The sequence below is a fragment of the Thamnophis sirtalis genome, unplaced genomic scaffold, assembly GCF_051295495.1.
Source record: "Thamnophis sirtalis isolate CommonGarterSnake01/CBP01778 unplaced genomic scaffold, rThaSir2_p1.2 scaffold_7, whole genome shotgun sequence".
Taxonomy (NCBI): Eukaryota; Metazoa; Chordata; class Lepidosauria; order Squamata; family Natricidae; genus Thamnophis; species Thamnophis sirtalis.
Genome location: NW_028261387.1, coordinates 43,239,681 through 43,311,769, shown reverse-complemented (window position 1 = coordinate 43,311,769; position 72,089 = coordinate 43,239,681). Strand labels below are relative to the sequence as shown.

Genomic DNA, 72,089 nt, shown 5'->3' with positions numbered 1-72,089 from the left:
TTTCCTTTCCTCCCTCTAACACTCCCCTCCTACTTCCCTTTCCCCTCAAACCTTCCTTTCTCCCCTTCCTCCTAACATTCCCCTTACACCCTCCTTACATTCCCCTTACTCCTTCCTTACTCCTCCCTCTTCTTTCCCTCTACCTCTCCCCTTGGTGTATTCCTTTATTCAACTATTATTTATTAATATAATATGATAAAAAAATAAAAAAATAAACCAAGGAAGAAAATTATAAAGAAAGAAAAGAAAAAAACAAGAAAAAAACAACCGTATACAAGTGCATTCTTCTTCTTATTGAAACTATATTAACACCCACCCACTCACCCCCCATAAATCCCCATCCCTAATCCCCCCGACTGAAGTTAGGTAGTTTCAAGCCTCCTCTCTCACATACATCTTGCATTATTTTCATCTTTACCCTCGGCTTCTTTCCTGCCCATACAAATTTGTTGATACCCTTCTGCCATTCTAAAAGATTCACATCTTTTTTAAGCATAGGTAACATTTGGAAAAGAAATAAAAATTTTGGTAAGATGTTCATTTTCACTGCCGCTATCCTACCCAACAAAGATAAGTGCAATTTCTCCCATTTTTTCATCTCTGTCTGTATACTATGCCAAAGTGCTTCATAATTATGCTTATATAATTTCCCATTTGACGTTAAGATGTTAACTCCAAGATATTTGACTTTTTTAACTACCTCACATCCTAGCATCACTCCTAATTCTTCCTTTTGTTTAGTATTCATATTTATAGCTAATATTTTGGTTTTTCCTAAATTTATTTTAAAACCAGACACTTGACCATATTGATTTTTTTTTTAAAAAACCTGTTTATTTCATTTTCATTTTCATTTTATACAATCACTTATATACTGTGCATTAAAAAAAAGGGAAAATCAATGAACATAACTCATCTTCTACCATAGAAAACCAACATAGCACTTCAATCCCCCATACACCCTTTCTTCTCCCCCTCCAACTTTCATTTCTTCCCTCCAACATTCCCCTCTTCTACTTCCCTTCCCCCTCAAACATTCCTTCCTCCCCTTCCCTCCATCTCACCCTCCTTACATTCCCCTCTCACTCCCTCTTTACTTCTCCCTCTTCTTTCCCTCTACTCCTTACTTTGGTGTATCTCTACAATTCATTAATCTATTCAGTTTATATTTTACTCTAAAATTAAGAAAAATGAAAAAAAAGAGGGAAAAAAAGAAAAAAAAAAGAAAGAAAAGAGAGCAACAGTATACAAGTGCATTCTTATTGTTCTGAAAATTGAGACTGTATTTCCACCCTCCACCCCTTAAACCCCCCTCCCTAACCCCCTTTCGACTTCCCAGGTCCCATACCCGGCATAACTCTTTATCAAGCACAGTCTGGAGTATATTAAAATCAAATAACTTTAGAATTAAAAGATAAAAGATAAAGGAAAAACAAAAAAAAAGGAAATAGTAAAAAAAGAAAAAAAACCACACACACACACACACACAAAAGGAAAAACGGGAAAAATCAACAAATTCTCTACATTAAACTCAGCTTCCCATCATTTTTAAATCTTAAACAATGTACCTCATTCCTAATTTCAGTTATTTTATTACTTGCAGGATGTCAAACTATATTGAAACCAAGTAAGTTAATTAAATGGAATTCCAGCTAAGAGCCTTATCTCTTTATCTAAATATCCAAACCTTTGATTTATCTCTTTTACCTCCTCCTCTATTAAACCATTTAAACATTCAAATACTTCTCTCGGTTTCTTTTTCCAACTCCTCCCATCCTGCCTTTACCCGTGTCCATATATATATTTTATTTTCATCCGTACTCCTCTTATATTTACTTCACCTTCCTGCAGACTCTATGGGTATATCTTTCCAAACATTATATTCAAATAACAATTTATACAAAGATCAGCTTACTTTCTGGCTCAAAATAAACTCTACTTAAACCTTCACTACCCTCCCATCTACCCCACACTTCCCAGCTCCATTCAACCCGAACCACAATCCAAGAAGATCACGATCTCCGCTCTCCTCATCCTAAAGAATAAATCATGAACAATTAAACTAGAAATTCAAAGTTATCCATCGAATCCTGTTTAACTCCCATACAATATATATTCCAAAATCATCGCCACTTCTTTCAGTCTCTTTCAGTCTCAATGTCTCTTCGTCAGTATGCAGCTATACCGTTTTACCCAAGACAGAAATCACAAAGTATTATTCAAATTAAAAATTAAGCAAATGTTTTAGAAGCATAACTAAGTCTTTATTCTCTACTCTTCTGCCCTTCCGGAGGGGGAAAGCAATGCCTCTCGCCTTGTAGCCACGTGTTCCGCTGTTTCTCTTCTCCTTCTCCTTGTCTTTCTCCATGTCCGGGTGATTCAGGAAGTCCCGCCTTCAGAATCTTGTAATAGAAATCTCGGGCTTCCCAAATAGAGTTAAGACAATATTTTTGGTTATCAAATGTAACTGTAATACCAAACGGCACTTCCCATCTGTATTGTATCTGAGAGTTTCTGAGTTCCTTAGTTAAGAAGGCATAGTCTCTTCTGGCTCTTAATATTTGAGGTGGTATTTCTTTGAAAACAATCAAATCCTGTCCATCAATTTGCAGCTTATTATTGTAGAACTCCTGTATTATCGCGTTTCTGGATTCTCTTGTAGCGAAATATATAATTATGTCCCTCGGAAGTTGTCGCTGTTTTGCTACGTACGAATTATGGCGATAAATTTTTTGGATCTGCCAATCAAAGTTAAGTCCCGGACTTCCCACCGAGCGACTAAGAGCCTCAAAAAAGGTCTGTTTCAAATTCTCCTGCTCATTTTCACACAATCCCCTAACTCTTATTGCAGACTCAGTCTTCTTATAATTTATCATGACAAGTTGTTTTTGCGCAATTTGGATTTCCTGTTGTAATATTTCAATTTTAGATGTCAGGTTGGAATTAGCTTCTTCCAAAAGTTCCAATTTATCCTCCATTCCAGCAATATAATCTGTCATAACATTCATAACCTCGATCATATCCTCCTTTGTTTGAGCAATCTTGGCATCAAGTCTGTCATAAAAGTCTGAAATAAATTTTTGCATTTCCTCTCTGAACTCTTTAAGGATTTCAAAAAGAAATTCTTTCGTTAGCAAATCTCTAGTAGAGGGCGTAGAAGGCAAGGACAGCGGTTTCGTAACAAATGCTGATGTAGAAGAGCATCTGGGTTTCGATTTCGGTGCCATGATAACAAGGGAAGCAAACAGAGTCTCTACTCACGTTAATTTGAGATAAGGTAGTTTCAACAAACCCCTGGCAATTAATAAAAGGAAGTCTTCGAGGGAACAGGGCTAATTAGTTTGTAATCCCTTAAATCTGTCCAGGAAGTTGAAGATATATCGTTATAGCAAATGCGGAAGTTATAAAATAGCCATTTTTTTTTAAGAAAAAAAAAGGTTAAACAAAAGGAGTCTTTTATAAAATTGAAGCTGGTATTTTAAATAGAGAGAAAGGAAAAATTCACAGGTATGGTCACTGCCCGGATTAATCTTAAATGGGTTAATTACAAAGGCTTGTTCTGGGGGGGGAAGTAACTTGCCTAGAGCTGGAAAAAAAACAGCTGAGAAGATCTGGCCGGAGTAAATGACTCAGCTTTCGTTGATTCACTCTCTTTCATTCGCAGCCAAAAAGAAAAAAAGGCTGCGAACTTCAAAGAGGATTCTAACTGGCTGAGGGACCCTCCCTACTTTTTCCTTACTGGAAAAAGAGATATCTAAGATCTTAAATAGATATACGAACCAGAACTCTGAGGGCAGCTTCATTAAGCTGCCGACGGTGGCAAAACCTCCCCCGGAAGCCCACTTGACCATATTCATTAATCGTATTCATTAAGACCATACTGGATTCCTGCGGTTGTTCCAATATTATGACCAAATCATCCGCAAAAGCGCGCATTCTGTATTCTTGCTGCCTAATCTTGATCCCTTTTAGATCATCCAAGCCCCGTATTTTATTTAACAATACTTCCAAAGTTATAATAAACAATAATGGGGACAAAGGACAGCCCTGTCTTGTATCTTTTCCAATTTGAAAAGAGTCTGTTAAACTTCCATTGACTATGATTTGTGCTGTTTGCTGTTGGTATATTGCTTTAATTGACTGTAAAAAATTATCTCCTATCTGCATTTTTTGCAGTATCTTCAACAGAAATTGCCAATTAACTCGATGAAAGGCCTTCTCAGCATCCAAGAATATAAACACAGCAGGGATCTGATCGTTCTTTCCCAAATATTCTAATGCATTAATAATTAATCTGACATTACTTTTCATCTGTCTCCCCTGTATAAAGCCTGTTTGGTCAGTGTGTATCAATTGTTGAATAACCAGCATTAACCTATTTGCTAGTATTTTAGTAAAGATTTTATAATCTACATTAAGTAATGAGATAGGTCTATAATTTTTGGGTTGGGTAGTATCTTGATCTTCTTTGGGTATCAAAGATATAAACGCTGTCTTCCAAGATGGAGGCCCTTTACCTTCCGTTTGAATCATATTAAATAATTCTCTAAGAGGTTCTACCATTTCTAACTGTAAATTTTTATAGTAAACCGCTGTCAAACCGTCTGTACCTGGTGCTTTCCCTAACTTTAATTGCTTAATTACCTGCAAGATTTCCCCCAAGGTTATTGGTTGATTCCATTTTTGCCTGTGCTCTTCTCTAACTGAAGGTATTTTCTCTTTATCTAAATATTTGTCTATATCTATACCATTAATTTTATCACCTTTATACAGTTCTGTAAAAAATTCCTGAAATGCCTTTTGAATCTCTTCCTGTTGAAACACCTCCTTCCCTCTGTAAATCAGTTTAGATATATTTCGAGTTTTCCTTTTTTTCCTAATCTGATAAGCTAACCATCTGCCAGGTTTGTTTGCATTACAAAAAGTATTGTGTTTTGCATATAATAAATTAGTGGATACCTGGTCAGAGATCAACATGTCAAATTGAGATTTTAATATGGTAATAGCTTCCTTAACCTTTGTATCGCCTGGGTTCATTGTTAACTCCAACTCTTTTCTCTTAATTTCCTCTTCCAGTTCTGTTCGTTTTAACCCTTGTTTATATCTATGTGTTTTATTTATATTCATCAGCACTCCTCTCATATACGCTTTGCTTGCATCCCATACGAATTCCATAGATGTACCCTTATTCATATTCAAAACAAAATATTCAGATAACAATTTTTTACAATCATTAATATACTTTTCATATCTAAATAAGTTTTCATTCAATCTCCAAGACCTTCTTGCCTGCACTACCCTTCCCAACTCCATCCAAACTGGGTTATGGTCCGAAAGGACCCTAGCCGCAATCTTTGTCTTCTTGACCCTAGAAAGCAAATCATTAGTGGTTAGTATAAAATCAATCCTTGAAAGGGGTTGATGTCTATCAGAGAAGAAAGTGAAATCATGTTCCTCTGCATTTCTTTCTCGCCAAATATCTCTCAATTCAAAGTCATCCATGATGTCAAAGAAAGGTTTGGGTAACTTTGCTCGCATCTTAGTATTTGGGCAAGAAGTCTTCTTATCGATGTTTAAGACTTCTGTTGAGCACCACATTTGAAAAGACAGTTTTACATAAGAAGTGACTGATCGCAATGTGAAAGATATGGTTCCTATTAGACTCACAATAGAATCAAGTCCTCTATTTATAATAATTGATACCCATCTATTGTACTGTATAGCAGATTCCTATTATAACTTTGCTGCAGAATTTCAGAATGCTTCACTGGACAAGAGAGTCTGAAAGAAAAGTGGAGTTGTGTAAGTGAAAGTTGGCTCACAGATGTTTTAAGTGTGGATCTTTATTTTAACTGAGATACCTTTTCAACAAATATGAGCACTTTTGACTGAAGTGGGGATGTCTTCTTGGTGTGATTGATAGCAAGGAAGGAAGAGCTTGGGGAAGGAAATGCTCTAAAAGTAGGTCACCTATCACAAGTGTGGGCAATTAGCTGGTCTCAGCTATGAAGCTCATTGGTTATGAGCAACAACTGCACAGTGTAAGGTAGAAAGACATTTTGCATAAACTGAGGCAGATTTTGTATTTTTGCTTGTTGCAATAATTAGTCTGCAAATTTTGTTGCTTATTTTATATTGTGTAAATATGCTAATTAGCTTTCAAATAACATGGAGTGTGTTTGTGTGTGTGTGTGTGTGTGTATGCTGGTCTTGTTGTATTCGGGTCTTTTCCCGTGTAAGATTGAGATTGCCTTGGCGACATTTCAACGAGGTCCCACTCACCATCTTCAGGCTGGTGCCTTCGTGGGGATGTTTCTCTATTTCAATGGCTTTATAATTATTATTCTCTTGTTGAAGTGTTCAGTTTTGGAGATTAATTTGGTTCCTTCAAAATCAATTTCATGTCCTCTTGCTTTAAGGTGCTGGAAAAGGGAGGAAGTTTTTTCTTCTTTTCTGACTGCGTTCTTGTGTTCTGCAATGCATGCATTTATTCTCCTATTAGTTTGTCCAATGTATGTTGCAGGGCAGATTTTGCATGGCATTTCATAGACTCCTTGGTTTTCTAGCTGGATCTTGTCTTTGGGGTTTCTTAAGATGTTGGGTATTTTTTGGTCAGTGCCGAAGGTTGTCTTGATATTGTGTTTGTAGATAATTTTGCTGATTTTATCTGTGGTGTCTTTGGTACAAGGGAGGAGGGCGATGCCGTTGTCCTGTTCTGTGTCTCAGTTCTTGGGGAGTGTCTCCTTTTGGATTAGGTTGGTAATTGTGTTTCTTTGGAATCAGGATGTTACAAAATTATGTATGTATGTATGTATGTATGTATGTATGTATGTATGTATGTGTGTGTGTGTGTGTATATATATATATAATGTTATTTATCAGCACAAATACAACAAATATATATATATATATATATATATATATATATATATATATATATACACACACACACACAAACATACACACATACACACACACACACACACATACACATACACATACATACATACATACATGATTTTGCATAGATCTATTTCAAGCTATTTAGCTCTCATCAGCTAGCCATACCCTTGCTGGGATTCGAACTTGGGCTGTTTTTACATATTAGGCAGTTATATTAACCTTTAAGCCACAAGCTCTCCTCCTTTATCAGCTGAGCCAGGGGAATGATTAAGTGTTTTTTTTCTTTTATCAAAGCACCTGGTATGCCCAAATATGGGAGGGAGCATACTGCTTCCCTTTTGCCTTTCAGCCCCAGTCCAGGAGTCGTCCAGGCATAAAAACCATTCTGTGTTGCATTTTTGCTGAAAAGTAAAGTAGTAGTAGTAGGAAAGCAGTATGCTCCCTCCCATATTTGGGCATACCAGATGCTTTGGCAAAAGAAAAAAACACTATATATCAGTGGTGGGTGCTCTTACCTTCACTACTGGTATGCTGCTCATGGTCCGTTCGTGTGCGCGTCAGACATATGCTGTGCACGCATGCGCACTTCAACGTGGCGATAACAGCCAGTGTGGAGAAAGAAGGGCGCTTTAAATAGCGCGTTGAAAGAAAGCTGATTCAACTTAAGGTAAGGTTTAGCTTTAGGGTTAGCTTTAGGGTTAGGTTAAGGGTTAGGGTTAGGGTTAGGGTTAGGTTAAGGGTTAGGGTTAGGTTTAGGATTAGGTTTAGGGTTAGGTTTAGGGTTAGGTTTAGGGTTAGGGTTAGGGTTAGGGTTAGGTTAAGGGTTAGGTTTAGGATTAGGTTTAGGGGGTTAGGTTTAGGTTTAGGGGTTAAGTTTAGGTTTAGGGTTTACAGCGTGCTTCTTTCTCCGCACTGTTGTTGCCCTGTTGATGACGTCAGCGATGCGGTTTAGTCGGGCGCGGTTTTGTCCTTCGCCCTTTTGTCAGTGAACCCTGTCTGGATGGTCTCTTGTGATGAGCCAATGGACAGAGAATGGAAGTAGTGATCTTTCTCCCATATTTGGGCATACCGGGGGTTGTAACTCTCTCTTTCTCTCTCTCTCTATGCATATATATATATATATGTGTGTGTGTGTGTGTGTGTGTGTGTGTGTGTGTGTGTGTGTATATATATATATATATATATATATATATATAGAGAGAGAGAGAGAGAGAGAGAGGGAGGGAGGGAGGGAGGGAGAGAGAGAGGGAGAGAGAGAGCTAAATAGCTTGAAATAGATCTATACTAGTCTCCCTTTATTTATTTATCAGCACAAATATAACATACATACATACATACATACATATATACATCCAGTGTTATTGCAAGTGTCCTTTGTGATATCCTTGCTTAAATATACACTTCTGCATCCATAATCCTTTATTTCAAAAACATGTGGAAATCCACAGAAATATTCATTACAAACTTATAACATCTAAATAGATTTAATAAATATTAAATTGATTAAGTTTAAATTAAATTAAGCATGAAAATTACACAATGATGATTATTTTAGTAAAGTTTTGAAATACAGATTGTTCCTGATTCATAATGCAGATTAATAATAAATATTTAATTGATATATTTAGCCTAGTGCATTTCTGAAGCTTCATTCTTGTTATTTCAGAGGATTTGTAGCCAACTACTGACTAGTAATTGAGCTGCTGTCACATAGAACGGGGAGGGGGGAATCAACTTATTTTCCAAAGCACTTGAAGACAGCACAAAAAGCAATGGGTGAAGCTCATTAAAGAGTGATTCAATCTGGAACTAAGGAGAAATCTCCTAACAGTAAGAACAATCAATAGAACAGCCAGAGTTGTGATTGCTCCATTGTTGGAGGTCTTCAAGAAAAGATTGGGTGACCATTTGTCCAGGATACAACAAGGTCTTCTGGCTTGGGCAGGAGGTTGGACTAAAAGACCTCCAATGTCCCTTCCAGCCCTATGACTCTATGAATGTCTGTGAACCATTTTGGAGAAGTGCTAAGAGAAAAACCTATTTATGGATCTTGCTTTGTCCTTTGCAGAAATGAATTATCATCTCAATGAACCTCAATTCTGAGATTACCCAGAGTTTAACGAGCTCTGACTCTGCTCCAGATTGATAATGAAGCTGAATACCTCAGGACAACAGATCTCTCCAAGGGCATATAGCAACACCTGCTTTTGTGAAAGATGAAACTGCAGAAAAAATCAGCCTCATATTTGCATGTTACCAGATATAGCTTCTTTACTATTTATACAGCATCATTCCCCATCTTTGAATATTACACAGGTGAGTGAGTGGCTCTGAAGCGGACAATAAATAACTATATGGGTTAGCAGGCTCATTACTGACAAAAGAAAAACTATTCCCAGTGCAGCCATTAGTAATACCTGGAGCTGTGATTTCTTTATTCTTCTCTCTTTGGATAAGGTGACCAGATTTTCAGATTGGTAAAGAGGGACACCTTTGACCGGGGGGAGGGGGGGATATTAAAAATTTTATACGGAGCAACAAAAATTTTCATACAACGCAAAAATAGTATTGTAATATTTTTTTATTTCAACATAACTACAATTTACAAATATAAATTGGAACTGTTGCCAAACATCAAAATTTTGATCACGTGACCATGAGGATGCTGCAATGGTCGCTAAGTGTGAAAATGGTCGCTAAGTGTGAAAATGGTCATCAGTCACTTTTTTCAATGCCATTGTAACTTTGGTCACTATACCACCTTTCTGGCCACAGTTCTTAAGTGAATAACTGCAGCTGATAAGTTAGTAACATAAGTGAATCTGGTTTCCACATATGACTTTGTCAAAAGGTGATTATATGACCCCAGGACACTGAAACCATCATAAATACGAATCTGTTGAAATTTTGATCGCGTGACCATGCGGATGCTGCAATGGTCGCTAAGTGTGAAAATGGTCGCTAAGTGTGAAAAATGATCATCAGTCACTTTTTTCAATGCCATTGTAACTTTGGTCACTAAGCCCATTATACCACCTTTCTTACCACAGTTCTTAAATGAATAACTCAGCTGGTATTTTGTATTTTGGATAGAATCTTTTTTTAAATAGCCTAAGACAATTTTAAAAAAGAATCCACACAGAATAAATTGAAGTAAAACATTTCAAACTATTCTTTCTATGCACAATATATTTCAAAGTATTGTGCATAGAATTTTTAAACATGGTTTCACTTCAACTTATTTTGGATAGATTTTTTTTTAAATAGTCTAAGACAATTTAAAAATCCACACAGAATTTTAAAAAATTCTATGCACAATAAATAAAATATTATTTTAAAATACATTAAAAAAATAAAAGAAAAAACCCAGCTCACTTACCAGCAGGCTTGCACTCCAAGTAAACTCAGAATGATGTAGATGTTAATACAAAGAACTGAGCAAATTGAAATGGTGAAATTAGTCAGGAAAATATTTTTCGCACCATTTTGGAGTAGCCCTCCAACCTCCGTGCCCCTCCCCTCCGGAAAATCCAGGAAGTAACAGCCGCTTCCCTCTCTACCCACGTTTTTCCTGGAGCTCTATGGTACTTGGTCATTTTTTCTTATAAAAGTGAGTAAAAGGGCCGCGGGGGGGGGGGGGTCCGTTTTGTTGCTTTAACGTTTTAATATCTTCAATGAAAGTACTGAGACAGACAGAGAGGGATTAGACAGGGTGTCTTTTGTCTTGCCCCGGTTAAGATTTCTTAAGCAAATCCACTGGGCTTTCAACATGAAGCCAGAAAATCGGGACTTTTTTAAAACGGCCTGGGACACGGGAAAAATTGTTATAAAGCATGATTATCCCGCTGAAATCGGGACGTCTGGTCACCTTATCTTTGGAACATCTCTTAAACTATATTCAGAAGCAAAACTTGTTTTTGACAAGTTAACTTATAACATAGCTAGTTCTAAACACAGGAAATATGACTTAAAATATATAACTGTCACCCAAAAACTGTTGTCTAACGTATGGAATGTTAACCAGGTTCCATTCTTTTAAACTATCTTATCTTGACAAAAGCTAGAAGTGCTAATTTTTCCCAAGCTTCACTATGGCACAACCCCAAGATTTGCACAATTTGGCATGAATCTTCTGACAGACTCGATCTAGGAATAAAATCAGAGTTAATGAACCTGTTTTCTTGCTGGCTAATATTAGCTGATTTTGCCTCTGCCTTATGCACACTCTTACAGTCTGCAACCTAACAGGGGAGAGTTTATTCCCATATTTCAGATCACATGTGATTCTTCCTCTGAAGACTCTTCTTGTTTGCTTGAACAAAGAAATGCCACCACAACATTTATTTCTTGGCTCAGGAATAAAAATCTAAGAGGCATGAGTATTATAATCCCAAAATCACATGTCAGCAGCCTTCGGGAAAGATATATTTCCCAGACTTACTGATGTAATACATAGCATATTTATTGTCAATGTATATTTCCCTTTGATGTGTTGTTGAAGTTGCTTTAGCTGGGCATGTTATTGTTTTAATATAACTCCACAGAATTGTTGCAGAAATGACATTAGCTCAGTATTTTTATTATTTGAGTTTAACCATTTTCTTATTGGATAATGCATATTTTGCTCAGTTATTGACTAAACTGCTCAGTTTTTCTATTGACTAAATGAGAGGAAAGAGGAGTTTCTGATAAATGTGAGAAAGGAGGGAAGCGATTTGAGGGTCTTCCACACAGCAGCCCACAAGAACTATAAGATTGGGGCTCATTCTGATTGGCCGTCCAGAAAATGCAGAAAACCTGGCTAGGTTAGAAAGTTAATACAGTTTGGATGATTTCATGTGATTTTGTGGTTTTTATTCTCGGCTACCATGTTTATTCTGTATTATTGAGTTGTATGTTTTAATAGCCATGATATAGTTTCTGTTTTAGACATTTGTTCACTGCTCAGAGCAACTGTGACAAAAGGGACAATCATATACATTTAATAAATGCATAAACAAACAAATAAACAAGCACTCCCATCAGAAATGACTACCTTGTTTGCCCTTCCAAGGAGAAGCTACTAACAGTTCCCCAATTAGGTGAGGTGATGTGAGGTATGGTGAAGGTGAGATAATGTCTTTTATGAACAGCTTCTATTCTCTGGAGAGGGAAGGAGTAGAAACTTCTCTCTTTGACTGTTGTTCTAGGAAACGTCATGAGAATAAGATTAGGTGCTCTTTGGTCAGTTGATCTGGATATTGTTATTGCTTTGGAATTCTTTCTTTCGAATTCTTTCTTTTCCTTTTTCTTAACATAGACAATTTAGTTGTTTATCTTGGATGTTTTAATTTTGCTAATAATCTATATTAGCACACATTTCTGCAAGTCCTAGGAGACTATGAAGTTATATAAAATAGATAGCTATATAATAACCTCTCCCTCTCCCTCTCCCCCCTCTCTGTTTGTGTGTGTGTGTATGTTTGTGTGTGTATGTGTGTATACATGTATATAACCCATATCCTTTATTGGAGTTGGGGTTTTCAGGAACGCTGACACCAAAGAAAATCCAATCAGCATGCAAACCATTTCTGAAAATGTACATAGATGTAAAACCCTTTACACTTTAATCTGTTAGTGTCTCCATGCTATAGTTCCACTCATTATCTGCATGCATCTGGTTTGTAATGCAATCCCATCGAATATTCCAATAGACTGGAACAAATTATTTGCATGGCTTGAAAATCCATTGGCATTAAATCCCTTGTCCTATCCTCAGTCTGTGGAAGAATGGGCATGTGTGCATCCAGTGGCCTCTACACAACCACCCACATTTAGCAAGACTGCAAGCAAAAACTATCCCTGGGTATTATAAATGACAGTCAGTCTTGGTTCACCTTCTTTGCAGCAATATTGATCTGCAGACAGAAGCACACTTATTGGTATCTAGTTAGATTAGTTTAAAGTAGTATATACCATGCGTAAAATTGCAGTCTTAGTGGTTTCATTCACCTGACACCAGTGGTGGGTTTCAATTTTTTTTAGAACCTCTTCTGTAGGTGTGGCTGCTTTGTGGGAGTGGCTTGCTGGCCATGTGACCTGGTGGGAGTGTCTTGCAGCCATGTAACTGGATGGGCATGGCCAACTTGTAAAATGTGGTGAAAATCACTTAACAACGCTCTTGCTTAGCAACCAAAATGTTGCCTCAGAAACTCTGGCATTTGAAGCAGGCAAGTCTTAAAGCTGTCAAGTTACAAGACCCTTGCATCCCTAACCCTTTAGGGAAAAAACTCCAGGGGTGTTCAAACTTGACAGCTTTAAGACTTGTGGACTTCAACTCCCAGAATTCCTCCTCTCGCTCTTCATCTTGATGATGTGCAGATGGGCGGGGAGAGGGAACTGGAACCGGTTCTAAACGGCACTGTAGATTTGTGGAAACTCTTCTATAGAAGAGGTTAGAACTGGCAGGAATCCACCCCTGCCTGACACTTGGGCAGGAAATTATGATAAGGAATGCAAGTCATTTTGTAGATTTGCAATTTGACCTTGTGAAAAAAATGAGTCCAATAGATTTAACTGAAATTTGTATTTAGGTATATTGGCCAAAATTGATATGTATGCATACTGTATAAATAACAATAAGTACAGATCATTCATTTATTTATAGATAGTATAAAATGGTTTGAGTATATCCTTGGGAGTTGCTCTGTAGAATTTCATAATTTTATAGTCCACAGCAATCATCTGATGTGTTACATTTGGATGACTTCTTCAAAAGAGAGGTATCAAAATATACTCAAAACAGTTAAAATGCTTCCAGAGCATTCAGGAAATGAAATCTAGCATATTCTCTGTTTATGACACTCTAATTATGGGAGAACTGAAGGAAATGAATTTGTAAACACTTCTTAGAAGCTGAGCCCCAGAGTTATTAAATTATTAAGGATGCTAATATGGATTGGGTACAGTACTGTGAATGTGATAATCTCATAATATTCACAAAAATAAAAACTGCATATATATTTCCTTTAAATACTTTTCTAGCTTGGTGTATTAGATAAAATTCTGTTTATGAGTGGTCATATTATCAATGACTAGATGATTATAGTACATGTGCAATAGCTCTCAAAAATGACCTTTATACTTAAAGATTGCTCTGATAATGATCAGATCAAGAAATATTTTGTTTATTGAGTATCTACTTCATCAAGGTTAGCATTCATTTACATACATATTTTAAATATTTTTTTATTTTTATCCAGGTAAAAAATGTGTTGTATGAAGCCACTATGTTAAAATATCAGCATGGTTAGTTGAACTGTTGGTTGATCGGTTGATCAAATGGTTGATGACCTCGCCAAGAAGTCAGGTGGAATGATGCCATAAGATCTTCTGTAGTCATAGTACAGTATGTGTTTGAGAAAAGGTCTATTGAGTAATAGTCCATTTTTTCATTCTGAGCATTCACTGATAAAGAACATGACTATTGTGCAGATTTTGAATTGAATCACAGGAAGTGTTCTCATTACTAGTTAAAGTATGTCCAAGCCTTTAAGAAACCTCAAATAGGATATGTATGCAGATACAAAGTTTATTTCTAAATGAATATCAGATAAAGACATGTTTCCACCATCTAGAGAAGATGTGTCAAACCCACAGCCCACTGCTCAGCTAGTAATGCAGCCCCACAAAATAATTAAAATATTAAAAAATAAAGTTTGTTATTTATATATATAAACAATACTTTATGTAAGTTACATGCGACCCAAGACAATTCCTCTTCACTGAGCGTGGTCCAGGCAAGTCAAAAGGTTGGACAATCAGGTGTTAAACTCACCACATCACGTTGCATCTGGCCCACGAGCCGCCAGTTTGACTCTCCTGATCTAGAGTCATGAAACTACATCCACCAAGCACATCCCCAGGGTTTGATAATAGTTTTCCTACTGAGAGGTAACTCTTGCTGGAAAAGAAAATGCAGCAATGGAATCCAGCAATTGCTGTCTTTAATATGTTCTATTCAATGGCCTTGTTACTGAGGCAGAATAGGGCTTAGCAGCTGGGGCAGAATAATTTCTAGTCAGCATACTTTGCTAGTGACCCAACGACGGAAGAAATAATGTTAAGATAGCCATAAGGAATACCTCTGAGATAGGACTTCTGGTTGACATTGTGGTGAGAACGGCTGGAAAATAGCGAGCTTCTCCAAGCCTTGTGAAATCCAGCCAATAACTGCTGTTGGGAGACCATACGGGATCACAGCTGCCTTGTAGGGGCAGTGAAGGAAGGAGAGGCACTTTGCTGACCACAAGGAACTCACAATTTCCTCCTAAGTCTGAAACAAGCTCTCCCGAACAGCAGCAGGGATGACGGCAATTATTGGCAATCACAAAGCTGGGACAACCAATATTGTAAGATTTGTGCTGGAGCAGTTGATGGACAGAGCATTGAAAATGGGTGAGATAATTACCAACTCTTACTCTAAAGACCTGATTTAAGTACAAGAATTTTAAAAGATAACTTCCAAGCCTCAGAAAGCGGCAATTAAATACACAGAGAGGGTTGGGTGGGAACTGAAAATCATGAGGTGAAAGAAGCCCAAGGGAAGCTTTAAAACACAGAAAGCCTGAAAAAAGCTTAAACAATTTGAAAGGCGGTTTTCAGGAGAAACTGTTTTGTTTATTTGTATTTCTAAGCCCCCTGGATTTATTGGACAATCAGCTGTTGGATTTGGGAACAAGAGAGCCATCTACTAGAAGAAGAGATATACTACAGCACACACTCACAACCAGTGAACCTATTGTTAAGGTAAGTTCAGCCCACCTCTGGTTAAGTATATTATGAATTTAAAATATTAAAGATTAGAAATTGTGGGGATTTTGAGATACATTTGTTTGTTTGTTTGTTTGTTTGTTTATTTCATTTGTATGCTGCCCTTTTCCCCAAAGGGGACTCAGGGCGGCTCACAACTCAAACAAGGGAAGGGAGATAGACAATTTGACAACAACACAAAACAATACATAATTTAAAAGCGCAACAATCATACCATTCGAGATAGGGGCAACGATTCTTTAGCCCCAGGCCAGTCAGAACAGCCAGGTTTTAAGGGCTATGCGGAAGGCCTGGAGGGTGGTGAGGGTGCGAATCTCCATGGGGAGTTCGTTCCAGAGTGTCGGAGCAGCCACAGAGAAGACTCTCCTCTGGGTAGTCGCCAGTCGACACTGGCCGGCGGATGGAATTTGGAGGAGGCCTAATCTGTGGGATCTAATCGGTCTGGTGGAGATAATTGGCAGCAGGCGGTCTCTCAAGTACCCAGGTCCAATACCATGAAGGGCTTTATAAGTGACGACTAGTGCCTTGAAGCGTATCTGGAGACCAATAGGCAGCCAGTGCAGCTCGCGGAGGATAGGTGTTACATGGGATCGCTCGCGCGGTTGCATTCTGGACAAGCTGAAGTCGCCGAATACTCTTCAAGGGCTGCCCCATGTAGAGCACATTGCAGTAGTTCAGTCTAGAGGTCACAAGGGCGCGAATGACTGTTGTGAGAGCCTCCCGGTTCAGGTAGGGACGCAACTGGTGAACCAGGCGAACCTGGGCAAATGCCCCCCTGGTCACAGCTGACAAGTGGTGTTCAAAAGTCAGCTGTGGGTCCAGGAGGACTCCCAAATTGCGGACCCTGTCTGAGGGGCATACTGTTTGACCCCCCAGCCTGAGAGATGGAACACTTGGCCAATTAGTAGGAGGGAAGCACACCAGCCAGTCGGTCTTATCTGGATTGAGTACAAGCTTGTTAACCCCCATCCAGTCCCTAACAGCCTCGAGGCCCTAGCACATCACATCAACCGCTTCATTGAGTTGGCACGGGGCGGACAGATACAGCTGCTTATCGTCCGCATACTGGTGGTATTTTATCCTGTGCCATCGAATGATCTCACCCAGCGGTTTCATGTAGATATTACACAGGAGGAGGGACAGGACCGAACCCTGCGGTACCCCACACGTCAGGGGCCTAGGGGTCGATCTCTGCCCTCTGACCAACACTGACTGCGACCTGTCCGAGAGGTAAGAGGAGAACCACCGTAGAACAGTGCCTCCCACACCCACCTCCCGCAGTCATCGCAGAAGGATACCATGGTCGATGGTATCGAAAGCCGCTGAGAGGTCAAGGAGTATTTGAATTTTGAATTTGAATTTATTAAAATTTATAGGCCGCCCTTTTCCCTGAGGGGACTCAGGGCGGCTTACAATCACAAGGGAGGGAAGTGCAACATCAAAAACAAAACAAAATGTGAACAAAGAAAAAAAATAGTAAAACACAACTTTCGTTCAACAATCAAACACTCGGGCGGGTGAATTAGGAACCTATCCCCAGGCCTGCTGGGAGAGCCAGATCTTGAGGGCTGCGCGGAAGGTCTGGACGGTGGTGAGGGTACGGATCTCAGCGGGGAGATCGTTCCACAGGGTCGGAGCTGCAACAGAAAAGGCTCTCCTCCGTGTGGTCGCCAGTCGGCATTGACTGGCAGATGGGATTCGGAGGAGGCCCAGTCTGTGCGATCGAATTGGTCGAAGGGAGGTAATCGGCAGGAGGCGGTCTCTCAAGTACCCAGATCCACTACCATGGAGTGCTTTAAAGGTGGTCATCAGTACCCTGAAGCGCACCCGGAGACCAACAGGTAGCCAGTGCAGCTCGCGGAGGACAGGTGTAACGTGGGCGAACCGCAGTGCGCCCACTATCACTCGCGCGGCTGCATTCTGGACTAACTGTAGTCGCCGGATGCACTTCAAGGGCAACCCCATGTAGAGCCCATTGCAGTATTCCAGCCTAGAGATCACAAGGGCTCGAGTGACTGTTGTGAGAGCCTCCCGGTCTAGGTAGGGCCGCAACTGGCGGACCAGGCGAACCTGGGCAAATGCCCCCCTGGTCACAGCTGACAGCTGGTGGTCAAAAGTCAGCTGTGGGTCCAGGAGGACTCCTAAGTTGCGGACCCTATCTGAGGGGTGTAAAATTTGACCCCCCAGCCTAAGTGTTGGTACATTCGCCAAATTATTGGGAGGGAAGCACAACAGCCACTCGGTCTTGTCCGGGTTGAGTACCAGTTTGTTAGCGCTCATCCAGTTCCTAACGGCCTCTAGACCCTGGTTCATCACGTCCACCGCTTCATTGAGTTGGCACGGGGCGGACAGATACAGTTGCGTATCGTCCGCATATTGGTGGTATTTTATCCCGTGCCTCCGAATGATCTCGCCCAGCGGTTTCATGTAAATGTTAAATAGTAGGGGGGATAAGACCGAACCCTGTGGCACCCCACATGTTAGGGGCCTCAGGGACGATCTCTGCCCCCCGACCAACACCGACTGCGACCTGTCCGAGAGGTAGGAGGAGAACCACTGTAAAACAGTGCCTCCCACTCCCACCTCCCGCAGTCGTCGCAGAAGGATACCATGGTCGATGGTATCGAAAGCCGCTGAGAGGTCAAGGAGAACCAGGATGGATGCATAGCCTCCATCTCTGGCCCTCCAGAGATCATCGGTCAATGCGACCAAAGCGGTTTCTGTGCTGTAACCAGGTCTGAAGCCGGACTGGAAGGGGTCAAGATAACTAGCTTCCTCCAAGGCCCGTTGAAGCTGGAAGGCCACCACCTTCTCAACAACCTTCCCGATAAAGGGGAGGTTGGAGACAGGACGAAAGTTGTTTAAAATGGCTGGATCCAAGGATGGTTTCTTCAGGAGGGGTCTCACCACCGCCGTTTTAAGTACGGCGGGGAAGTGCCCCTCCCGAAGGGAGGCGGTCACGACCGCCTGGATCCAGCCATGTGTCACCTCCCTGCTGTTGGCAACCAGCCAGGAGGGACACGGGTCCAGAATACAGGTGGAGGCACTTACAGCTCGAATGGCCTTGTCCACATCCCCAGAGGCAACATCCTGGAACTCAACCCAGAGATGATTTGCCAAGCGGTCCTCCTGTGTCTCGGCTGGATCTACTGCGGTGGAGTCCAAGTCCGACCGAAACCGAGCTATTTTGTCCGCCAAGAATTGAGCATAGTCCTCAGCCCTACCCTGCAAGGGGTCTCCCGCATCCCTCCTGTTAAGGAAGGAGCACTAGGATGGAGGCATAACCTCCATCCCTGGCTCTCCAGAGATCATCAATGAATGCGACCAAAGCAGTTTCCGTGCTGTAACCAGGCCTAAATCCCGACTGGAAGGGATCTAGATAATCCGTTTCCTCCAAGGACCCCTGGAGCTGAAAGGCTACCACCTTCTCAACAACCTTCCCCACGAAGGGGAGGTTGGAGACTGGACAATAGTTGTTTAAGACAGCTGGATCCAAAGATGGCTTCTTCAGTAGGGGTCTCACCACCGCCGCCTTTAGAGCGGGGGGAAAGAACCCCTCCCGAAGGGAGGCGGCAACAACCGCCTGGATCCAGCCCCGTGTCACCTCCCTGCTGTTAGCAACCAGCAGGAGGGACACGGGTCCAGTACACATGTGGAGGTACTTACAGCTCCCATGGCCTTGTCCACGTCCTCAGGGGTAACAGCTTGAAAATCAATCCAGTGATGTCCTGCCAGATTATCCCCAGGTGCCTCAGCTGGTTCTGCGCAATTGGAGTCCAGGTCCGCCCGAAGCCAAGCAACTTTATCCATGAGGAATTGGACGTAATCCTCAGCTCTGCCTTGCAAAGGATCGCTCGTATCCCTCCTATTTTCCCGAAATTGATTAAATCTTGTTAATATTTGGCTTTATTAATAATCCTACACATTTGGAACATTGAAGTAATGATGGAATAATGGTAATTCTTAAAATATTAAATAATAGTAATTTAGTAGGGAATAATAAATACATGGCACAAAGAAATTTTATCTATGCTTAAATGAATTAATGGGAAAAATGATAAAGAATTATGATGAAAGAATAGCATTGTTGGAACTTGGAAAATTAGGATTATACATTCTTATTTGTATTATTACTGTTAGCATTGTTTAAAAAAGATTTGACCCAGTCAATACACTGTCCACAAAATATGTATTGTGTGAAAAGAAAACTGCAAATAAAACATGTTTTTTAAATGGAATACCTCTGAGATAGAGGGTACCTCTTTCTCACTTTTTTCATAGATGTTAGTAGCACCTACTGATTTACATAACAGAAAGGAAGTATTGGCAATCATTCTCGTTGACTTTTCCTTAATCATAGCAAGATGATGGGTTTGATGAATCTGTCAAAATATGAGCTGCATCCCTAACAAGTGTTTCTCAACGTTGGCTACTTTAAGCTGGGTGGGTTTCAACTCCCAGAATTCTCCAGCCAGCTGAGTTGCCCTAACATATATAAACTACATTTCCTAATATATCAAGGGCATGCATGCATCTGTGGTCCTTTATACCAGGGATCCACAACCACTGGACCAGAGGTGGTATTCAGCCTGTTCTCTCTGGTTTGGGCTCTGCCCATCCACCCCAATGCAATATGCAACCTTCTGCACATGTACAGAAGGCAGTGCACATGTGCAAAAGGTGGCATATGCAAGAGAAGCATGTGTGCACATCTGTGCATATCCATGTGTTCACATTTGCGAACCAGTAGGGAAGGTAAGTGAATCCCACCACTGCCTTGGACCACAGACTGGCACCAGTCCCCATATGCTCATACATAGGATCCAGGTGGCTCCCCCTCCCCTCCCGATCTATGGAAAAACCACCCTCCACAAAAGCGATCCCTGGTGCTTTATACTTTATTAGAAAGAAGCTGAAAAATATGGTTTCTCCAAAAGCAGTGTTTAGTTGGTTTAGGTTTGGTTTATTGGATTTATATGCCACCTTTCTCCCAAGGACTCAGGGCGGCGTACAACATTAAAAAAAACACATATAACAAAAGTTAAAAACAATTAAATAGAATATCCCAAACAAACCCAATTCAGATTAACAATAACATTTTTTTAAAAAATTCAATTAAAATTAACAATGATCAATAATTTATTTTATTTTGTTCAGGCCAGGCTGGCTTGCTGGAAAAGCCAACTTTTTAGGGCGCGTCGGAAGGACCGGAGGTCGAGGATTATACGAAGCTCCGGGGGCAGTTCATTCCAGAGGGAAGGCGCTCCCACAGAGAAGGCTCTCCCCTGGGGGTCGCTAGCCGACACTGTCTGGCCGACGGCACCCTGAGGAGACCAAATCTGTGGGATCACACTGGACGGTGGGAGGCTACAGGTGGCAGTAGGTGGTCTCGCAGGTATCCTGGGCCTAAGCCATGGAGTGCTTTAAAGGTCATAATTAGCACCTTGAATCGCACCCGGAAGACAACTGGCAACCAGTGCAGGCCGCCTAAAAAGGGTGTAACATGGGAGCACCTAGGTGCCCCCATGATAACCTGTGCAGCTGCATTCTGGACCAGTTGAAGCCTCTGGGTGCTCTTCAAGGGCAGCCCCATGTAGAGAGCATTACAGTAGTCCAGGCGAGAAAGGACGAGGGCATGAGTGGCTGTGCACAGAGCATCCTGATCCAGGAAGGGGCACAACTGACGTACCAGGCGAACCTGGTAAAAGGCCTCCCGGTCACGGCCGTCAGGTGTTCTTCTAAACTAAGCCGCATATCCAGGAGGATGCCCAGATTGCGGGCCCTCTCTGAGGGGGCTAAAATTTCTCCCCCTATCATCAAAGATGGAACAAGATGCACAAATCGGGATGACGGAAACCACAGCGACTCAGTCTTGGAGGGATTGAGCTTGAGCCTGTTCCTCCCCATCCAGATCCACATAGCCTCCAGGCATCGGGACATCACATTGAGGGCATCGTTTGGGTGGTTTGGAGTAGAGATGAAAAGTTGGGTATCATCAGCATATTGATGATACCATACCCCAAAACCAGGGATGATCTCACCCAGTGGTTTCATATATATGTTGAACAGGATGGGGTGAGAGAACTGACCCCTGAGGCACTCCACAAGTGATGCGCCTCGGGGTCGATCCCTGCCCCCCAATCAACACAAACTGTGACTGATCCAACAGGTAGGAGGAGAACCACCATAAAACGGTCCCCCCCACTCCCAACCCCCCAAGTCATCGCAGTAGGATACCATGGTCGATGGTATCGAAAGCCGCTGAGAGGTCTAATAGGACCAGGACAGAGGAGCAGCCCCTGTCCTGGGCCACCAGAGATCATCGACCAACGCGACCAATGCCATCTCCGTGCTGCCTGAAACCTGACTGAAACGGACCCAGGTAGACAGCTTCATCCAGGAACTGGGGAAGCTGATGTGCTACCACACTCTCAACAACCTTCGCTACAAAGCAAAGGTTGGAGACCAGACGATAGTTGGCTAAAGAAGCTGGGTCCAGGGAAGGCTTCTTAAGGAGGGGTCTCACCACTGCCACCTTGAAGGCGGTGGGACAGAACCCCTCTCTCAACGAAGCGTTGGTAATCGCCTGGAGCCAGCCTTATGTCACCTCCCGGGAAACCGAGACTAACCAAGAGGGATACGGGTCCAGCACACAAATGGCAGCACTGAGTCTCCCCATAATCCTGTCCATGCCCTCGGGGGTCACAGGGTCAAACTCATCCCAGATGGTCTCCACAAGATTCATCCCCGTCGACTCGCCGGAATCTACCCAGTCAGAGTGGAAGCCTGTCCAGATCTGAGCGATTTTATCCTGCAGATACTGAACAAATTCTTCAGCCCTACCCTGCAAGGGGTCTTTCCCAGTTCCTTGGTTAAGTAAGGAGTGGGTCACCCTAAACAGGGTGGCTGGGCAGTTATCTGCGGACGTGATAAGAGTGGAAAAATGTTGCTGTTTTGCCGCTTTTATCGCCACTAAGTAGGTTTTAATATGAATTCTTACTAGTGTTTGATCAGATTCAGACCGGCTGGCCCTGCAACCACTCTCTAGGCGTCTTTTCTGGCATTTCATCTCCTGGAACTCCTCGGTAAACCAGGGAGCTACACGGGATCGACACTGGGTCAGAGGCCGCAAAGGCACAACACGAGCCAAAGTCCCAGTGGCCGCCCTATCCCAGGCTTCCACTAGAGCTTCGGTCGAGTTGTGAGCAAGGGATTCAGGAAAAGTCCCAAGCTCCATCAGGAACCATTCAGGGTCCATCAGGCGCCTGGGGCGGAACCATCTATTTGGTTCCGCCTCCCTGCGGTAAGGGGTAGCAGTATGAAAGTCAAGCCTGATGAGGAAATGATCCGACCATGACAAGGGTTGGATAGAAATATCCTCTAAATCTAGATTATTCATCCACTGCCCAGAGACAAAAATCAGGCTGAGTGTGATGGGAGGCTTTAAAAGACAGGCTATCTCTTCATGGACATCCCTTGTTGTGCCTTGTTTAATCAAAACTATTCCCATTTTCTATATTTATAGTTATTGTTTATAAATATGAACTTCATAAACCAGCATACAAATGAGCCATTAAAAACTGCTTCTAGGCTTTATATCCATGGAGATGAACTTCATATTGCATTAATATTGTCTGGGGAAACAATCTGCTACCAGGAGTCTGAGCTTTTCAACGCTCTGCCCAATAACAGTACCTATTCAAGATTAGAAAAAGGCTAATAAATTCTGAAAAATAAGTAAATAAATTTGTTTATATAAAATAATTAAAATGATTGCATTCCCTCCAAGTTGATTCTTCCTTTTTCATAGCCTTAATAAATCCATATGGCTTTATAAGTTCATGAGGGTATAGGTTTCCATTAGTAAAATAGTGTTTGTAGAAGATCCTTATTGAAGAAACCTTATATAGTCATTAATAATAACCATAGTCAAATTCTGCTATAATAATACAACCCTAATAAATTAGTGGGGTGAAACCTAAACTTATTTCTAGACAGTTCATTTTTCCTAAATCCTTGTCTTGTCTGACACAACTGAAAATGTAAGATAAATTTTATTACACCTGAATCCTGAAGCTTTATGTTAATCTCAAATGGCCTATAGTGAGATTAAATTATAATCCAAGTTTTCAGCTTCATATATAAGAAGAAATTAGGAAACAGGAAACAATTCAAATAGAAAGGACACAGCAGCAAGGGAAATTTCCAGTCAGAATAGCTGATAGCAATAGCAATAGCAATAGCAGTAGACTTATATACCGCTTCATAGGCCTTTCAGGCCTCTCTAAGCGGTTTACAGAGAGTCAGCATATTGCCCCCAACAATCTGGGTCCTCATTTTACCCACCTCGGAAGGATGGAAGGCTGAGTCAACCCTGAGCCGGTGAGATTTGAACCGCTGACCTGCTGATCTAGCAGTAGCCTGCAGTGCTGCATTTAACCACTGCGCCACCTTGGCTCAGTCCAAACTGATAGTCATCAGTTTGGACTGAATACCTTTGTAAGCTGCTTCCAAAGGATCTCAGTCTGGACAGGCTTTTTCTAAACCATCTTAGAATCAAGTCTATTTGGGACAAGATAAGAGCAGCTTAAATGCCCCTTCTTAGATTAAAATGGAGTTGAGCAAGGGCTTGGTAGCCCTTGAAACCCCTAGCCACTGATGTATACATTTTGGAACTTAGTATACATTATCCAAAATCTATTTCTGGTTTAATAAGTGGGGTATTTTGTCTGTCTCTCTCTCTCTCTCTCTCTGTGTGTGTGTGTGTGTGTGTGTGTGTGTGTGTGTGTGTGTGTTTGTATTCCAGCATAACTTTGGAACTCCTCGAACAATTTCAACCAAACCTGGCACACAACTGACTTACTCTCTGGAAACAAATACTGTGTGGGTAGGACACCCCTAATACCCCTTGGGGGAGGGTGTTCTGCTATGATACAGCCTGTTGTGCCTTCAAATGGCTTCTACTGTACTGCCATAAAATGGCTTCAACTGTACAGTGCAGCGGAGCTGCCATGGTAATGGATTCACAGTACTCCACAGTACTGTGAAAGGGGACAGTACTGGTAAGGGGAAAATCCAACATTAGAAATTGTTTTTCCCTTATAAATAAATACCCAGGCAACGCCAGGTTATCAGCTAGTATGATATAAAGGTAAAGGTAAAGATTCCCCTATCATGGTGTGTCTAATTCTAGGGGGTGATGATCATCTCCATTTCTTAGTTGAGGCATTATCTGAAGATAATGGTCACGTGGCCACCATGACTATAAGGCAAGATGCATGGAGCGCTATTCCCTTTCCACCTTTCCTTTCGAATGGCTTAGGTGGGCAGGAGCTGGGGCAGGTAACGGGAGCTCATCTCATTAGGCAGCACTCAGGTCTCGAACCCAGGCTATCACAAAGTTAGCATCTTTAACCACTGAGCCATTATGCCCCCTTATAATATGATGTAACCAAAATTTATATCAGTTTAAAAATTCAAAGAGAAATAGCCATTTGTATTTGCCAGACCAGGAGATCTTCCTTCCTTCCCATCAGGAGTATATTAAAACTAACTAATTACTATTGCATCATTATGCCAGATTTGGAATCTATTTATCTTAAATATTTGTAATGAGTGCAATTACAAATTAATTAATATAAAAGTATAAAAATAATTAATCAATATAAAAGTATAAACATTTAGGAAAAAAACTTAGAAAATTCAAGGTCACATCACAAGGATAACTAATCATTAACTATTAGGGCTTTCATATATTAGTAGTATTTTGAAAATGAAATTCCAATGAATATCTTTTGACTTATATTGCTGGGAAATGCATGTTGTTTCAATTTCCTTCATTTAATACAAGAATAGAAATACTGAGAAACAATAGTTATTCTGCTGATTCTCTGATTGTGTTAACTATGAATTTCAGATATATACAGATATAGATTTCAAGTTCAAGGTTCAAGGTTTATTACACTTGTATGCCGCCCTATTCCCGGAGGGACTCAGGGTGGCTAACAAACCAAAAGGGAAGAGGAATAATACAGAAAAAAACAAAAGGCAAGCAAACAAAATACGGAAACAATTTAAAAACAGTCAACAGTCACACAATTGGAGTGGGGATGGGAACTCATCAGCCCCAGGCCTGTTGGAACAGCCAGGTCTTGACGGCTTTGCGGAAAGCCCGAAGAGTGGTGAGGGTCCGGATCTCCATGGGGAGATCGTTCCAGAGGGCCAGAGCAGCCACAGAGGAGGCCATCCTCCAGGTGGTCGACAATCGGCATTGGCTGGCGGACGGAATTCGGAGGAGGCCTAATCTGTGGGATCTAATAGGTCTTTGGGAGGTAATTGGCAGAAGGCGGTCTCTCAAGTACCCAGGTCCAATACCATGTAGGGCTTTATAAGTGACAACTAGCACCTTGAAGCGTATCCGGAGACGGGTAGGCAGCCAGTGCAGCTCGCGGAGGATAGGTGTAATGTGGGTGTACCGAGGTGCACCCACAATCGCTCGCGCGGCTGCATTCTGGACAAGCTGAAGTCTCCGAATGCTCTTCAAGGGCTGCCCCATGTAGAGTGCATTGCAGTAGTCCAGCCTTGAGGTCACAAGGGCGCGAGTGACTGTTGCAAGAGCCTCCCAGTTCAGGTAGGGATGCAATTGGTGCACCAGGCGAACCTGGGCAAATGCCCCCCTGGTCACAGCCAACAAATGATGTTCTAAAGTCAGCTGTGGGTCCAAGTTAATATTTAGATGAAAGAATATCAGGCAGTGAATCTGATTGTGAACTCCAAAAACATATTGGAAGAAGGGAAGGACAAACCAGTTCCATACTGTTGCCAAAAAGCCTGCATAAATATGTCCACATGTACTCGTGAGAAATCTAATTCCACTTAAGGATATATTTACAATTATTGTGGAGCAATTCTCATCAGATTTACATAGAATGCAATCACAAAGAGTTAAATGAAGCTTATTCGTGGGCAAATGAAGACATTCTTGAAAGCCTAAAGATGCTTCTTGGATACAAAGAAACTTGTGATTAGAAGATTTGCATACAGTAGTATGATAAACTGCTGCCAGGTTCTGCAGGCAAAACATGCTCTGTGACATTTAGTTATCCTGGTTTGTCTCCTTCTTTTAGACAGACTAGTTGTGATGCTGTTACAGAGGCATCTCTGTTCAGGTTTTCAGAAAGTATTTGTATAATAGAAAGATCTACTTTGAAAAAAACAGTGGTGTGTCACTGTGGATTTACAACAGTTCTGAAAACAACAAGGCACTTTTCTTCAGAAATAAAAACTGTAGCTCATCATAACACCGATATTGATTTGTTTGTACAGCAAGAAGAACATTACATCATTTATTCAATAACCTGTTATCTTTTGGTCTGGAAGGTTACCTTGAAAGTAACATCTCTCTTTCTAATCTCTTCCCCAATTTAACTTATTTACTTCTATACTAGCTTTTGGTTTTTAAAAAAGGTGGAGGTTAGTTGGGAGATCCCATAGAATCCACTTCTGTAAATCTTGATTCTTTAAAATTTGTGCAAGAAGACTTGACAAAAGTTAGGCTGATGTGCTTCAATGGGAACTAGTATGGCACAGGTGATGAATGGAGATGAATCATTTCCTTTCCACCCACTAGACAAGAAAAGGAGATGAGCACAATATCTATGTTTATCAAGAAATTGTTCCATAGTGGTCTTGGGTCTAAAGGAGCAATTTCTCTGTGGAAATTCTTGATAATATGTGTGAAAAGAATCTATCCTAAAAATATGTAATTCCTCTGAACACTTGCTGTAGAAACTAAACCTTGGGAACTTACTACAATCCCTAAAGCTTCTCATTACTTGGACATTGGGTACACACAAGTAAGCTGCTCCTCCAAAAATAACACTGCATTTTCCAGAAGCACCATTATAAACCTAAGTACATGAATGGAGCAAGAATGGAGACAAATAGCTATGTTTCTGGAGCAGATGCAGTGGGCTTTACATCAAAACGAGTAACAAACTGAGATTTTCAGACAATGGAAATAACTAGTCACAGAGCCTTGAGGCAGCAAAATTTGTGAAGAATATACAATTGATGTGTAGATTTTTTAGAGTCCTACTGCATGCAGCTAATGAAAGCACCGGGGTTCCCACATGATTAGCTGCTGCAGCAGCAGTATACACCTGACCCAGAAACACATCTACACAGCATATAAACTGTAATAGCTGAGCAGATAACAAACACTGGATGGAAGCTGGAGATCTTGGGGCAGTGAAGAACTGCAATGGTCAACAAATTGGCAGGAGGATCCAATGTTCGGAAACCTGCTAGTAGAGACTAAAGGGGAAAGCTACAGAATGTTAAACACAACCATCATAAATGTGGTCTGGGAAAAAATATCAGAATATTGAAGTAGAAATAACATAAGAACTATGAAATGATTTGTGAGTCATGTTTCATTTGAGTGAGCCAAATGTAAGAGAAGAAGAAGAGAAGATTGTTAGTTTCTAACAATCATTTCTGTGGCACAGCTTGCTGCTTGAGGGTTTGAACAAGAGAGATTTAATGTAATTGAAGCATGCTGGAGATTATCTTCATACAGGCAAAGTTGGCAGACACATTTTGAAAGGAAATGTATGGATAAAGAAATAAAAAAGCAAAGAAGAGGTTCAAGAAGTTGACTTATCTTTATTTTCTCTTTTCTGTGGAGGAAGGGTCAAGCTAAGTTAAATGGGTGAAAAATAATAACAACACATGTTTGGATAGAGTAGGAGGTAAGACACAGGCAGAAAGAAAAAGGCTATGAGTTTGGGGCTTAATGAAGCTGAGTATACACAGGGTTGTCACCGAGGAGTTCTGAGGTAAGCTAATGTTGTTTACTCGTTTAGAGGTTAATTTGTCTTCTATTGCTTCTCCACCAATGAAACTGTAAATAAATTAAACTTAAATTGTCTGAGATTTTCTCTGCATCTAAGAAAACCAATGTGGCTTGTTTTTCATTGTTGCTCCGAATATGTCCAATGCATTTTGAATGTTGCCTTTTAGCCATCTTTAGGTAAAAGCCCGCATTGAGCCTTATAAATGAATTCGTGAAACAATTATTTTTAGTCTGTTAGCTGGAATCATTATAAACAACTTGCAACCATCATTTTAGTTAAAATTCAGTTTTAAAAGAACATGCTTTTCTCTTATGCAAAATTCTAATAACAATTTATTTCTATGAACAATTATTTCTATATTATCAATCTTCAGTTCTATATTTAAAGGCTGCTGCAAAACCTGATCTCTTGTGTTCTTCCTGACAAAGTCCACCAGGACATCACTTGGAACATTTCTTATGTCCACAAATGTGCATTTATTATACATACTTTTATCAATTGCTGCCTCTGTATCCTCATCCTGATCCCAAAATAATTTTAAAACTTTAATAGCTTTTTTTCTAATATCTTCACCAGAATTCTCTGGGATGCTCTAAATCTCAAACAAAATTTCTTCTCTCTTAATTTTAGTAGAGCAAATTATCTGGTTCTCTTTCCCGACTCTCTGTCTTTAACTTCTATCTTAAATTCCAAATTTTCATTTTGTCATTAAATTGTTTTGCCACTCTGGACACTTGTTTTACAGAGCTTTCCATCTTCTTAACTTCTTTTATCTTTACAAGACTTTAATCCATTTGTTTTTCAAAAGCTGTGAATTTAGCATCAAGTGATTCAGCTAACTTATTACCTAATTAAGGGGTGGCCTTCAAAAATTTCAGCAACGGGTTCTCTGCCCAGTTGCTGGGTGGGCGTGGTCATGGTGGGTGTGGCCTAGTTGGCCTCCTGCACCACAGCAGGGGGGGCCTATTCACCTTCCCCAGGCTCCAGAGGCTTTCTTCGAGCATCTGGGAGAGCGAAAACTGCCTCCCCTGGGCTCCAGAGGCCCTCCAGAGCCTCCAGAGTCTGGAACTTTCAGGAGGCCTGTTTTTCCCCCTCCCCGAATCTCCACACGGGCTCTGAACTTACCTTGCATCCAAAACAGGCCGTGTGGAGACTCCTGGGAGGAGAGAGGCAGGGCGGGGTGGGAGGGGCGGGGTGGTTGGGACCAGCCAGGGGTGGGATTTGGAGGTTCTCTGAACTGGCCATAATGTTAGTTACCCAGATGAACTCATAGCAGCCCACCCCTGACCTAATTCCTCAAACATTTTCAGAAATAAAGTATTTCCTCTACCTACAAGTTCCTGTGGTGATTATTTCCACCTTCTGCTGTCTTTGTCACTTTTCTGGTGGTTGCCATTATAATATTTCCATACTGAAAGTATCTCAATTGCAAGAGAAAGAGTAAACTGCAAGTTCTCCCCCCCCCCATTTTTTTGTTTTATCTTCATATACCCTTAATACTTTCATTTCAAATGGCATTCCACAGATGAAGTCAGCATCATAGTCTAGCTTATATTACCTTTATCTTTCTTGTTCAAGGTTTTGGAAGATATGAATTTTGGAGATAACTTTATACAATGGGTAATATCAATTTCACCTTTACAGAAGTGAATGCCAGGCTATCTTCTTTTCTAACTTGTGGTGACATGGGAAACAATGGTGTTATAGGTACCAAGTCATATGCTAGCACTATTGCTGTAGGAAACCCTGAAGAGAAATAGTGCCCTTGAAACAAGTTAATAAATAATTCTGCTGGGAAGAACATGTATTCTATTTTTGTCCCCAAGCAGTTTTCATTCGGTCCGATAGAGTAGAATTTCCTTGAGAAATTTTTTATCCATACTTAATATGAATAAGGTTCAGAAACTGTATGAATGCTGTTATATAATCAACCTTCTTGTAGCCTGGAGGTTAAATTAAGCCCCAAGGAAAGACATCCTAGGGAAAGATGACAATTTCAGAATTGTCTGAGTGGGAAATATGGGCAACCAATAAAGCCTCAGAGGGACAGGAAAATGTGCAATATATAACTACACAAACTGATATTTTACTTTGTCCAACAATAATCTCAGAAATTTCATCCAGAAAAAAATGTGAATCGAAATACAGGTAAGTCCTTGACTTACAATAGTTTATTTAGTGACCGTTCGGAGTTACAAAGGCACTGAAAAAATAACTTATGATCATTTTTCACACTTATTACCATTACAGTTGTTTATTATTATTATGTTTATTAGGATTTGTATGCCGCCCACTCTCGAGAGACTCAGGGCGGCATCCTCATGGTCACGTGATTTACATTCAAATGCTTGACAACTGGTTCCTATTTATGACCAGTGTCACAGGATCATGTGGTCATCTTTTGTGACCTTCTGACAAGTCAGGTCAATGGGGAAGCCAAATTCACTTAACAACCATGTTACTAATTTAAACACTACAGTGATTCATTTAACAAATGTGGCAAGAAAAGTCATAAAATGAGGCAAAAACTCACTTAACAAATGTTTCACTTAGCAACATAAATTCTGTTCATAAGTCGAGGACTACCTATAAGGTAGAAAACGAAGAACCTAGAAGAATGTCTGAGAAATATTAAGACACATATTAGCACAACATTGTGTTTTAATTTTTTATATACATTCAGGGAAGGGGTGTTGAATTATTATAATTTTTATCTTGTATGTATGTATGTGTATCTGTGTGTGCATGTATGTGTACACGCATGCATGTGAACTCAAAATGGCAAATATACCTAATAGTTTTCCTTATTTTCCCACAACAATGATCCTGTGAGGTGGATTGGATTGTGAGAGACGATGAGCTCAGAGTCACCCAGCCAGCTTTCATATCTAAGGGAGGTCTAGAACCCCAGTTTCCTGGTTTCTAAACCAGCAGCTTAACTGGCTCTCAAACAAGTTATACTGTACAAATGGCCAGTTAGAAGGAATCAAGTCAGACTGTTCAGCTATTGTGAATATGTCTTCAATCATTCCCCACTCTGCACAGCCTATGATTAATCTGACTCATGATTATGAAAGTTGTGGAGAGTGCCAAGATGAGAAAGACTGGAATATTTAAGGGATTTCAATAGCCATTCTCTGGTGTTTTTCACATATTATATTGTACCCAAGGTAATAGTGACTTGGGTACACCAACTGTAGGTGCCAAAAAAGGAATACCCTGTAACAATCCTATATCCCTAACATGACATCCTCTGGGAATTTGTAAGCCACCAATTTGATGGGTTATAAATTATATTATCAGATAATTATCAATAGCAGCAAACAGCAGCAGAAATATGTGGGAAAAGTCAGAATACAATGGAATAAATGTATGAAGACTTTTGAGGAAGAAATCTTCTTTTTTTAAAAAAAAAATCTTAATCTAACTATAATTCTGCACTCTATTCTCTCTTCTTTCTCATCCTCTTTTTACAAAATGAATTCTTTGTAACAGAAATATTTATTTTTAACTGGGATGGTTGACATTTCCAAAATTGGTGATATTCTGTCAAGAATATGTTTTGTACACACATGATCAACCAAATAGCAAATGTCCATATAGGAAACACACAAAGCCTAGGACCGTGTACAAATAAACCATCTTAGTGGCAGAGAATATTTTAACTCTCTTCATTAACAATAAGTTCTATATACATTGTGCAGTTTAAATGTGGCTGATGTATGCATTTTCGTCAAGCAAACACATGGTTAAATGATTCAACATTCCCCTGAGTTTTCTTTCTTTAGCATCCTCTCACCATTATTGGTCCCATTCTTCCAGTAACCATGGAAACAAAAGATTCAGTTCCATGGCATCTTTATTATGAGTTCTTCTTGGGTTTCCTTTTTTTATTGATTCTCTTAAATAAGGCAAACACATACTTATTTGAACCATTGTCCTTCTTTTTCACATTTCAAGCAATAATTAGTAATATGAGTTTGTAGGACATCTGCAGTACCTTAGATAACAGGGAAGCAGCTGCACTTGGCTAATAACATTCCTTGCACTCGGTAGAAAAACAGTCTTACAAATCTTGAAAGAATTAGAATACACACAATTTTGTTACATATTTACACATACACATAGTTTTTGGAATTAAATTCTTAATAGTACATGAGACATCTCATAGCAGCCAAAATATACCCGAAAAGATAAATAGGAGCTAAGGAATTCATTTGCCTCTTGTCACCTTAAAAATTTTCATGAATTGTCGGATGGAGTAAATTAACACAGATATTCTGAAACCAAACCATTGTGGCATGTGCTTGTTCTTTTATTTATATTGGAATCTGCAGGATAACGCACAGTAATAAATTTAGGAAGAGCAAAATGAAAAGTTGGTTTTTAAGAAAGCCAGCTATATTGAAATTCAGCTGTGACATCAGAATAGAATAAAATAATGCTATTGTATTTTGGGGCAAAAGTCTAGACTGCCAACAAATGGCAGCAAAAAGAATTTTCTGTGTCCTGTTGCTGTATCTAGTCATCATTCTGATTTTTGCAGATAAATGGTAACCCTAAAATTAAATAGCAAGAAATTACTGATTAGGCTCTAATGAGCTGTTCCTGAAACTTGGCAACTTTAAGATGGGTGAATTTCAATTCCCAGAATTCTCTAGCCAACATGCTGGCTGGGGAATTCTGGGAATTGAAGTTCACCCATCTTAAAGTTGACAAAGTTGAGAAACATTGCATCAGCAAATAAGAAGTTCATTACAATGATAAAAATAAAACAATGGAGAGGCATTAGAAGACCTAGCCCATCTTTTCAGCAATGGTGAGGGAAGGAAGTTGTACACAATAAATTTAGCTTAGGCTGAAGCATTACAATCCACTGAGAAAGCATTAAGCAGATTCTGACCAAATGGACAGAGAGCTCTGCAGAGTGGGCTGGTATTCAGCACTTTTGAATAAAAGGGCACCTGAGCATCTGGATGTGTGCTTTGCAAAAAATCTTTGAGGACCCTAAAATCTGACACAAAGGCTGCTTGTATTTTGTGCTTGAAAAAGATTTCACTCTGCAGCCCTGATGTAAAATAATTTAAAAACATAACAAACAAGTAGCGAGTTGAAGGAGAGATAAGAAAAAAAATTATTGCATTTTCAAGACAGCCCTGCGTTGTGGCATGTGCTTTCTTTGAGCTAGTGCCCATTTTAAAATATGCATACAAAGAAGTGGCTTTCATCCAAGAATGCTTATGCCACAATGAATTTAGTTCCACAGAGGAGGCACCAAAGTGTCATGTTTTTGGTAAGGCTGCCAGATGTAAGCTGCACAATCTGATAGACCACTAGATGACAGCAAAAAGAATCAGAAAGCTCTAACTCTCTTTGGTTGGGACAGTGGGCCTCCAAATTTTTGCATCCCATTGAGAAATCCCTATGTCCTTTTAGGTCTCTCTCTATTGCCCCCTCCTTGCTTCTGGTCTTCAAACCAAAAACATGTGCCTTCGACAGGCACTAACAATATATCCATTCTATTTATGGATCAAATGAAATTAATCTTCCTATTGAAGGGTAATTTTTTGACTATGCTCATAGCTGGAGTGGAAGAGAATTAAGGAGCTTTGAAATTGGAAAGCTATTTAAAGGTCGAAGGTGGTCTACAAACAAATAAATGCCTTAGTTCATAATTAGGCTTCACTGCATAGTAAAATGAGGTCTAGTGATGGGACCCAAGCTGCAAACTTCAGATCCAGATCAGAATTCACAAAAAGCTCAAGAGGAATTGAATTACCCTTTTTTGACAAATTAAAGAATGGAGCTCAGCTTTATACATTTCTCCAGTGTTGGAAAATAAGAGAGTCATATTTCAATCCACTGAATTATATACAAGTAGCTGGATCTGTTTTGCAAATTGGACCCTTCTCTAGTGTATTTCATCTTGTGCTTATATATTAAGAGATTTTTGTTTTGGCTTTGCCAATCTAAAGTCTGTAACTTTAGGTGAATTACTATATTTGTTAATGTTAATGTTTAATAAGATGCTGTTAAAGGATTACCTGCTAAATACTATGTGGCCTGATTGCTTTTTAGTTTTTCTGCCACATTCAGAAAGCACAATTAAAATACAACAGTAACATATCCACGATTATTCAACAAGACTCACTGCCTCAGCAAAATCCAGTGTTCTTGTTATATAACTTTTCTCAAACTTACAATTATGCCAAATGCATTATGAAGTTACAGAATTGCATTATTTCATGTTTAAAATACTACATTTTAGTACTTGGGTAAATTATTGTATAGACTTGGAATTCATTACTTAGGGGTAGCCTCTAACATCAAACGAGTAAGAAATGGAAATGTAGTGTATTAAAAATGGGAGGCCCCCATTCTAAATATGTATTACATATTTAGATATATGTTACATTTTTGGAAGACTCCTGTGATTGTTTATTTAATTTTATTTCACTAGATAAATATAGGTGCCTTTTATATCTGAAACAAAAATGGGTGTCCAAATTGGACATTCAGCTGTTATGGTGGCCATCAATCTAGTTCTATAGAGCATCCTTCCCTAGTCTAATCATTTTTGAGTGGTCTACAATTCTCATCATTCCCAGCAGCATAACCAATGCCAGTGGTAATGTTAGCCATTATTATTGAATATGGCTGAAGAGTATTGAGTCAAGGAACGCTATAATATAGTTATCCATGTTGATAGGAACTAATACCAAAAATTAGTTGTACACATTTTGGATGGTTTTCTAAGGGCAGAAACAAAGAAAACACCCTTTTTTATTCCTGGCCCCTATAAAATATAGCTCTCCCATGTATAATTTATCTTTTAATCCCAAAATTAAGATATGATCACAGAATGCACCCTTCATTGTTCATTATGATGATTGGTTAGTAACCACTTAAGAAACATATTCTGATGAGTTTTACACTTTACCCGTTGGCATATTTACAGAGACCTGAAATTTATTTAGGAAACAATTGCTGACAGTAGATGAAAAAGTGAATAAGAGAGAGAATGATATAGAGTATCTACAATGAGGGTGCGGTCAGCTGAATGATGAAATGAATAGGAGTGAAATTTTGTTATCCTGCAATGTTTTGTTAGCTTTCCCTTCTTCTTACTTTATTCTGATGCATACAGAAAAATGGTTTTAAGGAACAAACATTATTCGTATCTTCATGTTCACTGGATGAGATAAAAATAATAATAAAATATTGGGGATTCAGATGCCAACTGCAACAAATTTGTTATTGTACTTGATACAAGTTTCAGTAGGATTTAGAAACAGGGCCATTTCTGAAGAGGAGTATTCAGCTACCAGGTGTATGAATTATAAGAGGGTTATCTTCTATTGTACATTCAGCCACATGGGATTTGGACATTGCAAGAGTATGCAAGGTATTTTTCAAGATATTCAGAAATGTTATTTCATAGTTCATGCTATATTTATGTAATGGAACATGTGGACAACTGGGAGAAAGAGAGAATAGATGCTGCCTAGGAAGCAATCAGACAAGAGAGGCAGGAGCCCCCAGTGGCTTTAATTAGAGAAAGAAATATAGGAAGGACCGGCCCAAATGCATCAAGCAGTTAAGAGCTGTGGTGCAAAGTTTGTACTTTCAGAGTTGCAATTTTCTGTTAATGTAGTCTTACAATAAAGGAAAATTTGTTCATCTAGTCACGTCTCCTATCTGGTTTACTTGGGAGGGCTGACAAACAAGGAGATAACTTAACTTCAGTTTACAAGAATTTTGTTTTACTCTTTTTTCCTTTCTAATCTAATTCATTCTCCTTTCCTCCTATTTATCTATTCCTGTCTCAAATTGTCATTTTTATAGAAACCCGATCAATGTAGAGAATAGTACAGATTAGGAGAATATTCCACATGTTGACTCTAACACAAATTGGAAAATAGGATTCTCAGACATGTCTACATCACCTGGGTGAGATTCCTATGAAAACATTCCAAGCTATTATCATCCATGTAGAGCTATTTGCATGGTTTCTTGCTCTTTGGAATAAGTTGGGGACCCATCCCATAACAGCCACTGCTTTTCTAAAAGGTTCAGACAGAGTGACACCAGAGTCTTCCAAGTGCATTTGAAGCCATTGCTTATCAAATGCTAAACTCTCAAAGTATTGTTCTATGCTTCTCTAGGCTGACTTTGGCCAAATCTGAAAAAAACTAAGCAAGGTTAGTGCTTGGATAAGAAGATGCCCCAAAATACAGAAAAGTAAACTGGGTGGGAAGTTAGGAAAACATCTGTATTGTTGCCAGAACAACAACATAGATAGGCCCATGGGCACCAGGATTTGAGTTTGATCTAGGGAAATGTAAATATAATGTAAATTCTTGGCATGGAATAACTCCACCTGCCCAAAGAGTTTACTTAATCTGCAGTTTGGCCACTTCATTTCAGTGAGAGGAAGTTTCATTTAAAATCTGCAGATTACATCATCCTTGTTTCATCAGTCACCTCAACCATCTTGTTGTATCATATGCTCCTTCACCCTCCTGTGTCTATGGTTGCAGCTCTGTGCCTCAACCTCCAAGAAGACAAAGCTTTTTCAGTGTTGTTGAGTAAGACCCAATGGCAACCTGCTGCTATGGTAAACTTCAAGTTATTTTCATTTTATCTGGGATGCAATACAGAGGTCAAAATAGTCATCATTAAAAGATAAATCTGACCTTGGACATCACAGAAAGTTTTGCTGACTGCAATTCATCTAGATACCTTCTGTTCTCATTTTCACTGTACTAAACACATCCATCCTTCAAGCTTAAATAAATGACTGGAGAAGAATGCTACAGAAAAACACCTCACTGCACAGGTGTAAACAGGTGTATTAGTAATTAGTGGGAGTTTGACCAACCTATGGAAAGTCACTCTATTGAAACCTCAAGTTGACTGCTCTACAAATAAAACATTTATCCAGATCCATAGTCAAGAATAGTTGAATGAGATGGAATAATCAGGACAACTAACTATCCCAACTACTGTTTTGAACATGAACTCATATGAATTATTATTTTTTCGCAAATTTGTACTGTGGTGCCTCTGCACCTCTTAACCCTTGATGCAACTAAATTATTTTGTATGCAGTCAGACTGGGATGCCCATTCAAGGTAGCCTCCACCAGAGTCCACTATATTTGATGTTCTCCTTCCATTTTTTTTCATTCCAGACAGAAGAAAAGGAAAGCCATGAAAACAGACTGAATAATGTAAAAAATCAAATACTGAAACAAATGAATTTCAGTAAAATGGGAATTTCAGTGAAATAAGAGTTTATCTAATATAGTATCGGAATCAGGATTGTAAAGATTTTCCCTTCTGTGGAACTGGACTTCCTTCTCATAATTCTATTACAAATATGACCTCTTCTTGTTCTCTGAAACCGCAGGAACTCTACTCCATATTGACATGTGAACGAAACCCAGTGAGAATTCCTGATATAATCTTTTCCCCTACACTTTTGCACAGACAGATTTTCTGTTGTAGAGCACAGACCAGTTTGAATCTTTAACCAAGTATATTTCTTCCCTTATTAGGGGGGGGGGGGCGCAGTGGAAAAGACAGAATATTTTTGACAGTAGCCTGAGGCAACAGGAAGGATTACTCTATTCCTTCTCACTGCAATGAAGGATATTCCAAACTTAGCTTTTTTTAAATTCATGGCATATTTAACACAGAGGTTCTGAGAGATGTGATGCAAAGGTATTCGTCACTGTCCTGTAATAATGGTCCATGTTATTACCATTAACATAAAGGGTAAACCAAAACTACTTCATAAACACCACCACTGCTGATCTTTTTATAGTTGGTAAGGCTTCTTATATTATTCAGTTATTTTATTCCAGTCTTCATGACAAAATGAAATGGAATAACCTTTCTTTGGCTGGAGTAGGAGTAGGAAAAAGACCAAGAAATTTGAGTTTTGTCCAGATTTTTTCAGGAAAAACTTTTGTTACGGTTGTAAACAACGTTTTAGCAACTGTTATTTAAACAATACTCAGCAATAGACAGATTCAGCTATATTCAATGTTAGCTTTCTTATAGGCTGAAAAAAGTCTTTCCTGGAACAGTAAAACCTATTTTATATATTTCTTAAAATCTATTTAAAATCAGATTGTTCTGATATATTCCCTCTTGGCATAAAAACAGATATCACTCAGACTCAACCAAATAGCTTGTTGATTATGCAGGTTGCATGGATTTGTACAGAGTTTAACACACATACTGTATAAGCAATCAGAATGACTATTTTGGCACATATCCAGTTTGCAGATGAATCTATATTCCCCATGCAAAATTGTGGAACATGAGCTGAGTCGTAGCACAATAGGTAAATGTGAACTGAGTGGGCTGTTAGCAAGTTGGTTTTCTTGCATAAACACCTATGCAACCTCTTTATCATGTGTTAAATTCTTTACAGAGCACTCAGTTCATATTTTCGATATGTGATTTAGTCCTTACTGCATTCATTCATGACAATGCAGGAATAGGATCAGTAAAGCAAACCCCAAATCACTTACAGGATCTAACTGCCTTTTCTTGTTGGGAATTTCAGTTGTTGTAAATCCATTTTCTAAGGTCTAAACCAGCATCAAAGATATGTGAATGCAATGTATGTAGGTAAATGTTTAGCAGCTTAGAATTTGGGGTTGTCATGAATCTTCAAACAACCTCAGGGTCAAATCACACAAGGCAGTATAGGATTTGCAAGTGATGAGCAGAGGATTTGCTCACAGGCATTATTATCTCATTATTGTTATTTGTTGCAAATGCATCTTTCCTGGAACGTTGATTGCAGAATTGCCTTTTATTGAAGAACTATCCAGCCCCTTGAGGGTTGCAACTGCAGCATCAACAGGGTACAAATCCAAGATGCCAACCTACGAAGAGAAGTCAATGTAGAAGAAGCCATTGCCTCCTTAATGGAAAGCAGTTAATCCAGCTTGAGGTGTGAAGTTGGCCAAAGTTCTCTTATCACATTACACTTGGGTGTTTTTTCCAAAGATTCTAAGAGCCAAATATGGACCGTTTTTACTCTAATTTTGAGAACAGTGAATCCATTGCATGAGAACATTCCAAAGGAAACATCAACTTTCAAGCTGCACATTGGCACATATTAAGATATGGTCAACTCTTCCTCTGCTATAGCCATGTGGTGCAGCTCTATTAGGACATTTTCGAAAGAAAGCTATTCTGTACCCAAATGAATTGCCTTGGGCTGGCTTTATTGCATAAACCCATTCTCTTATGAAAATGCTAAATACCAGATTTTATGCAGATTGAGAGGAAGGTATGCTGTACCTTTGCATCTTACTTTTGAATCTCAAGGTTCTGCACAGTTAAATACTTCAAGCAATCTCTGTGTGCTCCAATCTTTTATATTTAGATATCAAATGTTTAGTTAACATTTGTTTGACACTCTCACCAGAGATCCTTTCATTACAAATATTTTTCCTCATTTCTGGTCAGCCATGTCTCTATATATGACATCACAATGAATCCATTACCAGTTTCTCAATATATATGTGATGTATATGATTCATATTACCTTAGTTGGTTTGCCTACTCAAGCAAGCAAACATTTTGGGCATTTTTCTTGCATATCACATTACTGGTCAGCATACATCCTTCAACTCAATTGCTTTAGTTTTTCTTTTCTTTTCTTTTTTTTTAATGTCCATGAATTTCCTTCAAGCCACTGGACAATCTAGAATCACTATAAACAAGTATACTCTATAGTCTACTTAAGAAAATAGATATATTTTATGTAATAAATATTAAGATCCATGCAACAAATATCCATGCAGCTGTACTGTAATACTGGTTAAATGTCTCTGCAGAATAAATATATTCTAGGCCACAGCTTATTTGCTCCAGCATTTGAAACAATATGCTTTTCAGTTCTGCATATGTAGGTGACCCCCACCCCAAAAAACAAACCTAACAAAAATGTATGCTTTTTAAGAAACAAATGTCTCCAGGATCCTGATGAGTCTCAACTAAAGAAATAACAACAACAACAACATTTTTTTTCCTACCAAACAGTGCCTCCTGCAATCCTCACACTGACATGCTGCAGTAGATGTATCCAATGCAGCATTTTTGGTTCAGAAGCATAACCTGCATGGTACAGTCTCTCACTGGCATTTCTGATCTGGAAAACCTGAACTTTAAAAAGTAATTTGGAGAAATATTTCCTTTAATTAAACCATGCATGACCTTTTGTATAATTTCTGAAGCTTGAAAGCTATATAGTTGCATACTATTTCCTTGGAATAAATATTCTTTTGCATGGGTTGACTTCTATATTTTAAATCATGTTTAGCTAGTTGGCATCTGTGAATAACTGTTGGAAACATGAAGAGGTTGTGGGTTTTGTTTTTCTTCAATGCCATTCATCTGATACTGTGACATAATTTTGCCTTAAATGTTTGATATATTTGGAAACCCAGAAAACTGTATTAGAAAAAAATTGCATGAAAGCTTATTCAGCATTCAGTGTTAAAAAGAGTCACTTACACAACTATTGCTTTCCATGCAGAACCAATACATGTTGCAGAACATATTGTATTAACTACAGTGCAAGGTATTATGCAACATCTGCAAATGTTCCACTTGAATTTTAAGTATATTATTAGGGTCCCCTCCTTTTTATTAGCTAAACATCGGTTAACATTTTAGTTATATTAACATAGTTTGTGTTAGCTAGGGTGCAATTGGCTGTTTTCAAGTTCTCCTCTCTAAAGTCCTCATTGCTATTATTCACACCTTCTTGTATCTCCATATAATCAGACTTACTAATAGTGGAGGCACTTCTGCTTTTCTTTAGGTCAGGGGAAGAAGGGATCTTTGGGCAGCTGGTTACTTGCAAGTATTGAGCTTGCTCCTCTCCTTCTGTCTCACGGTGATAGAAGTAGTTGAAATTGGACACTATAACCGGCACTGGTAAGGCAATTGTTAATACACCTGCAATGGCACACAAGGAGCCAACTATTTTTCCACCTATGGTCGTGGGGACCATGTCTCCATAGCCAACTGTCGTCATGGAAACCACAGCCCACCAAAAAGCATCGGGGATGCTTGGGAACTGAGAATCCCTCTCATCAGCCTCTGCAAAATAGACAGCGCTGGAGAACAGGATGACACCAATGAAGAGGAAAAATATCAAGAGGCCTAGCTCCCTCATGCTGGCCTTAAGAGTCTGTCCCAGGATTTGCAATCCTTTGGAGTGTCTGGAAAGTTTGAAGATCCTGAACACCCTCACCAAGCGGATGACTCGAAGGATAGCAAGAGACATAGCCTGTTGACCTTGCTGGCCGTCTTCTGGTTTCTCAGCCAGCTCTGTGCCAAGTGTGATGAAGTACGGAATAATGGCAACAATATCAATGATGTTCATGATATTGGTAAAAAAACCAGCTTTGCTAGGGCAGGCAAAGAATCTCACCAGGAATTCAAAGGAGAACCAAATTATGCAGAGTGTTTCTACTATAAAGAAGGGGTCTGTGAAAGATGTTTGCTGTTGAGACCCCATTGTGCTGTTGGAATAAGGGCTGGGGTTGCTACTGCTACCATGCATGTCTTCAGCATCATCACGGAATATGGGCAAAGTTTCTAAACAGAAACTTACTATAGAGATTAGGATGACCATGACTGAGACAATTGCTATAATCCTGGCTGGTCCAGAACTTTCTGGGTATTCAAAGAGAAGCCATACTTGTCTCTGAAATTCATTTTCTGGTAACGGGCGTTCTTCTTCCTTGATGTAACCCTCATCCTCCCGAAACATCTCCATCGCTTCTTCACCAAGTTCATAAAACCTTATTTCTTCTGAGAAGATGTCCAAGGGTACGTTAACGGGCCTTCTCAGTCTGCCACCCGATTGGTAGTAATATAAAATAGCATCAAAGCTGGGTCTGTTTCTGTCAAAGAAATATTCATTCCGGAGAGGATCAAAATATCTCATTCTCTTTTTCGGATCTCCCAATAAGGTCTCTGGAAACTGAGCAAGTGTCTTAAGTTGTGTTTCAAACCGAAGGCCTGAGATATTAATAACCACTCTCTCACAACATTCATGATCAGTTTCTGGGTTATAAGTGTCCTGAGGATGACCAGGCAAAGCTGCTGCTTCATCTGTGGGATCTCCAGTAGCAACAGTCATATTTAGGCAGTTTTAATCAAAACTTTTATGAATATCTGGTGGTTGAGTGGTGTTCACTGAGATTCTAATATCCACCGTAAAGTTATGCACATGGACTTTGATGTAGTTCATGAAAACAGGGAGTTCGTGAAAATAGTCTTTCAGCTGAAAAAGAAAGAAAGAATAATATAAGCCTTTTTTCTCACACTCTTAGCCAAGTGTGTGTGTGTGTGTGTGTGTGTGTGTCTGTGTGTGTGTCTGTGTCTGTGTCTGTATCTGTGTCTGTGTGCATTCCATGTACAAAATTTCAATTGGATTTATTTGGTCTGTATAACTTGAAGAAGGCCTCTGATCTCAAATCATGTCAAATCTGTATCATTTAAGAAAATAAAGATATCATATGAAATACAGAAAGCTTTCTAATTGGCAAGTAGCTAATAATAGCATTGTTTATCCCAAACATCGCAGCATATTCTAATTGCTTCAAAGCCCTATCAGGCTTCATTCCCTGCACTATAGCAGTAAGATGACCCACACAGCACCTGAGACTCAGCATTCACCTTGAGGAATTGGCCTGGTGGTTTAGAGATTGAGTTAAACTGTTATGTCGAACACTGGAGTGCATCATTAACATAGCGCAGTCTAGATTTTAACTTCTCAGTTCTACAACCCAGCCTCCTTCTCTTCCTATCTCTATCCGTTGTCTTTGCAAGCTCTCCCTGTGCTCTTGCTGCAGTTCTGAATAGAAGTTCATCTTCTGTCATTGCCAAAGAAAGAACAGCTAAGGAAAAACAATCCACATTGCCTCAGTCTCTGACACTGATTATCTGACCTTAGAGAGAAATACAGAGATTTGTGTTTCCAAGAGTCTCCTAAGTTCCCTCTGGCAATATGTTGAGTTAGGGAGGGAGGGAGGGAGGGAAGGAAGGAAGGGTCTTGAAAGTAGAAGCTAGGTCTAATACTAAAGTAGGGGTTGCTTAATAAAAGAGAGGACTCTTTTCTTTAAGTCAGTGTCTATATGAACTAAAAACCTCTCTTTATTATAGTGGGAAGATCCCATACTCAGCAAAAACCTGATGTCCCCGGTGTCCTCAAGAAGTATGACATTGCTTGGAAACCAGCTATTTGCTAAAACTGGAAGGGCTACAAAACAGCATTGATAAAGATTCAGTTGTTAAATGCAGCCCTTTGCTCACTGAGTTACATTACAGGCTCTCGTTATTCAGGGTTAAAACAAGAGAAACAATTGTGACAGCGTGAAAAATAGATACACCTTTTTTTTCTCAAAATCTCTCCCTCTTCCCTACACACCATGCATATCCAAAGACAAACACACACACACACACACACACACACACACACACACACACACACTCACATTGCAGTGGCAGGAGTCTACACACCATTTGGCATCTGTGCTGTTTGCTGTTGCAGAGTCTGCTGCAGTGAAGTCTCCGCTGAGCTTCCTTTTCAGGGAAAAAAACAGAGCATCGTGGGCTCTGCCATGCGTTGCTCAGCCGGCTGCGTCTGGGTTCCCATCAAAGAAGCACTGGACTTCATTTGGCATGCAGGACATGACCGGGGGGGATGTTTTGCTTCTGAGCACCTGAAGAATATCCCATGTGCTCTCAAGTTCTCAGCCCCCAAGCCCCTCTCCTGGGGTTGCCCTGCCCTTCGCTGGATGCTGCATCACCAGTCCTGCTGCCTCTGGTTGGACTTCTGGGAGGGGAAGGGATGCTCAGTGCCCTTAGAGCCACAGGCTGCTATCCCGCCCTCTTCTCTCTGGACACGGTTTTTAATTCTTGTTGTTCATAAGAACAACCGAAGGCTTTCTCCTTCCCAGGAGAAACTCCCTGGCTTCCAATCCTCCACAGATGACAGCTGCCCTCCTTCCTCGCAGCCAGGATGCAAGATTGAAGGCAGGGGAGGCAAGTAAAACCCTGCTCTTTCATCCGAGTTCCTAAGAGAGGGATATTTTTTCATGCAGCTGACCTGTCCTTTTTCTGGATGCCCATCAATCCCAACCGTCTAGAAAGCTTAGCTGCAGATCGACTTCTGTTGGATTTCCCCACTGCCTCCTCTCTCCTAACCTCCCTTCTTCTTATGCCTTAGAAAAATAGTACAACCCTGACAAGCTTGCAGCCTTCAACTGTTATACTTAACCCCTTGGATGCCAACACAAAGTCATCGGAGGCAATGAGATGCTCCTTTCTTGCCCTCCCTCTTTCGCTCTCCTCCTCCCTCCTCCTCCTGTTTTGAATTGCTAAGAGAATCCCTTGGGGATGGAAGGTTTTTAAGGCAATATTTCTGAATGCAAAATGGTAGAGATAGCTTACAATCTTTAGATGCACAAAATGGAACAAAAACACATGCAAGCTTGATGTTAGATTTGGGTTTGTTTGTTTTTTACATTTCCACTTCATAATTACCCAAAATCATAAAGACGTATCAATTTAAACCATAGCCCCAGCAGCTTAATTTTTATTTTAGCTGTCCTATAGAAGTCCACATCTTAATCCTACCGATTCCTTTGAAATGCCTCATGTTTTAGTGTCATCTATCATTCATAGATATCCAATAGCTCCTTTCTCCCAGACCTTGTGCTATAGCTCAGCATTTCCTGAATTCTTACATTGCATTACAGGGACGGAAGAATGATGTCTCATGCAAATAGGTTTAACCATCAAAGCTCTATTGAGATCATAGCTCTCTCCCTCTCCCCCCTGTGTGTGTGTGTGTGTGTGTGTGTGTGTGCGTGCGTGTGCGTGTGCGTGTGTGTGTGTGTGCGAGCCATATTAGGAAAATGACCATAAGGCAGACCTGGATGTATCACCAGCCAGGTGTGTGAAGCATTTCCAACGCTACAGAATGACTGGCATCAGTTTGGAAACATGGATCTGTATATGGAGAAGGCCTTGTTTGATTCACCCCTTTCAGTTGAAATATGAAGCATCCATTTTCACAGTTTGAGGTAAACCTCTACTGAACCCAGTGGGGAGACGGGGCGGGGGGAGGGCTTGAGTTCAGCAGCTTACAATTGGTTCTGCAGTTAGACATGCAAGGAATACATAACAAGCTTCCTGTTTGTGGTGCCCTTCCTTACCTGCAGAGAGAAGATGCTAACTTAAAAAGGCCAGAGAGCTTAGAGAGAAAGAGGAAAAGGGAGAGTAAACTTTAGCATCCCTGATAACATACAGACTATTGATCCAGAGAAGCTTCTAGTTTTGTTTGTTTGCTTGCTTGCTTTCCTTTTTCACTGGGTCTTAGAGAATGGTTCCCAAGAAATACAGCCAGCTGCTGTGGACTACTGCTGCTGCCCCCAAATGATATGACTTGCTAATTCTGACATAATAATTAGTCACTAACCAAAGCTGTCCAAATGACAACATGGTAGAAAAAATGTCCTCAACTGCTACCTCTTTAAGCACATCTATACACACAACCTATGGGGCCTAGTACAGAGCATATTATTCCTTTTTCATTTGTTTGTTAGATTAGGTCTCTATTTCCTTCAGGAACTCAGGAGCAGTTCCCTTCCCTCATGTCTATGGAGATTCTCGGGCATCTAGGTCATGATTGTCCCAAAGGTGTTTTTTCAAAAGGCAACTGGACTTTGTTTTCCCTTGAAGACGTTTTGCTGCTCATCCAAGAAGCTTCTTCAGTTCTGACATCCTTTGTTTTATACAAGCATCTCAGTGACAGCAGTCTCAAACTGGACCTTCCACTCACAAACAAGCATCAACAAATTGCTCCATTCTCCCCAGGAAATACCCAAATTACCCCCAGTTTAAGAACCACTGCCTAAACCACTACATCACAAAGTACTAGATAACATTCCATGGGTGGATATATAATGAAAGTTCTAGCACAGTGATGGCGAAATTTTACAGCACCAAGTGACCAAACTGGAACATGTGCGCATGTGCACCCACGCACGCCACAGCCCTGGAAACCTGAAATCCCGAAACCAGCTGGTCTTCTGGTTTCCGGCACGTGCAGGCAATGCCGGCCAGCTGGTCTTCACGTGTGTTGGAGCGCTGGAAACCCGAGGTTTCTGGGGCTATAGCACGTGCAAAGATCAGCAGGCCGGCGCACACAGAAAAGCAGCTGGCAATGGCACTGCGTGCCACCTCTGGCATGCATGCCATAGGTTTGCCATTACAGTTCTATCATCAGTATTTGATAAATTATGTCTATTACAAAATTGGAGGTTATCATTTCATCTTGCATTCGCCAAGTGATTAATATAAATACATGGCTCAGTCTGTAGCCCCAGTTCTCTTCAGCCCTCAACTTTATCTCTTCTGGGGTACCTGATCTGAGTTACCCAGCTACAGGTGACTTCTAGATGGCGGCCAAGAGATAGAGAAAAATATCTTCTTAGATGCTTGTATCTAATAGTTATTTAGATTTATGCAATCCATCTCTGGGATCCATGCAGAAAGTATCACAAGCAAGCATAAACATGTGAGGAATTGTTTATAAATCTACCCATTAATATAATCAGCCATTAGCCTGAAAAAGATGTATGTATGTTAGTAAATATATGTTAGTAAATACAATACACAAGTGTTGTCAGTCAACGAAATCCAGTTCACACAACTATAAACGACCTCTGCAAATTAATAAAATCCCATTAGAAAATATGTTAACTATAATAACTCAGTGTGATAAAGTCAAGGCAGAAGTGGTAGTGATTTTGGGGACCCAGGAATAGCATCCCTAGCCAGACCTTAAAGTCTTTGGGGAAAAACCAAATACTTGGAAATCTTCTGCAGCATATTCAGCGCTGCTTGTTGTTTGCTCTAAATGAAAGAATGGATATACTAAGAAAAGAGAGATTTTTAGAGTTAGAAGTTCATGACCTTAGGTTTGGATGGCTTGATAAAATTAAGGTGGACTTCAAACATTATTTTATTAGACATGCCATATTGAAAATATGGAATAGATATAAACTCAGATTGTGTCCAAAAGCACCTTTGTGGATCTCAGCTCAAAAAGCATATTACAGAAAAGAAATGGCCAATAAAAGTAAATGGTTGATATACCAGGACTTACTTGAAAATTAATATCCAAGGGGAATATAAAATCAAATCAAGAGAACAATTAATAGCAGAATAATATATATGTTAATAATTTCAAATAAAGACTTGTGGCATGGAGCAGAGTAAGTCAGACTTTGGAATGCCAATTGGTATTCATGATGAGCATATAATTGGTAAAATGTTTTATTGAGATTTAGTTATAGAATATATGATTAAAGTGGGCTAAGAATTTTGGTTATTATATAAGTGGATCAAGGAGAAAATATGTAGTTAAAGATGAAATTTACATTGTGTTATGATCTCAAAGCATTTTTAAAAAAATAAAATGATGTATTATTGGTACATGGCGACAGAAAAATTATCTAGAATGTTTAAAGGCATTTCAAATGCATGTTGGAAATGTAAATGACATGGAGATTTTATCATGCTTGATGAACATGTAAAAAAACAAAAAAAATGGATACAAATATGTAATTTCATACAGAGGATTTGAAAGCTCAATATTCAAATGGAGTCAAAACGTTTCTTTTTAGAATTAATGAAAAGCCATGGAAGATTATTACAATATATGATCACAGCAGCAAGATTATAGTATGTAAAGAAATTTCCCCCTTTGGAGAACAGTTGATGTAGTTGACAGAATTTGCTGAAATGGATAAATGAATAAATTAACTTATTTGGTTAAAGAAAAAGACATTGTGTACATTTATTGCTGACTGGAAAACTCTTATAGATTTTTGCATAAAAATGAAAAAAATGAACTTATGATTTACAGTTTTGATGATTAGACAGAATAAATTATAGAAAGAAGACTAATACGGTGTAACTTTAGAGATATGTTAAACTATATTTGCACTTGTAATTGCTGTGAAGAATATCAGAAGTCACTGTATACTTTTTTCTTCCTTTTCTATTTTTCTTAAGTTTTTTCCTTTCTGAAATTTTTGCTTTTTAATTTCTTTCCTTCTTTTCCCTTGGTTACTGCCTATTAGTTTGTATTAGTTTTTATCCTTGTTTAATTTTTTTAAAATAAAAATTGTTCTAAAAATCATCTAGAGCACTGTTTTTCAATCTTAGCAACTTTAAGATATGTGGACTTTAACTCCCAGGATTCCCCAGGCAACATGGTGTTGGATTTAAAATCCAGGTTCAGTTTCAAGCTGGGAATAAAATGGAGGCTGATTGGGAAGAAAGAGTCTGTTTATTGGTGAACAGAACAACACATATACAGTGTGCAGTTCTGGGACAGCTGACAAAATGGAATTGAGAGTAGGGAGGGTTTTTATACCTTTTTGATTTCTATGGAGTCATGTAGGGATCATGGCTGGCTCTATAGGCAAAAGGGTAAATGCAAATCCTAGGTATTTGTCTGAGCTAATCTTGTCTTGCTTAATAGCTTATCTGGAGTTTCTGTCTGACCCAGTCTTTCTGAATGGATTATCAAATCTGCTGACCTCCTCAGTTTCTGTTTGGGGCAGGGAATCTGGTGCTGGTTTCGGCCTCCTTTAATATTTTTCCCATTTCTCCTTTAGGGGAAATATTCTATCCTGTCTTTTTAATATTCCCAAAAATATTTGTTTCCCTAGGAGGGTGGGTGGGTGGGTGCTGACTTTCTACAATGGTCTGGATAAATATTGATCTAGATTTTGCCATGGATGGATGGTCAAATGGATATAGTATCCATCTTTGTTTTATTCAATATAAATGTCTGTGTTTCTTTCCATGAGTTGCTTCTGTTTAATTTTGCAAATAAAGTTTACCCTATAAAGCAAATATAAAATCAGTAGACTCAGATTCTATCAGTCAAATATTGGGAGATGTACAATTTGGGGGCTCATTTTTCTAAAATGACTTTCCCCATAAATTGATCTTTACCCTTTGTATTCTTCTTTTGAATATGCTCCTACATGGCAAAATCTGACATATAACAAATTCTGGAAATATTGTTCTTTCCTTTCTGATTATATCTGCCCTCTTTGGAGTACTATAAACCCACTGCATAATCACAACATTTAAAAAAGATGGATACAGTGGTGGGTTCCTACCAGTTCAGAACGGTTCGGCCGAACTGGTAGTGGGTTGGCGGCCTGGGTCGCTGAAACCAGCAGCGACCCAAGCCTGCAACACCACTGAACTGGTTCCACGGTGGCGCCGGCAGTGGTGCTGGCGGTGGCGCCATCTTGTTTTTTAGTTCTGCGCATGCGCAGAACAATTTTAATTGTACTGTGTATGTGTGCGTGGTGCACACACGAGAGAACCGGCAGTAGTGCCTGCCGGAACCCACCCCGGATGGATAGTTTATTCTTCAACCATTTAGAAATCATAGTTTTGGGTTTTTTTATTTATAATGATATTTTTCTATATTCTTGCAATATTTTTAATGAAGTTTTCATACACAGGTATACATGTCAGGGCTATATACAGAATGTGTTAAATAATGTCAAAATGGAGCTGCAATCAATACCTACCTGCTTTCTATTTGTATCACAGGCGAAGCTCCAATCGTACTGTCATGGCCACCACCCCTTTCCCACCAGTTGAATGCATTATTTATTTTCCTACTGGTTTCATAATTTTTAGAAGAGGGAGGGGATGCTGTAGCTGGCTTGAGCATTCATCTGCCACACAGTAAAAACACCAACAGCCCTGGGAACCGAGCTGATGAGAAGAACAAGTAGAAGAAAGAACAGGCTCAGCATCACTACAGCTTCAACACTGCAACATTCAGCAAGTATTTTTAAAGGTTTGGTTTACCTGTTAAATATAGGTTATGACTATTCAGCAGTTGGAAAGGCAGAATCTGCAGCTATTGAACCTAGGGCAGCAGTCTTTATTATTAGCAATCAATGATTTGGCATTGGCAGGCCAAACGTCCATTAGAACAGAAGGAAGGATAGAAATGTGAGAGCTATTTCCCCTATCAGTGACCTTGTCGGCTGTTATGCCATATGATGTAATTCCAACTTCTAAAGTATCTGTAATGTCAGAGAGAAATAAATCAGAGATCATTCATGATTTAACAGTAGATGAGATCCTGACCTGGCTTGTGTAATGGATCATATGGGACCAGCTTCTCCCAACTAGGCAAGATGTAGTGTAGTAGTATGAGTGGGAAGGTGATGGTGCAACTGTGATTAATAAGAACTAATATGTTTGTGACAGAACTGATTCATAATTAATGCATGTTCTCTAGTCTTCAGGCCAGCAACAGATTGGGTTGGCATCCTAGTCACTATGGTGTCTAATAATCTGATATAATGCAAAATGTGGGGAAACTTCCGTATTTATTCTCGGACTGGTTTGTCTAGAGCTGGTCAGGAGTCTATAAGTCTCATGGATCTTTTCTGATTAGTCATATGTCTAATGTATGATGTTAGTCACAAGATGAATAGGATATTTTGTTTTGATCAAAAACCTGTTCCCTGAGTGGTGATCTTTAATGTCATGGAAGAATTAGCATCTAAAGAACACTGAACTGCTATTCATCTTTCTACAGGCATTGGGTATATCAAGATCCATCTACTGGTTTCTACTGGATCCCAAGGAATCTTAGGTTTTTTACTGTCCTTCTAGTAAGTTGTTCATTGCCTACTTGATACATGGAATAGAGAGCTTGCTGCTGACATAATTGCTCCTAGGGTTTTTTCTCCCCTCTAATCTCCTTCAGAGATGATCCCATGCAGTGGTGTATTAACCATTAAGCAGACTAAACACGCTTAGGGCTCCAGGCCCAAAGGGGGCACAAAAGTCGAGAAAGGGGAAAAAAAACCAATGAAGCTTGGCTTCATTTGTATAGTATATAGAAAAGAGGGGGGGCACCAAGATTTGACAGTGCTTAGGGCACCAGTGAGCCTTAATCCGCCACTGATCCCATGGTACACAGAATAAACTGTGAAAGCTTAAATTGCAAGACCAGAAGTGAAAAAAGTTTATTTGAATCTGATTAAACCATAGAATATAACCCATTTAAAGCTTGTATTATGGCTAACCACAGTGAAAAAAAGCAGAGTTGCACATATTCAAAGGCTGCTAAGATCCTTCAGTTGTGGAGGATGTACTCCTGCCACTGCCTTTTCTCACTGAGTTTGCAGAATTCCACTGGTTTTGTTCTGATGTTTTTATATGAATTATATTGTGGATAATATCATATTCATAGCAATATAGATTCCACCGCTGATGCAAAGTCATTTACAAGGCTGCCTGGTAACTCCTCTTATATAAATCAGGCTACTTGGAGAGGTATGTTCCAGTGCATACCTTATTGAACTTCTTGAACTTGTCTTGCAATGTTAGTTAACATTATCAGTGCCTCCCCATGGAGACCAGGAGGTTCTATTGCTTGAAGGAGCAATAAAGCAATTATTAGATAAGCAATTATTAGATATTTTTAAAAAGAACCTCTACATTAGATTCCTTACCCCGGATGGGGCATTAAAGACCTTTTCCCAAACTTTCATGACAGTATAGTATTTCTGTTTCAGGCTTCATTTTCAAATGAAGCTTATTAGATTGAGATTGCCTTGATGAGCCTAATAAATTACCTTTATTTGGGGATTTATAGAAGTATGTTAGTTCTTCTTGATTTCTCAAGGGTTTTTAATGCCTGTAACTATCATCCCTGTAATTAGACTGCTTGAGAAAACCGGGAATAGGACCCACTGTTCTGCAGTAGATCTATTGTTTTCTTTTAGGTAGATTCCAAATACTGTAGTGTCGTTTGCAGATTTTTGCTCCTTGAAAATATTATGCAGGCTCAATTTTTTTTTAAAAAAAATATCTACATGAAAACAGAGGGCAGATTATTAGATTTGAAAACATAGCCCTAATTCATAACCACTAAGATTAAGGCTAAGTCTCTCTCCATGAGGTTGCATTTTCATTGTGACCAAAAATTTCAGATGATACAAAATTAAGTACCCAAGTTGGCCTCTGGAAGAACTGAAAGAGATCACTTTACCTTTGACTAAAATGCTGCACTGAATGCCAATTTGTTTCTGGGCAAAATGTGAAGTGCTTGCTATTACTGTGCTTTTAAAGCCCTTCAAAGTGAGGTCCAGGTTACTAGAGAGGGTACCTCTTTTCGTATAGTTCCCACTCTTCCTCACCCCACCACTTCTCACTCATGGAGATTCTCTGAGGAGATTTGGTTAGAAATACCACTGGCCATAATATCATCTCCTCTTATCTGGGGATCAAGCCTTCTCAACATCTCCCACAAAAGTTTATTTATTTTATTTTATTTATAGAAACAGAAAACTGAGAGCAGGGAGGGAAAGCCCAATGATCCATCAAATCTTCTCTTTGAGCTTTTATTTGTTTTTGCTTTCTTTATAATTAATTATTAATTTTTATTTATTTAATTTACTTTTTCAAAATTTATTTATTTCTTCTAATTTTTGTCAGATGATGAACTCGTGTTTATCCCAAGCATGTTCAAACTCAGTTACTGATGATTGACCCACTACTTTGGCTGGAAGTTGGTTCCAAGCTCCCACTACTCTTTCTGTGAAGTAATACTTTCTAACATTGCTTTTCCCTCCTATCAGTTTGAGGTTGTGTTCTTGATTTTTGCTTAATATTGATTTAACCAGCTTCATAATTAGCAATAGCAATAGCACTTAGACTTATATACCCCTTCACAGTGCTTTACAGCCCTCTCTAAGTGGTTTACAGAGTCAGCCTATTGCCCCCAAAGATCTGGGTCCTTATTTTACTCACCTCGGAAGGATGGAAGGCTGTCATCCTTGAGCCTGGTGGGATTTGAACTGCTAAATTGCAGTCAGCCGGCAGTCAGCACAAGTAGCTTGCAGTTCAGCACTCTAACCACTGAGCCAACAAGGCTATTAAATAAACATATAAATTATATGTTTATAATTTATAAACATATACATTATGTTCATAATTTACTCTAGGTGGCGAATATACCTAATATTCTCTTCTCCTATTTCCCTCACAACAACCCTGTGAGATGAATTGGGCTGAGAACACGTGACAGGCCCAAAGTCACACAGTCGGTTTTTCAATGATTAACGCAGAAGAGTCTGCTGGTTTCTAAGCTGGCACCTTAACTATGACATCAAACTGGCTGTTTCTGCTTGAATTGATGGAACTATCTCTTCTTCTTTTTTGCCTTTTTAAAAAAAAAATCCTAAAAATAGATATTTGTGAGTGTTTCAGATTGAATTGATTCAGACCAATTTGCATCAATTAGAGGCATCAAACTGACTGAATCAATCAAATACATCCGAATCTATTGAGACAGATTTGGATACATTTTTTTGCAAGAGTTCCTGCATTTCAATGATCTAAGTCTAGCCAAACTGAAATAGGCCCCATTCAATCAATCTGCTAAAGTGATGTAAACTTCCAAACCCGAATGGCTCATTCACACGAAAAGGACACTAGTGTTTTAAAAAGGGTTTTAAAAGAGATTCTTACTTTTTAATTAATACATTAAAACCAAATATGTTTTATTGTAAACTGTAAAAGATTCCAGTAGTTACTGATATAATCCTTTCAGTAAGGAAATAGCTAAACTGTGAGTTGCTTTATGAAATTGAGCACACACACAAAAAAAGAAGGCCTAATCAGAGTTACTACTTGCCATTGACAATGGCAACATGTAAATTCACTAGGCAGTAGTACATGGTGGTGGGAGATCCAAAAGTCAAGACGTGGCTTCAGCAATTGCAGTTTGTAACCCCACTTGTTTACAAATTATGGATACTGAATTCAAACAGAGTTCTGATACAGCCAGACATCTTACTCACAGGTGCTGCAATTCCATTTTAAGATTTCTTCCTTAACTCAAAATTGCCACAACTTTTCTAAACACCGCCTTAGGTCTCTTGTCCATCTTGCATTTCATAGTTTGCTTACCAATGCATCCCCCCCCCCTTTTTTTCTGGTCCAGCTTGTTGAATAGCTGCTATCAAATTTCACACACAGTCATCAACACAGCAGCATTTTGAGGCATTTTTAATGAGAAACCACAATGTGGCAGCAAAGAAACAGAACAAATTCAAAAATTTAAAGTTGTGGCCAGGTTTGCAACTCGGTGCTGGTAACTCCAGAGTAAGATTTCTGACAACTCATAATTTTGATATATAATATATAACAAAGAACAGAACTAAAATGGAGTTACAGCAATTGAAATTCATTACAACATGATCCTCTGTTATTGCTTACCTGTCCTATATAAAGTCTTCTATCTTAACATTTGTGCTTATTAAACTCAGGTTGCTTATTTGCAAGAGCTTTGGAATAAACATAAATAACAATATAATTATTCTTGGAAAATCCCTCAAAGAGATGTCCGAAGACGTCTCCGTGGTCATGTGGCCAGCATGATTAAATGCATGGAACACTGTTACCTTCCCACCAAAGGTAGTTCCTATTTTCTGCTTGCATTTTTATGTACTTTCGAACTTCTAGGTTGGCAGAAGCTGGGACAATTAATGGGAGCTCTCTCCATTACACGGCACTAAGGATTCAGACCGGCAAACTGTTTTCTGATGGACAAGCTCAGCATCTTAGTCACTGCGTCCCATATTTGAGTACAACTATTTTAATTATGGATTACAATGTATCGAATAATCTTTCAAAATTAAATGTTGGGGTATTTATCCCAGTTAAAATGGCTATAAATTGTCTGAGGAGTCCTTTTTAAAGAATGTCTTGAATTGTAGAAGATCTCTGTATTGTTTTATTTTCCAATTTATTTTCCTAGAAACATCTCTGGATGGAAACTATAGCTCTGAACGGAATATTAAATGCAGTATTCCAGATCTAGAAGAGACCTACTGGTGCTGAAGTTCCACACTATAATTTCCTCTCCAAGTACATGGCTAGTAATGTTGGCTTTCTTGGTAATCAATAGTTGTGAGATTACTATTTCCAGGCATTCCAACCATCTTGACTTTAAGTACCGTGAACACCATCAATTATTTTTTTAGACTCTTGATTCTTTTAGATTCTTTATTCAATCAATGGTTGTCATGTTGATCTCCTTCACTGAAAACCAAAAAGAGTTTTCTGATCATGTAAAGATTTGTGAATACAGTATTCATTTATCTCCTTTGTCATACATATAATGTTTACTCCTAAATTAATGTGTGTGTGTGTGTGTGTGTGTGTGCGCGCGCGTGCGCAATAACATAGAAAAAACGCAACTAGTGATTCCCAGCCAGTTACCAATTCTTGGAGTTTAAGTCCACACATGTCTTAAAGTAGCCAAGGTTGAGAAACAGTGACCTAGAGGATCTCCAGGGAAATGACAATTCATTTTGCACTGTGCACCCATGTCTGTTTTGTCAAGAGATGACACTCTGTGGGTGGGTGTGATGGGCAATGTCTTTACTTTGAAATCTGTGCCCTGTAGTCCTGCTGCAAGATAACCTCTATAGCTTTGCCCCGGAAGTCCTTTTGTTTAACAGTGAAAACCTTAATGTCATTAAAAGCTTATTTTATCAGCCAGAAATGTTCGCTCCCTGATTTCTGAGAGACAAAGCATATGTGGCGCTTAATAAATGGTAGTAGTGTCACTGATCCTTTCCATCTTGGTCCATGTTAAAAAATACCCACGTCGCCATTTCTACTCCTCAGCCTTTCAGTTGATTTCTAAATGAGTTGCACAATCCTCTCCATTCTTGTTGAACTCAGGATGCCAAGAGCAGGTGAGGAACAGCAGGTGGAAGCCGTGTTCTCTTCAGCCAGCCAGCTGTAGAAAGCAAATATCATCCTGCAATCAATGCCATGCCCCCCCCAAAAAGCCTGGAGCCCCTGGAGTAAGAAAGATCTGCCTCCTTCCACCTAATGAAAAAATCAATTACTACCCACCCCTTGCCCACTAGCCTTCTTCATTTCCAAAGCCACTGGACGTTGCTTTCTATCTGTCTGCTGGTTTATTTTAACCCCACATACAGTGCGGGAAGTGGACATTACAATGAAATCAGAAGAAACATGCAAGCATTCCCAGCTAATGCATCTAACAGAATAACACAGTTGGAAGGGACATTGGAGGTCTTCTAATTCCACCCTCTGCCCAAGTAGACAAATAGTCATCCAATCTCTTCTTAAAAGGCTCCAGAGATTGAGCACCCACATTTTCTGAAGGCAAGCTGTTCCACTGACCAATAGTTCTCACTATTAGGAAATTTCTCCTTAGTTCTAGGTTGGTTTTCTCCTTGATTAGTTTCCATTGATTGCTTCTTACCCTGCCTTCTGGTGATTTGGAGAATAGGTTGGCCCCCTCTTCTTTGTGGCAGACCCTTAGAGATCAGGATCTAGAGTCACCCAAAATAAAACATCAGTATTATACCACCTATAACATGTGACCTGTGTTTTGACCCTGAATAATGCTCTTTTGGGTGTCATCCATTCTTTTATGTGTGATGACCCCATTGCTGTAAAATATGGCATAATCCTTGGTGCCTTCCTTAAAAGACCAACCAAAAGCCCACTTGCAGGAATGGACGGCATAATTGGGAGGATAGGCTATGCAGTAAAGATATTATATCCTTAATGTTTATTGTCTCAGCATCAGACTCTCCCCATTAGAATAGTGTTTAAACATTGAACATTAAATATTGAAAAACAGTCTCACTATTTAGCTGGAGAAAAGATGAGCACAAAAATATAGGTTGTTTTTGTCCTAAATGAGAAAACTACTATTCTAAAAAAAAAAAACATATCTTTCTCAGCTGCTTTTTACACACTTGGATTGTATTTCCAACATCTGTTGGATTGTTTGTGTTTATTTGAACTGGGCTGTAGAGACCTCTGAAGGAGAAAAGTAAGGCTGTCAGTGTTGGTTAATTGCCATATAAAGCTCTGCATTGTTTGCAGTCATTTGCACTCCTTCTGTTAGCCTGGCTTCCGAAGCCATTTAGATATTATTTCTCTCTCTTTTTTTTAGTCCATATTTAGTTGCTCGCAGGAGATTATGTAAGATATGATTCAGAAAGCGATGGGGAAAGTGCTAACTTTCAAATGCATCTGTCATTGGCTGCAAGGTCCATGTGAATGAATTCAAAAACATCATGTGAATAATTAACTTTGAGATTCTTGCCAGGCTTAGGATAGCGTGTCTTGCTGCCCCCTTGTGGAATGTAATGACCTGGCGAAAAGACAATGACACCAAGCATCTCTTTCTGCATTTGCCAGTGCAGTATTTACTGCAGTGTTTAATAGCAACCTTCTTCTCCTGGATGATAGCAATCAAACCTTATCTCTGTCAGTTTTCTTTTAAAGTGTTGTTCAAGGCTTTACCTCCACCAGAGTGCTAAGGGGCAGATTCCCATGGAAACAAGTATCTCTGGTCATACATCAGTTGCTCTAATGTGCCAATCAAAGAAAAGGATATTTCTTTCCTTTTGTGTTCAAAATTGACACCCTTCCCCCCCTGGAATGTCTTTTGCTCTTTTACACTCAATTACTTTCAATATTTCAGATTATTCATAGGCAGGCTAGCAAGAGGCCATCTGACATTTTTGCAGTTGGAGGCACAACAGCCTTTAAGTACAATAAAAATAATTGGCCACTGTGTTAGCCTCCTGCAAATTCTGAAGTTGAATTGATGAGCTATCCTATCCTTCAGTTGACAGAAATCTCTAGTAGCACAAGGACTCCTATCTCTATTGCCACATCTTGCCCATCATGCTGTGTCCCAATCTTGAATGCTGCCTGACTTTCCTCCAAAACATATGCAACAGTCTAACATCAGACTATCCTTGGACAGTATCCGAAAGAGGGAGGGATCGAATAGTAACTGCAGGAGCTTAATAATATTGTGCTACAAGCTCTTTCCCCTTGCAAAGTGCAATGCGAGTATCAAAGAGGTGGGGCTATCATAATTACATGAACTAGTTTCACCATTCTGCTTTCTCTAGCCCACCAACTCTTGTGGACACTGCTGGTGTGCTTTAACATCAATGCAAATTTTTAAAAACTGAAGTTTTTCTCACTTGAAGTCCAGGGACAGGATTTAGGTAAATTATTATGAAGCCATGTCTAATGGTATGTTAGAATGTTCTTAGGAGATGGGGAAGAGCCACAGCAGAGGTGCCATTCAGCCGGTACTCTCTGGTTCGGGCAAACTGGTAGCGGCAGCTGCAGGAGGCTCTGCCCACCCACCCCGATATAATGTGCGAGCACTGCACACGTGCAGAAGGCAGTGCATGTGTGCAAACATAGCATTCGCACACATTCACCTTTGCAACCGGAAAGGAAGATGAGTGAATCCCACCACTGAGCCACAGTCAAGTGAATAATCAAGAAAGAGATGGCTTAGGTTGCAGAGGTATGTGGGTATGGCAAATGTCCCAGAAGGGACCTTCTCTAGTTTCCTGGGCTACACTTCCTGGGAGGAGCTTGCTGGTGGTGGCAGCAAAAAATCAGCTGCCTCCGAATTCCTGGCTACGTACCTGTTTAGAGGATCTTCCATCTGACGTCTTATCAGGTTTTCTTATCCTTCAGGCAAGAAGGAAAGAAGAAACTGTTTTGCTGGCAAATGCTCTTCGATTTTTGCAGCTTTTGTGCTTGCAAGGAAAGGGGGGCTAGCCCAAGGCAGAACGGCTGTCCGTGCTGGGAACTTCAAACTGCCTTGTGCAGGACAAAGTAAGACTCCCCCACTCTGCTCAAAGTTTTGTTTGATTTAATTTTATCACGAGCTGAAGCCATTTCCGTGCACAATAATTGTTTATCAACATTTTAGCTTCTTTTCTTTTTCTCCTCCGAAAAATTATTTACTTAGAGGCTTTTAAAATGGCGCCGAGCAGGCTGGTTTCTCCGGTAATAATGAACACTTTTTGTTAATCCTCACAAGAATTCACAAGAATCCAAAACAAAAGAGATTGCTTATCACATGTTTTGGTTTCACAATAGGCCAGCAGAAGCTTTTTAATTAGCTTTATTTCTACAAGAATGGTACTCCTTCATTAACTTTGCTTATCTGGAAGTTAAATGGTGATGAATCTGCTGAACGGTCTTGTTACAATGTTTACTCACTGAAAGTTTTGCCAAGCCTTAACTTCAAAATAAAAGGGGAATTCAGCCTCTTCACTTAAAGCTGCATATTCAGGCAATAGAGTTTTATTAACTGCAGGCAGATAAATTTTGAAATGGCTTCAAAACCAAATATTAACTTGAAGTTGTAAATTTTTTTTCCTTATTACTATTCAAAATACCAGCTTCAATTTTGTAAAAGGCTTTCTTATCCAGCTGCGTTACAAGATGGCGATTTTATAGCTTCTGCGTTTGATATATGACACACTCAATCAGCTCTATTCTCCTGAAGACTTCTCCTTATTAACTGTTAAAAATCTATAAATAGTACCCCATTTAAAACCGAGGGGAGCAGAGACTTTGTTTGTTTGTGCGTTTTTTATAATGGCTCCCAAATCGAAGCAGTCTAAGCATTTCCTCAATAATACATCTCAAGAAACTGTTACAAAATTGCTGCCCTTGCCTCCCACGCCCTCCACTGGAGATCTCTTAACGCAAGAATTTCTTTTTGAAACACTTAAAGAGTTCAGACAGGAAATTAAACAACTTTTATCGGACTTATATGATAAACTGGACGCCAAGATTGCTCAAACAAGGGAAGATACGATCAGAGTTATGACTGTTATGACAGGCTATGTTTCTGAAATGGAGGACAAATTGGAACTTTTGGAAAAAACTAATTCTAATTTGACATCTAAAATTCAAACGTTACAACAGGAAGTTGAAAATGCTCAAAAACAACTCGTTATGATAAATTACAATAAGACTGCATTTGCAATAAGAGTCAGAGGATTGCGTGAAAAGGAACAGGAGAATTTGAAACAGACCTTTTTTGAAGCTTTCAGACGTTCGGTGGGAAGTCCGGGATTTAACTTTGATTGGCAGATTCAAAAAATTTATCGCCAGAACTCGTGTGTAGCAAAACAACGACAGCTTCCGAGGGACATAATTATATATTTCACCACAAGAGAATCCAGAAATGCGATAATACAGAAGTTTTACAATAACAGGCTGCGAATCGATGGACAGGACTTGATTGTTTTTAAAGAAATACCATCTCAAATATTAAGAGCAAGGAGAGACTACACTTTCTTAACTGAAAAACTCAGAGATTCTCAGATACAATATAAATGGGAAGTGCCATCTGGTATCACAGTCACATTTGAGAACCAAAAATATCGTCTCAATTCTGTTTGCGAAGCCCGAGATTTTTACTACAAAACCCTGAAGGCGGGACTTCCTGATTCATCCGGACTTGGAGAAAGACAAGGAGAAGGAGAAGATAAGCAGCGGGACACGTGGCTACAAGGCGGCGGGTGTTGCTTTCCCTTTCCGGAAGGGCAGAAGAGTAAAGAATAAAGATCCAGCTATGCCTTTAAAATACTTCTTAAATTTTTAATTTGAATAAAATTTCAGGACTCCTATCTGGTATAAAATGACAAAGCTGTATACCGATGAAGAGATATTGAGACTGAAAGAAGCGGTGCTGAATTTGGACATATATTATATGGGACTTATATAAGACTTGTTTGAATCTTAATTTAAACTGCGCATGATCTATTCTTTGGGGCGAGGAGAGCGGAGATCATAGTTTTCTTGGATTGTGGTTTGGGATGAATGGAGTCGGGTGCGTGGGGTAGATGGAAGGGTAGTGAAAGTTCAATTAGATTATCTTGATCCAGAATGTAAGCTGATTTTTGTATAAATTGTTATTTGAATACAAGGTTAAGAAAGATTATCTGGAGAGTCTACACAAGGGTGGAGTAAATATGAGAGGAGCAATGGATGAGGATAAAATATATATGCGGACACGGGTAAAGGCAGGATGGGAGGTATAGAATTTATATGCGGAAGCAGGTAAAGACATTGTTTAAAATTTTAAAAATAATGAGAAGCTGATTTAATGTTAGAGAGTATATTGACTTCTCTTTCTTGGGGGGGGGTTACCCCCTTTTTTTTTCTTTTTATTATTCTTTTCTTTTTTGTTCTTTATTTTTTATTATTTTTTATTATTTTGTAACTTCTAATCTATTTGGTTTCAATATACTCCAGACTTTGCTTGATAAAGAACGATGCCGGGAATGGGACCTGGGAAGTCGGAAGGGGGTCAGGGAGGGGGGTTCAGGGGTGGGTGGGGGGGAGGGTGGAAGTATAGACTCAATTTTCAGAACAATGAATGCACTTGGATACTGTTGCTTTTTTTTCTTTTTTTCTTTTCTTCTTTCTTTTCCTTTTATTTTTCTTTTGTTTTAGTACAAAACAAATAGACCAATGAATACTAGAAATACACCGAAGCGAGGTGTAGAGGGAAAGAAGAGGGGGGAATTAAGAGGGAGTGAGAAGGGAATGTAAGGAGGGTGAGATGGTGGGAAGGGGAGAAAGGAATGGCTGAGGGGGAGGGGAAGTAGAAGAGGGGATTGTTGGAAGGGAGAAATGAAAGTTGGAGGGGTAGAAGGAAGGGTGTATGTAGGATAGAAGTGTTATGAGTTGTTTATTGCTTCTTTTTTTTTTAACTGCACAGTATTTAAGTGATTGTATAAAGGAAAAGGAAAATGTAATAAAAGAATCTAGTTTCCTGGGCTGTAAAGGCAACAGGGGAGAGATGTACTTTCAGACTTGCAACACTCTGTTAATCTAACCTTACCATAAAGTAGAATTAAATCATCTCTGACTTATGGCCGTTTTTCACGCCTACGGCCATTGTAACATCCCTAAGGACACATGATCAAAATTCAGACACTTATCAACTGAATCATAATTCTGATGGTTGCAATGTCCCAGGGTCAGGTGATCCCCCTTTTGCGACCCTCTGACAAGCAAAGTCAATGGGGAAGCAAAGTTCACTTAACAATTGCATTACTATCTTAACAATTGCAGGAATTCATTTAACAACTGTGGCAAGAAAGACTTTAAAATGGGGCAAAACTCACTTAACAAATGTCTCACTTAGCAACAGAAATTTTGGGCTCAATTGTGGTCATAAGGCAAGGACTACCTGTATGTATATGTATATGAAAGTCCCAAGGTTAAAATCATCTTCCACCTGTGTTTCCCTATGGACCGGGAGCTGGTGATTTCTCTGCAGGAGAAGTGGTTGCCATCTGTGCATTGTTATTGTAACACAACTGTCTAGTCCCAGGCCATCTGCTTCAAACCTTGCTCATTCATGAAATTATGAAAGTTACTTCCACACATTTTAAAGGAAGCAAATTTAAAAATTTCCAAGTATCTCCAACCATTCTGGTGTATATATTTGGAGTTTTTTTGCTCGTGTTATCAACACTCTCTCTGGTTTACATGTGCATGTTGTTCTTTTAAAAGAGGTGATCTTGAGTTCCTGGAATCATTGTTAAGCAATCTGATTAGTTGAACACGTCTATTTAAAAGCTTTTAAGAGGTCTTGGTACCAAAGCATTGGACTGAGCAGACTTTTCTGCCTTATGAAATGTTTTCCAATTTACAATTAGAATAGTCCCAACCCTATTAGCTTTTTGCAAAGCTTTGAAAACTTGGCTATGTATCCAGGACTGGGACTTGGAATGTGTTAAGGACACCATTATTTGGCTTTACTATTAGTTGTGGGGTTCTTAAGGCTCTCTGGTTGTTTTCTTGCAGATATTTCATTACCAAACAGATAATGAGTGCACCGATGATATTATCTAATTTGGTAATGAAACAGCTGCAAGAAAACAACCAAGCTCAGAGAGCACTAAGAACCCCACAGTTCAGCCCTGAGCTACAAATACTCTTTTCTATCGGTTACTATTAGTGGATTAATCATCATGGATGCTGTTTGTATTTATTTATATTGTGGATTTTTAATTGTTTTGGTGTTTTTTAATTGTTTCATAATTTTAGAATTATAATTCACTTGGTTGAGTTGAGAGGCTATAGAAAATGAATGAATGAATGAATGAATGAATGAATGAATGGATTAATTAATTAATTAATTAATTAATTAATTAATTTAGCATTTTATTTACAGTGATATCTTGATACTCAACTGCTTTGAAACTCATCACTTTTGGTACTCAATGCATTTTGACACAAAGTTTGTCCCAGTGCTCATCATTTGGTACTCAATGCACAAGCTAGAACTGATCAGTGTCAGATGCCTGTGACTCACTACATTATTCCTTATGGTACTTGGTACTCATCGTTTTTTGGTACTCATTACACCTCCTGCAACCAATTAATGATGAGTACTGAGGTACCACTGTATTCCTCTTTATATACGTATAAAGTGATAAGCTTAAAAAACAGGTGTTGGATTTGGCCATTCTGACACATTTATATTGTTTTTGAGTGTTTTATATAAACTCAGCCTCCCCTTCCCGGCCACTATTGATGGGATTTTCTAAAGTTTATCAGTTTCTTGCAATTTTGGTTGTCAAATGAAAATATTATTACTAATTTGTACATTCATAAGTAAAAATATAGGCTGGTTTTAGTTTTTCCAAATTATGCATTTTCTTTGAGATTAGATTTATCTGTAATAAAGCAGAGGAAAGAGCAAAGAGATGCTTACAGGCATATGTTGCCCAGTAAGAGGATAAAGGAAAAAGCCTAACTATACATTTGATTAGAAACCTTAGATAAAAAGATGGAGTAAAATACTTTCTCCCCCCTCATGAAAAGCTGACACAATACTATTTTTGAAAAGATTTTGTTTCTGGATGATTTATTCTTCTATATTTTGTAAATGAATGTTTAATTATAGGAACTATGAACTACAGAAACAAATGCTTGATAAAACCATTTCTCCCAAACTTTGAAGATAGTATAAATGATCACCAACAAGAATTTGGTTGACCTGCTGTGGGACAAATTAAACAATAAACAATAGCCCCATGGGTCCAAATCAAAATTACTGAACGATACAAAATCATATGCTGCTTCAGCAAATATAACAATTTGTTCCCATCCAGAGCTACCTTAAGGTTATCAGATACAAAAGGTATCATGTAACATGCTATCATGAGGTTATTGGACCTTCTACAATAACCCAAAGATAGGCTATTTGTATAGAAGATGGACAAAGAAATACAGGTAGACTTGCTTAACAACTGCCCTGTTTGGTGACTGTGTAAACTTATAACAGTGCTGAAAAAATAGATTTACAACCAGTCCTCAAACTTAGAATGGTCACAATATATGGTCACGTAATCATGATTAGAGTGCTTGGCCATTGGTGTGCATTTATGACAGTTGCAGCATCCCATAGTGACATGATTTATCATTTCAACAACCAAAGTAAATGGGGAATCTGGCAAGAAGTCACAATTCACAGTCACATGACATTACTTTTAACAACCATGATGATTTGCTTAATGACTACAGCAGAACAGATGTTGTAAGTCGGGCATATTTGCATGAAGTTTCACTTCACAGTCAAATAGTTTAGCAACACAGTTGCCAATCCCAACTGTGGTCCTTAAGTGATCTGTATTTCATCTAACAGCAAATCTTGGTTGCTGTTTTTGCACTGAAAGAAAACAATAACAATATTAGGATGCTGCACTGTACCAGACCAGATTCCCCAGTACTACAAGTTTTAACTGGCATTTTAAACATAGGGTACTTTTTCTGCTGACCGGAAAAGGACATAAGATGAACTTCAAACCCTGGGTATCTGCAGTGTGTCTTGGGTTCTGATTAACAAGAGATACCTAAATTATTAAAGGCTTCTTTTGTTAGTCAGAACTGGGGGACATTCCTATTTATTTGAGCATACAGCAGATGGTTTTCATATACAAAACATTTTTTAAAATTTATTTCCACCAACTTCATAAACAAATGATAAAAATAGCAAAACCTATTTATTTTTAGCAGGAAACACTCTCATCCCCCCAGCAATCTGTATAAACTTTATGTGGAATTAAATCAGAAGTCTAAACAAGAATAAAAGCCTGTATTTGTTTAAATATTCATGTTAGGAATATAATCTAATGGTTGGGTTGGCAATACATAAATCATGTAACAATGTTGTACCTGTTTCTTTAAACATACTGTAAAATGTGATTGGTTGCTGTTTTCCTCAATCAGCCATAAGAGGGAGCCAGAATGACTGTTAGCTCTCTGTTTTCGTTACATGCTGGGCTGATCTGATCTGAGTGTTTTTGGAAGCTGGAAGTGCTGTGAACTATTGTAAGTTTTGCAACTGTTAGCAAACTTTGTGTACCAGACTGTTTGTATGATTATGGACTATTATGGACTATTATATTATTAACCCTTAACTGAAAGACATTGATGACTGACTGTCTTATCCATGTATGACTTGGACTGTTTGATGGACTCTGATACCTCTATTTCCACGAAAGTAAAAGCCTACTTAAACTGCAGTGTCTCTGTATGCTGGTTTGTGTGTTCTCCAACACAACTCTCACAATGCTTTGCTGAACGTACTCGCTCTCCCAACAGGGAGCTTTCCAAAAACTTGGCTATAATATTGAGCTCAGATCCCAAAAATGCATTCAAGGTATGTTTCAGTCTGCACATGACAAAAGAAAGATTTTGGATACTAAAGTGCAAAGTGTAAGTCAGGGGTGTCAAATTCACATTGTCACATTGTTGTCACATGATGTATCATGACTCCCCCCCCCTTTGCTAAAATGGGGCTGGCGTGGCATGTGACGCATCTGGCCCGCAGGGCACAAGTTTGACACCCTGGTGTAAGTGAATTAGTAAAGTCTAATGAATGAGTAACTGTGCTGTTGTTTAACTTTCATTAATATCCGTGACTTCACATGGGCATAATTAACTAAGCTCTCTTCAAAATTCACTGAAATAAAAGGAAATCTAGATTGTAGAGGAGTCTTCGAAAGCTGCAACAGCAAACAAGGGAAATGACTGCTTTCCTTGAGACAGAAACTAATTGGTAGATTAGAAACCAATCTACGAAGAAGACAATGTGATAAAGGCTGCTGATTTGAACAACAACCGTCCCTTTTACTGACAATGCCTACTAGATGTTTTAGAACTACAATTCTCCTTTGGTTGTAGTTTTATTATGATTACTCTGTTTCCCCAAAAATAAGACTTCCCTTGATAATAAGCCCAATCAAGCTTTTGAGTGCAGGCACTAAAATGACCGCTCCCCTGAAAATAAGCCCTCCCCAAAAATGTTTAAACGTATGCACACCCAGTCCTCACCATTTCTTCTGTTTGCTTGCCACACAAACAACATGAGGTGAGGAGGCGAGGCCGGAGGGGGGGAAATAGAGGGGGAACATGCCCCATGTACCCTACATGCCCTTACCTAACAGCTGCTCCAGCAACCCTAGCCACCGTGCCCCTTCTGTCATGCTAATGGCTGCCGCAAAAAGAGTGGCAGGCCCAATGACATGCAACACAGCAGCAGCCATGAGGTGACCACGCTCACCACCTCCTGCACCTCAAAAATAATAAGATCTCCCCGAAAATAAGGCCAAGCACTTATTTCAGGGGTCAAAAGAAAATAAGACCCTGTCTTATTTTCAGGGAAAGATGGGTACTATTATTCTACTACTCTAAATTTTGCAGGTTTTAAATCTTTTCCACACCTGCATTAAAGAGGTATTTAAGTCTAATAAAGTAAATCAACCACTAGAGCAACACGGGATTTTTCCCCCCTCTCACTCCAATGTTTTGACACAGTCCTGGTTGAGAGGTGGGCATTTTGTCATTAGATGAGTCGAGTCTTCTTTTGAAGATCTGCCCAGAAGGCAATTTCAAGGTTCCTGCTATTTTCTTTTTATGGTTTGTCATCTTTAAAACAGATGGGTTGGGAAACTCTGCTGACAGACTGTTCTCTGAAAATTAGGACAGATGGTGACTCTACCTGCAGTTCTGCTTTCCTTTAAGTCAGTGTAAATGGCTTAAATCTATTATGCCAGGTCTCGGTAGATATTATACACAGGAACCCTTGAGCTACACAAAATTGAGGATTCTTCCAGTTTCATCTTGCTCTAATATTTTCCCATTTCATTGTCATGGCATTGTGACTGTCTTTTTTGCCTTCTTACTCTCAATGGGAGAAATGTTCATTGTCATGGTAACCTGCTTCTCTCTCCCCTACCCCCTTTGGCCCAGATGTTTTCATATATTTCTTTGAGGGCTTATCTATATATAGTTACATCATTTCTCATTAAATCCGCTCTGCAGTGATAAGAATAATAAGTGCCAAGTACAGGGTTTTTCCACCATTCAGCAGCTACTTTTAGAAAGTCTAGCTTTACAGGTTTGCATTAATACCTAATCATTCCAAATTTGGTTTTGATGAATCTTCAGAGTGGTTTAATAGCTATAAGGAGAAATTAAGAGTGCCATTGTGATAGGAGCCAGTGGTTTAGCTTCTTATTTATATTTATAATGTGCAGAGAATTCTGAAATCCAGGGCTGCTGCAGCTTAGAAGTATTTGCCATTCATTCTTAGGATTAACAGCACTCACATGAGTGAGAATGCTGCCAGCTCGTCTCAGGTTCACTGTCTGAAATATTATTCATCTACTTCCCAGATGAGATAGGGCTTTCCCCACAGCTGACTTAAAGTGCTCTCCACCCATCCTTGAGTCAGCATAAAACATTCTAATTCAACCTTTGTTGTCCCCAATACTGATCCCTGTCTTCCCTATACAGTCTCTGTTCTGGGTATTGCTAAGCAATGGTTCATTGACTTTAACATTTGCAGGGCATATTAAACAGCGGTGGGTTACGGCCGGTATGCCCTGGTATGGGCGTACCGGTGCTGCTGGGAGCACCAGGTACCGTTCTGGTATGGTGCTCTGGAGGGCCTGCCCGCCTGCTCTCCTTATCTGTATTTGATCCAACCGGGCCATTTGCGGACACGCACAGAGCATACGGTGCCTTTGCAACACTCCGCCAAGCAGCCTGGAGCGTCATGGGCAATGGGTGCACATGCACGTGCAATGCGCGTGCATGTGGTGGACGCCCAGCCCCGTTGCAGCGTACCAGTTGCAACGGGATGCGGAACCGCCACTGATATTAAGTAAAAGGATTTCTTCAGACCGGTTCCCTCACCACCCTTGAAAAATCACCATCTGGAAAGAAAAGATTGATCCACCAATCAATCCAGTGATGTCGCACGGCCCAATGTCTTTCAACTTCTATACAGGTAGCCCTCGACTTAACAATAGTCCACTTAGTTACCGTTCAAAGTTACAACAGCGCTGGAAAAAAGTGACTTATGAACATTTTTCAGACTTATGACCATTGCCGCATCCATATGGTCACCTGATTGACGTTCAGATGCTTGACAAAGGACTCACGTTTATAACTGTTTGCAGTGTCCTGGAGTCACGTGATCCCTTTTTGCAACCTTCTGACATATGGGTGCTGTGCAGGGACTTGAACTTTCACTTGGGTTGGGAAAACCTGGAAACTTTCAGATTCAGGTTAATGTCAGGCTTCCAAATAACACCCCCAATGAAAGAAGACTCTGAGGCTTGAGTTTCCTCAAATTTCCATTTAGCTAGAGATGTCATAATGTCACATCTGGGAAAACCCGAATCTGAAAGTTTCCAGGTTTTCCCCACCCAAGTGAAAATTCAAGTCCCCACATGTTCACCACAGGATCCAATCAGGCACCATCCAAAACTGAAAATGTCTGATCGCAGCTGCAGGGCAAGTTGGCCTTGATTTTCTGAGAAAGAATTTTATTTTGACTATATATTACCCACACGCTATATAACTCACTCAACAAATTTCTCACTTAGCAATAAAAATTTTAGTCTCTATTGCAGCCATAAATCAAGGACTAACTGTACTCGTTTTCCAGATAAATGAAAACCAAGCACTGGGAAATTAGTATACAGTGATCATAAAAAGAACTGAGTCCTACATGCAAACACCATTACTCACATGGTTAAAGTACATGTATGTCAAAGGGATAGAATCAAGATCATGTGAAGTGTTAATACCACATTATAATGCCTTGTTAAGGTCATACTTGGAATACTGCATTCAGTTTTGGTCACCACGATGTAGAAAAGATATGAAGACTCAGAGTGCAGAGAAGAGCAAAAAGGTGATTAGGGGACTGGAGATTAAAACACATGAAGAACGGTTGCAGGAACTGGGTATGTCTAGTTTAATAGAAAGAAGGACTAGAGGAGACATGATAGCAGTGTTCCAATATCTCAGGGGTTGCCACAAAGAAGAGGGAGTCAAACTATTTTCCAAGGCACCTGAAGGCAGAACAAGAAGCAATGGGTGGAAACTAATCAAGGGGAGAAGCAACTTATAACTGAGGAGAAAGTTCCTGACAGTTAGAACAATTAATCAGTGGAACAGCTTGCCTCCAGAAGTTGTGAATGCCCCAACACTGGAAGTATTTAAGATGTTGGATAACAATTTGTCTGAAATGGTATAGGGTTTCCTGCCAAGGCAGGGGGTTGGACTAGAAGACCTCCAAGGTCTCTTCCAACTCTGCTATTGTATTGTAATTTCCCCTAGTTTTGTGGGGTTGTAGTTGAGGATCCTTTTCTGCAATCATTTCATTTTTGCATAATTAACGGATACACAAGCCCTCCATTCTCTATTCATTAAGAAATGAATAGTGCCTTCCCTGCTCCATCCCCATCTGAACTCCATCTTGCAAACTTTCCTTGATTTGAGCTTTTGAAATAGCCCTGCTTTCAGAAGAACACTCTTCACAGTTCAATGTCTACTCAGCACTTTCTGGGGAGCAGAACAAGAGAATGGCTGTGGAGGAGAATTCTCAAGGGAGAATTCTCTGTGCCCATACCAGCCTAACATGGCCAGTAGGAACCAGGCCATCACCATCTCCAATGGGTCACCTGCCAACAGCATAGAGAATGAAGCATATCAGATTTGACACACCTTGAAGCTGAAGCTGTCAGCTGCAGAAAGAAACATGACTAATACTGGCATGGCTAAGGGCAATTTAAGATTACCTCACCCACGGGCTGAGTAACAAGATGAGGGCAACATTTTAGGAACCTGGCAGAGTAAAAGATGTGGCCAGGGAATATTTCTACCCTGGGGAAAGGTCTTACATTTCTTAAGGGGAAAAGAAAAGTCTTTTGAAAAACTTCCAGTTTTATTTTCAGATTAAAAATAGACACCAAAAGGGCATTGCAGAAAATTCATCATTATGCATGGATCATTCAGCAGAAAGTATTTTTAAATTCTTAAATTTTCTATCTGTTGTTTATTATTTAATTATTATTTGTTTGACCAATAGCCTGCTGTCAATACAGTCCTTCTTCCTATTTTTTGCCATAACAACATTGTGACAGTAACTGCCCCAAAGTCACTCAGGAAGCTTCCCAATATACACTAGAACTTTATCCACTATGCACATACATCTTTCTTGCATACCACAATGTATGCCCCTTTTTATGAAATTAGTACTTTCTGTTACAAATTAGAATTTGTGCACTATGACTTCCAGGCAGCTGTACCCACACTGCCTTGTTTTGAGGCTAGAAAGCTTAGCCCTCTCTACCTCATGGATGTGAAATTGCATTGTACAAAAAAGCCTCTCATGTTCCACCATCCTAGCTGAAAGATTATGTCGCCAGGAAATGGTCGATATAAGTAGGTGTCTCACTGAACTATGAAATATACAAACATTGCACTTTTGCTCTGTGGGATGGATTGTTATGGGTCCTTTCGATTGAGGTGTCCACATTCCTAGGCGAATCGTTCAGCTGGAACTCCCATCCAAACATTAATTGTCATTTAGAAAGCTAATGACTAAATTTAAGGGAGCAGAGTTGTTCCAATATCTGGAGATTGCACACCAAAAGTTGCTTCAGAAGGGGAATTGTCTTCAGAGGCAGAACACAGACAGCAAGTTGTGTCAGTATTATGGTTAGCAGAACTGGGCTGAAAAATCTAGACACCTGCTAGATGGCAGCAAAAAGCATGCATTTGTTCTTTCTTTCCTTGCCGCAATTAATTGGCTGCTGGGGAACTTCTGCATGCTCCTCTGTCTCTGCTCAGCATGTCATTGTAGGCAAATGCCTACATTTCTTCATGGGTCCATTCTAGTTTTATAGCAGACCCCAACCAGATCTGATTCTTTTAGGAACTAAAAACACGGCCAAGAGTTCATGTTTACAGGCTCCAAGACACTTTTACATTTGCTTTATATTAACAAGTGTATTGTTATAATTTATAATTTCTTGTTGAATTTTATTGGTGTTCAGAAATGTACTTTAAAATGAATGACTCCGATTTTCCAGATATCCTTTCTGTCTGTTTTTGATAGCACACATAATATTTATTAATGTGAATCTTCTTTAATCTGGTATGTCTTCTGTGAACTTTTTTTATTTGGAATTTT

At 39.5% G+C, this 72,089-nt stretch overlaps 1 protein-coding gene across 3 annotated transcripts; it reads right to left on the bottom strand.

The window, feature by feature from the left end:
• Positions 1–30,715: 30,715 nt before the first annotated feature.
• Positions 30,716–44,806, bottom strand: LOC106551979 (potassium voltage-gated channel subfamily A member 2). Of its 3 annotated transcripts, XM_087719851.1 has the most exons (3): positions 44,135–44,806; positions 41,393–42,896; positions 30,716–31,192 (listed from the first exon to the last, which is right to left on the bottom strand). In XM_087719851.1, exons 2-3 carry the CDS (start codon positions 42,750–42,752, stop codon positions 31,158–31,160), a joined length of 1,395 nt encoding a protein of 464 aa, XP_087575977.1. In that variant the 5' UTR covers positions 42,753–42,896; positions 44,135–44,806; the 3' UTR covers positions 30,716–31,157. The 3 variants fall into 3 exon arrangements, with proteins under 3 accessions (XP_087575977.1, XP_013925629.1, XP_013925627.1); XM_014070154.2 differs by lacking the exon at positions 30,716–31,192 and having other exon boundaries at positions 41,034–42,896; positions 44,110–44,806; XM_014070152.2 differs by lacking the exon at positions 30,716–31,192 and having other exon boundaries at positions 41,034–42,896.
• Positions 44,807–72,089: the final 27,283 nt, after the last annotated feature.

Bases quoted from the DNA above. Each gene is read 5' to 3' on its own strand.
- LOC106551979 (XM_014070154.2), bottom strand. From the start codon at position 42,752: ATGACTGTTGCTACTGGAGATCCCACAGATGAAGCAGCAGCTTTGCCT.